The sequence below is a fragment of the Cervus canadensis genome, chromosome 5 (assembly GCF_019320065.1).
Source record: "Cervus canadensis isolate Bull #8, Minnesota chromosome 5, ASM1932006v1, whole genome shotgun sequence".
In the NCBI taxonomy this organism is placed as follows: Eukaryota; Metazoa; Chordata; class Mammalia; order Artiodactyla; family Cervidae; genus Cervus; species Cervus canadensis.
This window is the reverse complement of record NC_057390.1, coordinates 97,994,907-98,057,070: the sequence shown is the minus strand read 5'-3', so window position 1 is coordinate 98,057,070 and position 62,164 is coordinate 97,994,907. Positions and strand designations below refer to the sequence as shown.

At 59.9% G+C, this 62,164-nt stretch overlaps 2 protein-coding genes across 8 annotated transcripts; one reads left to right on the top strand and one right to left on the bottom strand.

The window, feature by feature from the left end:
- Positions 1–13,303: 13,303 nt before the first annotated feature.
- RALGDS (ral guanine nucleotide dissociation stimulator) lies at positions 13,304–45,813 on the top strand. 7 transcript variants are annotated; one of them, XM_043469971.1, is made up of 18 exons: positions 13,304–13,524; positions 32,034–32,144; positions 33,424–33,617; positions 34,377–34,475; positions 35,110–35,303; positions 35,524–35,822; positions 36,835–37,050; positions 37,263–37,366; positions 37,838–37,922; positions 39,087–39,155; positions 39,570–39,656; positions 40,062–40,094; positions 40,407–40,528; positions 40,734–40,829; positions 41,084–41,285; positions 41,424–41,666; positions 42,838–42,952; positions 44,786–45,813. In XM_043469971.1, exons 1-18 carry the CDS (start codon positions 13,423–13,425, stop codon positions 44,962–44,964), a joined length of 2,550 nt encoding a protein of 849 aa, XP_043325906.1. In that variant the 5' UTR covers positions 13,304–13,422; the 3' UTR covers positions 44,965–45,813. The 7 variants fall into 7 exon arrangements, with proteins under 7 accessions (XP_043325906.1, XP_043325905.1, XP_043325908.1 ...); XM_043469970.1 differs by lacking the exon at positions 13,304–13,524 and adding an exon at positions 22,350–22,651 and having other exon boundaries at positions 41,153–41,285; XM_043469973.1 differs by lacking the exon at positions 13,304–13,524 and adding an exon at positions 22,350–22,651 and having other exon boundaries at positions 41,598–41,666.
- Positions 45,814–52,490: 6,677 nt separating this feature from the next.
- On the bottom strand, positions 52,491–61,544 carry CEL (carboxyl ester lipase). The gene is made up of 11 exons (XM_043469965.1): positions 61,463–61,544; positions 59,239–59,389; positions 59,039–59,161; positions 58,633–58,830; positions 57,911–58,041; positions 57,643–57,750; positions 57,430–57,547; positions 55,274–55,460; positions 54,574–54,777; positions 53,170–53,370; positions 52,491–52,891 (listed from the first exon to the last, which is right to left on the bottom strand). Exons 1-11 carry the CDS (start codon positions 61,526–61,528, stop codon positions 52,576–52,578), a joined length of 1,803 nt encoding a protein of 600 aa, XP_043325900.1. The 5' UTR covers positions 61,529–61,544; the 3' UTR covers positions 52,491–52,575.
- Between the last annotated feature and the right edge of the window lie 620 nt (positions 61,545–62,164).

Here is a 62,164-nt window from a genome sequence, read left to right as displayed (position 1 = left end):
GGTTATTGGTGGGATTCACCGAGGCAGTGGATGTGCAGAGAGGTATTCATTCTGGAAGGAGATGCCCTGTGTTCGGGGATGATTTGAGGAGGGGAATGTGATGCTGAACGTCACGGTGACGCCTGGGTCTGGCATCTGTCGAGTGCCTGGCTGCACTTGGCCAGGGTAGTAGAGAGATGGCTTGGCCCAGGAGCCAGGTGTATTAGTTTCCTGTGGCTGCGGTAACAAAGTACCATAAACTGTGGGGCTCAAAGCAACAGAGATTTATAGTCTGTTGGTTTGGGAGGCCAGAAGTCCAAAATCAAGGTGTCGGCAGCACCAGGCCCTCTGAAGCCTCTAGAAGGGGGATCCTTCCTCGCCTCTGCTAGCCTCTGGTGGCTGTCGGCAATCCTTATCATTCCTCGCCTTGTAAGTGCATGCCTCCAAAGTCTGCTTCCGTCCTCGCTTGGCCTCCTCGGCGTGTCTGTGTCCAGTCTTCCGTCTTCTTATAAGGACAGTGGTCATTTGATCAGGGCTCAGCCTACTCCCGAATGACCTCATCTTATCTTGATCACATCTGCAAAGACCCTATTTCCAGAGAAAGACAAATATCATATATCACTTATATGTGAAATCTAAAAAAAAAAAAAATGGTACAAATGAACTTATTTACAAAACAGAAATAGACTCACCAATGTAGAAAACAAACTTGGAGGAGAAAACTCCTCCGAGGGTGGAGGCGGGGGGAGGGATAAGTTGGGAGGCTAGGATTGACGTACACAGTACTGGATGGAACCCGGGTCTCCTGCACTGCAGGCGGTTCTTTACTGACTTTACAAGGGAAGCCCCTACTATGGACAAGACAGGTAATTAATAAGAACCCACTGTATGGTACAGGGACCTCTCCTCAGTCCTCCGTAATGGCCTGAAAGTGAAAGTGAAGTCGCTCAGTCGTGTCTGACTCTTTGCGACCCCGTGGACTATAGCCCACCGGGCTCCTCCCGTCCATGGGATTCTCCAGGCAAGAATACTGGAGTGGGTTGCCATTTCCTTCTCCAGGGGATCTTCCCGACCCAGGGATCGAACCCAGGTCTCCCGCATTGCAGGCAGACGCTTTAACCTCTGAGCCACCAGGGAAGCCCCTGTAATGGCCTAGACAGGAAAAGAATCTAAAAAGGAGTGAGTATATGGATATGTGGGCTAAGTCCCTTCAGTCGTGTCTGACGCTTTGTGACTCCATGGACTGTATGGCCCGCCAGGCTCCTCTGTCCATGGGGTTCTCCAGGCAAGAATACGGGAGTGGGTTGCCATGCCCTCCTCCAGGGGACCTTCCTGACCCAGGGGCCAAACCTCAGTCTCCTGCATTGCAGGCGGATTCTTTACCACTGAACCACTGGAGAAGCCTGCACATGTGTATACGCAACAGTGTAAACCGTCACTTTGCTGTCCAGTGGAAACTAACACATTGTAAATCAACTATACTCCAATAAAAAAAAAAAAAATTTTTTTTTTTAAAGTGCTCCTAAAAAATCCTATTTCCACATCAGGTCTTATTCACAGGTGCATGAGGTTAGGACTCCAACTGATATGTTGTGGGAACACAGTTCAATTCAGGACAAGGGCGTTGGAGTGATCCTACCCCCGAAGGCCAGGTTCCCACGTGTCCGCAGGGATGGGGGAGTGTTCGGGTCTGATCAGGTCTCTAGGATGTGGCCCCCGGCACAGCGCTGTGGGGTGTGAGTGGGGCCTGGGGGTGCCCGGTCAGGGACAGCCCAGCTCCCCGGCTTGGGGGCGTCCTGGCACAGCGCCAGCAGGTGGCACTGTGCCCTGCTCATGGCCACCCTCAGCGGCCACACCACAGAGACAAAGGTCTCACCTTCCAGTTGCGAGGAGACGACACACTCACAGTTGTAAACAGACCAGGCCCGCAGTCATTTCAGGGGTGACGCACGGTGGAGGAGACCAAACAAGGCGGAGCCGCAGGGGAGTGACTGGGTGGCGACCTGGATGGGCAGCCAGTGAGCCCAGCCCGGCTCAGACCCACGTGGGTGGTTAGTTCTGCGTCTTTCCTGCTACACCTGCAAGCCGAGCCGCCCGTTCTCAGCTGCTTGCAGGGGCCCCCGCGGCTATGATTACCCTGGCGGTTTCCAGACAGTTCTCACATTACTTCAGGGCCAGGGACCGTGTGTCCCAGATGTTGAGGGGCGGCGGGGGGAGGGACCGTGAGGGCAGCCACGGGGATGGGTGGACATGCAGGTGGCGGCTGGAGAAGTCCCTCCCCCAGAGACCCTGCCCAAAGAGGAGGCGATGCTGTGTCGCTTTTCCCACTGCCCACCTGGGGAGGGAGGGGTGGATTCTGCCCTGTGGTGGTACAAAGCTGGGCGTGCCCTCTGGAGCTGAGAAGCAGGGGCCCTGGGCTCCCCGAGCGAGAGTGGGTGTCACCGGGCATCGGCGAGATGCAGCAAAGCGCCCGGCGTGGCCCTGGCCTGGGAAACGGAAGCCATCCCTTACCGCGGCTCTGGGGCGCTTCTGAATCTCACGAGGCCGGGGCCAACAGCCCTTGGCGGTGGGTCATGGACTGGTTCAGGCAGCAGATGTTTATCCACGGAGTCAGAGCCGAGCACCTGGCCTGCGCGGAGCACCTTGGCTCCCGTCCGAGGGGATAAGCCCCCGCAGAGGAAGAACGCAGGGACAGGTTGCAGGACAAGTGATGAATCCACGGGGAAGGCGCTGGGCCGGGAGCCTGGGGGCCTGGCTCTGCTGGCCACTCTGCCATCAGGGGCACGCTATCCATGGGGCCACCCTCCATGGAGTGACCCCTCAGGCTACCCCGCACCGCCATCCCTCACAGGGCAGGTGCCTGCTAACGACAGCCAGCCCACGGCACTTTCCCTGTGCCCACGCTTTGGCCGCAGTGCCTCGTTCTATCTGCAGGATGGCTCCTCTGCCATCATCATTGATAGTTGGGGAAACTCAGGCCCTGGAAGGCCAAGGGGGCTCCCACAGCCAGGTGGCGGCAGGGCTGGTAGGGGCATGTCTCTGCGTGCAGACAAGCCTGGGAGGGGCCGGGCGTGGGTGCTGGGGCCGAATTCCTTCCAATTACAGTGGGCTCCCAACGGTCAGGGCAGGGCCGGCCCCAAGGTGGTGGTTAACAGCCGGAGAGGAGACGTAAACAGAGTAATGAACCCCTTTCACCCTCTCCCCGCTCTAATGAAGGCCTTGGACTCTGTTCTCTGCATTTTCTCAGGGTTCTGGGTTTTTGAACCTCAAAGAGTCTTCTCTTAGGGTCATGGCTGGGAGGTCTCCCCGGGGGGTGGGGGAATGAGGTTTGCGGACCTTGATGTATCCTCCCAGGGCAGCCAAGTCAAGGAGAGGGAGGTGGAGACAAGAGGGTATCCCCCTAAAAATGATAAGCCCCAGGAGAAAGGAGAGTTCCCATGGCAACCTGGAGCAGTCGCTTGGCAACCGCAGGTCCCCAAAATACTTGCCTGCAGGAAGCTCAGGGCTGGGGCTTTCCCATGGCCTGTGTGTACGCCTTAGCTACTCTTTGTGGCTGACCCACACCACCCTCTACTTCCACCCAGCAGCTTCACCCTCTGAGCCTTCCCAAGGGAAACCCTAGCCTGCTCCCCCGCTCCCCATCACCCCAGCCTGCCAGCCAGCCACCTGGCATCAGGCCTGGCCCCTAGCAACGTCCATTTCCTGGAGACCTGAGTGACAGCTGATGGAAGCAGAATGTCATAAAATGCAGGGCCAGAGGGCACAGTGGGCTGAGCCAGGTACCAGCCAGAGTTGGGGAGAGCACAGTGCCTTCTGCTTCGTACCCCCTACAACCTGAAGCCATGAGCACCCTAGGCCTGGAACAGGGTGGCCAGGCAGGGTATGGATGGAGGGGGCAGTAGGTGGAGCCCCCGGAATAGGGGATTTCAGTCCTGGGCCAGTTTTGAGACTGGCTGTGTGACCCTGGCATGCCTCTTCTTGCTAGCCTCAGTTTCCCCATCTGTAGCCCCCTCTACCATTCAGTGAGTCAGTTATGCCACATATGGGGTCCTGGGGTGGGAGGGTGAGGGGCCAGGACTAGGCCAGCCATCGTTTTTTTCTTCCTCTGCCCACCTGCATCCATCTCCATGCTCAAGGGGAGGCAGGCGGCCTCGTGGGGAAGCCCACTGGCTTCGGAGACGGACACCTGTGTCTCTACCCAGCTCAGGGCTTAGCCTCGAGTGTCCTGGAACTGGCACTAACCCCGGGAGCTTCGCTGCTCGCCAGTGTGAAGACACGGGGGTGCCGTGGGGAGGGAAGACAGTCCCGCCCTTTGGGCCTGTCATGGGCCACTTTACTTTGTGGGTGTTGATCCTGTGTCCAGCGGAGCCAAGCCTATGAATGAGGGCCGTGTCTGGCCAGGATGGAGCCCCTGACCCCAGGACAGAAGGGCGTGTTGGAATGGAGGGAGCCTGGTTGGGGCCAGGCCCCCCAGGGGGTGGATTTGGGAGCTGGGCAGGGTGTGAGCCCCTCAGAGGTTCTCTCTGGGGAGGGCAGTGAGGGATGGGACTGTTGGTGACCGCCCCCTCCCCCATACACACAGGGGTTTCTGGGTGCCCTCAGGGAGCCAGCATCCTAGTCTGACGGGGTCCCTGCACCAAGGACCTCAAGCCATCACCCTCTGTGCCTCCCTGGCCGCATCTGTCAAAGGCGGAGGGGGCGTGCCCACCTCCGGAGTTGGGGGAGGCTCGGGTGGTACCCGGTAATGTGCTGGTCGTGCGGGCCCTACGAGGGGTGGGGGGGTCCTGACGATCCTGGCCTTGACTGCCCAGCCCCACCCCCGGCCCCGTGGAGCGCCGCGGGAGGAGGGGGCGGGGCGAGGGCGGCGCAGACAATGGCCCGGGCCCGGGGCGCCGGCGGCTGTGCCCGGAGCGGGGCGCGGGGGCGCGGCCGGGCCGGGCGGAGAGGGCCGGGCGGAGAGAGCGGGCGGCGCGCCTCTGCCCGCGTTCATGCTGGTGGTCCCGCCGCCGGGCGCGCGGGCGGATGAGGTGAGCCACGGCCCGGGAGGAGGGGCAGGAGGGAGCCACAGGGCGGGGGCGCTGCCCACCTCCTGGGTTTTGCCCCGGGGCGGGAGCGCAGTTTACCGAATTGAAGAAGGGGGCTCTTCTGCTCCCTCCGCCTCTCTACCCCCGCAGGGTAAGAGGAGGAGGGTCCCACCCCGGGGTCTGGGGGCACCCCAGATCCTCCCCCACTTTCTGGCTTGGGATCCAGAACCGGTTGGCTTGGGGAAGGCGCAGGGAGGGCCTCTTCTGGTACCACCGGGCCGTCCAGATGTGCCCACCTGACTGTTTGGAGCTGGGGTGGGGAGAGGCTGACCTTGGACAGTGGAGACAAAGTCCTCTGGCCAGTGAGTGGCCCTGAGTCCAAGAACTACCCCCTCCCCATCCACCTCTTTCCCTCTTGGGACTCTCCCCTGATCACCGGTCTTGTCCCAGGAGGCCCTTTCCCAGTAACTGTCCAGCTCAGAACTAGGAGAGTGAGAATGGGGCGACGGGGAGGGGCAGAGGACGCCCTTTAAGCCCCTGGGGCTGCCAGCGCCTGACTCCATTCCAGGGAGATTCTTGCCGGGGTCCACTCCCATCTGTCTGGGCTGTGGCAAAGGGCGGGGGAGCCCAGCCCCGACCATCCCCCTCACCTGTCTATCAGGGAGGCCCTGGCCCCCCCTCCCGCCTGGGGCATTGGGAGGTGAGGCTGTCTAGAGGTCAGAAGGGAGAGAGAAGTCTGGGTTGGGGAAACTCAGGCCCTGGAAGGCCACCTTCCCCGAGCGATGTCCCCGGGCAGGCGGGCTTCTGGGAACCTCCAGGCGCCTGTTTCCCGGAAAACCTGGTTGACCCGCTGCTCCAACTCCCCTGACCGGCCCTGCCTCCCGTCTCCACTCCCAGCTGCGTTCTCTGGAAAGCGTTTTAGGGACAGGTTGGCTGACGGGGCTTTGCCCTTCTGCTTTACCATCCCTCGTGCTTCTCTCCTGCCTTGCTGCCTCCTCCAGGAGGAGGCAAGGACCAGGGAGCCTGGCTAGGGTTTGCAGCTTCCAGACAGGTGGGTCCCTCCACTCCTAAGTGTCTTGGTGGTCTCACCTTGTGGACTCCTGGAGGTCAGGTTGTGTGAAAGCGCCTGGCCCAGGCACAAGCGAGCCCTCTACAGGTGTGCGTGTGCATGTGTGTGTTCAGTCACTTCCGTCGTGTTCGACTCTTTGCGAACTTAGGGACTATAGCCTGCCAACTCCTCTGTCCATGAGATTCTCCAGGCAAGAATACTGGAGTGGTTGCCATTTCCTCCTCCAGGAGATCTTCCCAATCCAGGGATCGAACCCGCATCTCTTATGTCTCCTGCATTGGCAGGTGGGTTCTTTACCACTGATGCTACCTGGGAAACCCACAGGTGGCAGGAGATGTCTTTTCCCGTCCAGGAAGGCAGGTGGCCAGGTGGCCCGTCGGCTGTGTGGACAAGCCGTGACTGCCCTCAAGGAGCTGGAGGCTGCCAACTTGAATCCACCCGTATTTCCAGGTGGGGAAACGGGGGCCCCGAGAAGCTGAGACAGTCGCCCAGGCCAGACAGTGAGATGGCCTTCCTCCCTGAGGCCGGTGTTCCAGGCCCCTGACCTCCACCACCCAACCCTATCATACAGTGTGCTGACCAGGAGGGTGCCCTTTGACCTTCTAGTTACTGGGAGTTGAAGTTCAAGGACGAGGCAGTCCCACCTGGCCTGAGGCCCCGGGTGGCTCGGGAGCTGGCAGGTGGGCAGTGCCAGGTGTGGAAGGGCTGGACTGGAAGCAGATGATGGCAGTTCTCCAGGATTTCAAGAGCAGTTTCCTCTGCAGCCCCCTGGGGCTGGGAAATCCCTGCACAGGGTCAGGCCTCCTTCCCCTCTCACTCGCCCTGCCAGGCGCGGGCTTGGAGTGTCCCTGAGGAAGTGTGCTTTCCAGGCCTGGGGACACGGGGTGGCGGCGGCGTCTGCCAGTAGGGCACCCCAGGCGAGGGTCCTGAGCCTGGGTGTGCCGCCCTGCACACGCGTGTCTTGGGAGCCTCCCCAGCCTCTGGGTGAATATGTGACCACGTGTCAGCCCGGTGGTGGCTGAGCGCGCGCACATGTGTGTGTGTGCGCGCGCGTGCGGGCACGCATGCAGGCATCTTGCTTGTTCAAAGCACCAGCCCCGAGCCTTGACCATGAGGAGGCCTGAGTGTTCATGCCCGGACCCCCCAGCCTCTCATCTTTAAATGGATAGGTGAGTGTACCAGCTCATAGGGCTCTAAAGTGCTTAGCACACGCCTGGCACACACTGGTGTGCTCTGGCAGTTGCAGGGAGACCTGTCCAGCTCGTGGAGAGTCCCCGGGCAGGGGAGGCCACCTGGTGCCTTCTCTCCAGTCCTCTGGACTGGAGGCGCCCTCTCACCAGCCGCAGGTATGAGCAGGCAGAGGCCGAGAGGAGAGGCCCTGGCGTCTTGCCTTCTGTGGGAGATACCAAGGAAGGAGCAAAGTCCAGGGCTGGGCAGAGGGGTAGTGGGTGCCAGGAGGGTGGGACAGAGGCTGTGCAACCGTCACTCAGCCCCAGAATCTGGAAACCCAAGGCGTCTTCACCCTGCCACCCCCACCGCCGGCAAGAACTCCGTTGCTGGAGAAGTGTGGGAAAGAGGGCAGCGGGCACCCCCCACCACCACCTCCTGGCAGCCATCTGGAGTGCCAGGTCCTTTCCAGAGGCCGGGACAGCTCAGGAGGTCCCCTCTGAAAGGGCAGCCCTGGCCCCACGCAGGCGGGTGGCGGAGTGGGTGGTGGTACCCGGCACGCAGTGTCCCTGGCACGGCGGCAGCCTTCTCACCACAAGAGCCCGTTTGTCCTGACTCCCCTGGCCCTGAAGCGCCAAGTGACCAGGCTGCGCTGGGCACGGGGGCCTGACTCTGGGCTCAGTCCCTGCCACGCAGGCCTGGCTGGGCTTCGGGAAGGGGCTTCTTAGTCTGGGCCAGACCACTGCAAAGCAAACTCTGTGTAGCCGGTGAGCAGAGTTCCGTTCCCCAAGAATCATTACTGAACAGGGAATTCAGGAAGGAGAAAAAAATCCCCGGATTGAACCAGAGCTGAACTGAGTGCCGCCTCCCTCCACCGACATCCCCAGGCAGGCGGGCTTCTGGGAACCTCCAGGCCCCTGTTTCCCAGAAAACCTGGCTGACCCGCTGATCTGACTCCCCTGACCGGCCCTGCCTCCCATCTCTGCTCCCAGCTGCGTTCTCTGGAAAGCATGGTAGTGACAGGTTGGCAGACAGGGACTTGCCCTTCTGCTTTACCGTCCGTCATGCGCCTCTCCTGCCTTGCTGCCTCCTCCAGGAAGCTTTCCTAGTCATCTTCCCAGAACGAAGTAGGTGGCCCCGAGCTCGAATATTTTCAAGTCCTGGAACTTGGAAGCTGGAGGAGCCACCTGGACCAGGAGTGTTTGTTGAGAGCCCACAGCGTGCCAGGGACCATTCTAGGCGTCGATATGTCAGGGGAACAGAGTCCCTGCTCTCAAGGAGCTTATCCCCGATCCAATTTTTAACAGAGGGAAGAACTAAAAAATGCTCGGAACACCAGTATCCTTTGTGCTCCTGTGATGGTGTGTGTGTGCGTGTGTGAGTGACGTAGTCGTCCATCTCCCGATCGACTGGGCCGGGCATCATTCCAGCCACTTGGGCATGAGGGGCGAACAGGGCAGATTGAGCTAGAGCCCAACTGAGTGAGGGGACACAAACCAATCCCACAGTGGATGGTTGTTTAATTGACATCTTATTAATGTTACTTTCTTAGCTCATCCTTATTCAGAGTTGCAGCTCTCCAGTCCCATTGTTCAGTCACTAGGTCGTGTCTGATTCTGCAACCCCATGGACATTAACCTGCCAGGCTCCTCTGTCCATGGGATTCTCCAGGCAAGAATACTGGAGTGGGTTGCCATTCCCTTCTCCAGGGGATCTTCTCAACCCCAGGATTGAACCCAGGGCTCATGCATTGGCAGGCGGGTTCTTTACCATCTGAGCCACTAGCGAAGGGCCCCGGCTAGATCCTGCTGGGCAGAAAGCCAGTGGGAGCGGCTGGGGCAAGGCCCGGATTCTCAGATTCTTGGCTTCTTGGCAACCTGTGTGACTCAGTGGGCTGGTTAATGGGGCCAGGGGCGGGCAGCCGGAGCAGGGGAGCCCTGCGGCGGGTGAATCACTAATCAGAGCAGCTGACCACGGGGTTACTGTCCTGCCTGGGGCGGGGCCAAGCCTCAGCTGCCAAAATAAGCACCACCCCCTCTGCGGTCCTGGTGGCTCAGCTGGTAAAGAATCCGCCTGCAATACAGGAGACCCCGGTGCAATTCCTGGGTTGGGAAGATCCGCTAAAGGGATAGACTACTCACTCCAGTATTCTGGCCTGGAGAATCCCATGGACTGTGTAGTTCATGGAGTCCCAGAGTCGGACTGAACGACTTTCACTTTCTTCTTCCTTTCTTCCTAGGGCTCTGCCACTCTGACGGGCCCCTACTTCTCCCCAGCCTGGAAGAGGGGACAGAGCCTCCCTGTTAAGGCATGTGACCTTTCACACAAGTCACTCTGAGGCTCTGGCCCCTGATGGCACTCCTCTAAAGAGAAACCCCTGCTGGTGGAAATAAAAGCAGAATCACCCTCAGCTCTTAGAAAAAGCTGGGAGCAGCTTGGGAACACCAGCCTCAAAAGCCAGCCTGCTGTGTGGTTTTGGGTGAGTCTGGTGCTGTCTCTGAGCTTCTGGCCCCAAGCTGCTCACCTGCAAACCTGCCTCATACATTGTGACTGTTAAATGATGCCACACTGGCACATCAGGGAACAGCAGAAATGGGGGGGGGGTGGACCCCTGACTCCGGTTTAGGCTCTGAGTTGGGTGTGGGGGAGGCAGACAGGGACATGAAGCTGGACGTCATACAAGGGACCAACCACCCTCCCTGCTGACAGGGACCCAGCAGCGCCAAGCTGGACTTGTGCTGCCAGGAACAAATTCACTTTAACCCAGAACCGAGCAGAGGAAAGCAGGCTGCCCTGGGGACCCAACAGGCCCAGGCATAGCCCTGGGCATGGCACTGACCCGCTGTGTAGCCGCCAGCAGCTTGTTTGCCCTCTCTGGGCCTCAATTTTCTCAGTTTTACAACAGAGCATAATTACAGTGGCTTCATCTGTTTCACAAACGCTGAGTGCAAAGGTGCTTTGTCCCACCAAGGAGCACCAGGGACAGGGCCAGGCTGGGTTCTGGGGGACCGGGCTGGGACTGGGGGGACGTCAGTAGCTGCTTCTGCCTGCAAGGCTTCTAAATGTGGGCGTTTGCCTTGGAGGGAACCCCCGCCCTGGACCACAGCCCCTTTCCCGGTTTGGGGGACTGGGTGAGTGGCGTGCATGGCTGCAGCGTTGCCCCTACCTTGTAGAGCCAGGCCAGTGGTGACCGTGTGTTGAGCGACTTAATGATGGGCCTCGGGTTCCCAGAAACGAGAGGGAGGAGAACCGGAGCTGTCCCCCACCCCAGCAGGACCCCAAGTCAGGTCAGGAGCCTGCAGGAAAGAGGAGCAAAAACCTGGCCCCGGGCCTCTGCCGTCTGCTTCCTGGACGGATGTTGTGCTGAGCAAACAGCCTGAAGTGGAGTCACCACTCTGGGTCTGAGTCACAGCGCCTAGCGACAGCCCAGCAGTGTTTATAAACAGTGTGCTTCGCACACCACCGGGGCCTGCACCCCGCCCCCGCCCTGAGCCTGGAGGGGATGCCCAGATGCAGGAGGTAGCAGGACCCCCCCCCCAACCCCGGGAATCCCTCCCTCCTCCCCTCCCCCCAAGAGCGGAATTCAGGGCATGTCTGTGCGTACACGTGTGTCCACCAGTGGGGTTTTGTCGGTCTGAGCTCCGTGTGTGGCTGGCCAAGTGCCTTATTCTGGGGCCACCTGCATCGTGGGCAGAGCGCTAACGGCAGGTCACGTTACCGTGGTGTCCTGGGACAAGTGTGGAAGGCAGGTTAGCATCTCAGGGCTGGTGTGAATGTCCCCCGAAGCCGCGCCCACCCAGAGCTCCATACACGGGAGGGGCACGGGGATGGAGGTGGAGAAAAGTGTGGTTGGTTGGGGGTGGGGTGGCGGTGTTGCAAGTCGAGCGCCCCTGACAGTCCCAGCCCCAGCGCCCTGGCCCTCCATGGCCCGTCTCCGTTCCAGGCCGTGACAGTGATGGGGTGGACCATGTGGGGACACAAGGCCAGCAGGGAACAAAGGCGCCTGTGCTGTCCCCCGACGCGGGTGGGAGGCGGGGTGGGAGGCGGGGCGGGCGGGCCCCGCCCCTCCCCAAGCCCCGCCTCCTCGGGGCTCCGGCCTTTCTTGCCTGCAGCTGGCCCTGTCCTGCCCCGCAGCCTGTGACTCAGGCCCTCGGCCTTCCCAGCGGCTCGGGGCCCACTGCTCTGCGGCAGCCCTGCCTGGGCCTGGCCTGGCTCGCAGAGGAATGGCCTAAATGGCTCCGAGGACAGGCTGACCTGTGCAGGATGTTGGGGTCGTTGGAAAAGAGCACTCAGCAGCCATGGGCGGTAGACGTGCCAGTTGGCACGAAGCTTGGTACCGGGGAAAACGCTCAATAAATGCCTGTCGACTCTAAGGCATGAACACATAGGCACACCTCACTGGGCAGCCTGGTTCCCTGTTGGTTCCTGTAACCCCACCCCCCGCTTCCTCAAGGGCCTTTGGAAGCTCTCCCCCCACCCCCAAATATGTCCGCACAATTGGAAAGGCTTGTCGGTCCCCGCACTGCCCGCTGATCCCTGCCACGGGCACTGGGCCCAGGTCTCCTTTTTCATCCACGGTCCCAAAGGCTGGGGTGGGGAGAGCTCACTGGTCCATGTCCAGGGCAGTCAAACCACATCAAGGGATGCCCGCGGTCATACGACCAGTCAACTGGCAACATGGCAGAGAGAGGCTAAGGGTGGGGTCCTCCCAGCCCCCCCCCCGAAGGGCTGTCCCCCACCTCACCCAGGTCCTGCTGGGGCCTGCCCGGGGCTTCTCCCCAACAAGATTGAGCACTCGGGAGCCCTGCTATGCCAGCCTGTCCTCAGGAAGGTAGATCAGACCGTGTCTGCCAGCCCTCTTGGCCTCACTGCTGCGGGACCAGAGCTGCCTTGCGGTGCCCAGTGCATGCTTGCTGCTTTTAGACTACAAACATTTCCAAGTTGTCCCCTGGGATCCGGTTGTAGGGCTGCATGCTGAGCAGCCCACAGGCCTCAGAGTGTCCTCTGGAGCTTGCTCTTGGAGGAAGAGCCAGGCCATGGTACCCCCGGTGCAGGGCTAATCTCTGCCAACATTCACTGAGTGTTAAGTGCCAGGTCCCGGGGCAGGCACATGACCATGGGAGACGGTCAGAGTGCCGCCCAGAAACCAGGCCTGTGCTGAGTTCTTGTTGAATCGGGCAGTGCCCTTGTGCTCGTTTGACAGAGGAGGAAACCGAGGCCGCTGAGTCGCTGGCCCAGAGTCCCAGAGCTGCTAACAGAGAGCCCAGTCACCTCTGCTGTTTCTCAAAGGTCCAGATTAAGTGTCTCTGTGTGTGGAAGGGCCAAGGCTGCTGGGGAGAAGGAGCAGGGGGCCCGAGGGGAGGTGAGCTTGGGGCAGTGGTCAGGGCTGACTCAGAGGAGCCTGGAGGTGGGGGACAGCGAGGACTCTGGATTCTTTTGTGGGTTGGACAGAAGCCTTTGGAGGGGTTTTAGTGTGGAAGACACGTACTGGGCGCAGGCATGAGAGAGGGTGTGTGGGGGGCAGGAAGGCTGCTGCCTTAGGGCCCACCTGGAACCCCCTGCCCCTCAGCCCACCCGCCTCCAGATGCCCACCCACATCCCCTAGAGCAGGGGTCCCCAACCTCTGGGCTGTGGACCAGTACCTCCTGTCAGATCGGTGGCAGCCTCAGATTAGAAATAAAGTGCACAGTAAATGTAACACGCTTGAATCACCCCCAAACCATCCCCCTCACCCCCAGTCCATGGACAAACTGTCTTCCACGAAATCGGTCCCTCGTACCAAAAAGTTGGGGACCGCTGCCCTAGAGAACCCCCACTGCAGAGGCTCCCCATCCAGGGCATCCTTCCTTCCGTGAAAGAAATTCTCCTGCCCCAGCGGTGTGGTTGGGGGATGTGAAACTGTAATTTGAAAACCTCTGTATACCACACCCCCTCCCACAACGGATCAGAAACAGTGAGGCTCAGAGAGAAGAGGAACGTGCCTGTCCCAGAGGAAGGCAGTGCCAGGCGGGGGCAGGAGCCAGGTCTCGGTTCCCCGGCTCTGAGCGGCCTCCTCTGCTGGGTCCCCTGCGCCCCCAAAGCCACCGGAAGAGGATGTGAAATGCTAGCTCGCTTGGAGAGGCAGGGCTTGGCGCCAGGCCGGCAGGCTGGGCCCCTGCCTCTCTGCCAGGAACCGGGGGCCTGATGTGCCTGCGGGCTGGCTCCAGAGCCCCAGTCCACCCCCCTCTCCTCTCGGCCCCTGCGATCCTGTGTGCCCAGCCGGCTGTCCGCCAGGGCCCGAGAAGGGTAAGGAGGCAGCCCCAGCTTTGGGTCACCCTGCCATCTTTAGGTGTGGGGATCTGGGCTCTGAACGCTGAGGCAGGAAGGGTACATATGTGGGCTCTGCAGAGGTGCACACAGACACAGGACCCAGACTCACCCTGTGACATCTTGGGCAAGTCCCTGCTCCGTGGGGGCCTCAGTTTTTCCATTTGTCAAATGGGTATGTTGGACTCAACTCATAGGTTTCAATGTCTGGTCTGCGGTGAAATGAGAGAAATGGAGACAAGGTCATGAGTTTGCCTTAAAGCCAAATATATTCATTTAATGACCGTCCGTTTTTTGTTTTTTTTTTTATCGTATGTCCTCTTAGTTACTTTTGGGGGAGCTTTTCTGAAATGATAATAATGATGGTGACAGTTTTGTGTTTTTTTTTAACTGCCCTACTTGGCAAAATAAATAGTTGGTAACCCTAGGTTGGTCCCGGCCGTTTAAAATTAAATCCCATGTCTAGGTGGCAGACGTGGAGGAGTCTTGAGGGCTGAGTGATGGGGAAGGCTTCCAGAATGAGACAGTGGCTTAAGAGGAAACGGAGTGTGGCAGGCAGGTCCCCTGCGTCCCACAGCACACAGCTGGCCTCACACCTGGCTGGTGGCTCCACTGGCTGAGCTGTTCTGATCTCTGTGACTTGTCCCTGGGCGGTGATTTTTTTCCCCCAGGCAGGGGGAGTGGGGACAGGGCCTCAGGGTGTTGGGGACACAGCTGGGCCCCCCGCCAAAGACAGTAGGTCTGAGCTGAGCTACTGGCCGGGCTCGGGACAGTCCACCCGCCCTTGGCTGGCCCTCAGCCTGGTAGAAGCAGGAATTCCTGGCCCTGCTTGTCACAGGAGCAGGTATGACAGCCACGCGAGTGACACCAGGCCTAGGTACTCGGGAGCCTGACTCCACCAGGGCCGGCGGACGGGCAGGCAGACTGGCAGACGGCCTCCCCGGGAGCCCGTCCCAGGCCCACCTGCCTCCCTGTGATGGCCCGGCAAGCCGGGCCCACTGAGCCCAGGGGCAGAAAGGGCTGGGTGTTCCTTGCCTGTGTCTCTGTGGTGACTGCCAGGCGGTGGGCCGTTGCCCGCCACGCTGCCCTCCAGAGCCCCACATCTTCGCCGAAGACGCCTCTGCCAGCACCCGCCACCGAGGTGAGTTTCCAGGGCAACAGGTGCTTCTAGGTCGTGGCCGGGGCCCTCAACTTCCTCCCCTCCCATCAGAACTGGTTGAAGGAGTTTGGCTGGAAATTGCCTGGAGAGGCTCCATCTCCCATTCTGGATATGGGCGAGGAGGCTGGGTGGAGGGGGGTGGTGGGGGGAGGCTTGCTTGCCACTGGAACCTATGTATGCCCACCCGGCTGGCCGCCTGTCTACCTGCTCCCGTCTGGGCGGGGTGGCGTGGCTGGGGATTGTCTTAGCGGCTCCTGTTCATGTGATTCTTCTCAGATTACGAAGCTTCTGTGCACTGTTTTATCATCTGCTCTCCTGAGAGCCAAGTGGCGGTGGTATTACTATTCTTACTATTATTATTATTACTATGTCCATCCTCCTGATGGAGAAACTGAGGCTCCAGGAGAGGGAACTGAAGCTAGGAAGGTGCAGAGCAGGGACCCGAATACAAACCTGGGCTCTGTATTTTAAGAGAGCTTCCCCAAATCTGCAGGCCCGCTCCTCCGCCCTGGGTGCCCAGCAGCCTGCCAGTCAGTGTGGGCTTTTCGAGGGACGGGACCCTGCCTCTCTGACCTCTCTTTGTGTTCTCATGTTTTGGGCTCAGTTGCAAGTCTTAGTGCCCGTTTCCTCCTGCTTATGTCCTCTCTCCTTTTCCCTGCCATGCCATGTGGCATGCAGGATCTTAGTTCCCGACCAGGGATCAAACCCGTGGCCCCTGCATTGGCATCAAGGAGTCTTAACCACTGGGGCCCCAAGGGAGTCCCTCCCCTTCTGTTTCTCTTCCTCTCTCCTCTCCCGCACCCCCACCTTGGGCCCGGCATCTGTTGGACAGTGGCCTTTAGGGGTGTTAGGCCCTGAGCACTCTGGGAGTGGAGGACAGTTATCAGAGTGGTCCTTGGTCTTACTCTGTAAGACCCTGGACATCACATGTGCTCATCTTGAGTGCCCCCCACCCCCAGCATCCTGAGAGTCAGGGGGCCGTGCCCACCCCTCTCCAGGGGAGTAGACGGGGAGCCAACTCATGACTGGTCCAGAATGCCGGAATCCAAGTCCTGGGCCATTTCCACAGATCCGGGCATTGATTCATCTTGTCCTGCTCACGCTGGGACAGCAACGCCCTGTGAGGTCAGAGATTTGGGGTGATGATGTCAAACCCCTCCACCCCAGATGGTCTCCTGGCTGTTGGGAAGCTTCATGTCCCACCTCCTGACCATCTCTGAACTTGGCCTCCAGCCCCTGGGGACTCCCCGTTGCCCCGAGGAGGAGGCCATCCCTGGAAGTTCCCAGGAACCAGGAGGGAGGAGGTGGGGCTAAGCCCGGCCTGCTGTGCCAACAGCTCCCACACTCAGCCCAGGTGCGTCACTTCCTGCCAAGGTGTGTGCTCACCCGCCCACAGAGGGCCACCCCAGGACCCAGGCAGCCAGGAATGGTGACATCAGGTCAGGGAAATGATTGAGGAGCCTGGCCAGGTCACACCCCATGTGTGACCTCCCCAGATTCTAAATATAGATCAGAAAAGACAGACCAGGTGACCTCCACCCGCTCAGTGAGAGATGAAAGGTTTTCCACCGAGGCCTGACCTGAGTCTGGGTCAGTTCAGTTCAGCCGCTCAGTCATGTCTGACTCTCTGTGACCCCATGGACTGCAGCATGCCAGGCCTCCCTGTCCATCACCAAGTCTGAGCTTGCTCAGACTGAGTCTGGGTACCTGAGTGCTATTCCTCACTGGGTCACCAGCTCCCTCCGGCACCTTGAACGAAGTTGGAGGAGGTGATGGCCAAGACCCTTGTCACCTGGATGTGGCCTTTAGCCAGTTCTTGCTCTGAGCCACCAGATTCCTGGAGTCACACCCTGGGCCCAAACCCCATTCCCTAGGACCTTGTGCCAAGCAAAGGGGTGGGTAGAAAGCGGGAAGCATGGGCCAGGCAGAGAGAGGATGGCTCAAGGCTCCGGGGACTGCAGCCTTTCTGTGTGTGCCTCCCTGGGCATCGTGAGAGAGGACCCCAGAGATGCCAGCTGGGCTCACACCCAGCAGTTGGTCTTTTGTCTGAAGGCGGAGGTTGGGGGGGAGCTTTGAAGGGTCAAGACCCCTCTGGCTGCTGTGCGTCTGGGCACCAGTGATTGGATGATAGCAGGAAGGAAAAGGGGCCCCAGAGGTTTGGCCTGAGCACACCTTTCCCTTAATGGGGTCTGGGGCAAACCCATGAGCACAAGGCCTGGCTGCAAAGGACAAGTGCTGGTCAGCTCCCAACCAGCCTCCTGTCACCTGGGGACACAGACCTGGTGTGGCTGGATTGTCCCAAGTTACGGGAGCAGCCAGAAATGGGGACTTTTATATGAAGTCACCTGACCTTTTACTGTTGGCTCAAAAATTGAAAAACACTTTGCACGCCAACCAAAACACATGTGGGCTAGGTTTGGCCCGGTTCTCTTCCCGGCTGTCAGCTCCAAACCTGTCTTTTACGCTTCCTGTGTGGGGAGCATCCTGATTACAGAAGCGGTCTGTACAGCGATGTTATCCAGGGCTCCTTGTGATCTCCAGGGAGGGACGGGTGCACCCCCCACCCAGGGGAAAGGTTGGGAACCTGGGACGGCTAGGATGGGGTGAGCTGTGAGCAGGAGCAGGAAAGCAGGGAGTGACCCCCCTCCATAAAACCCTGCACTTTGTACAGAGCTCTGGGTCTCCTTCCCAGCAGGCCATCCAAGGGCCTGGGTCAGCAGAGCTTCGATTTCAGACTGGCCCGAGGTCACGAGCCCCATCTGAGCCTCGTGATTCCGATTCTGCCCACTGCCTTGGGCCGTCGTGTTATCTGGATGCTCTGAGAGCCACAGGAGCAGGGGACGTGGTGAGGCGGGTGGGGGTCACTGCGGTGGGCTCCAGGTCTGGGGATTGCTGCCCTCCCTTCAGGGCTGATGGAGCCTCAGCAGCATTAGAGGATGACTCGAAACCAACGGTGTCCTTTTTCTTTCTTAACGTCTATTATGGAAAATTCCCCAGAACACAAAAGTGGAGAAAATGGCATAAAGACACGCAGCTCTCCTCATCCCCGCTGCGGGGCCGCTCTTGCTGCTTCTCTTATGGGCCCTCCTTCCCCACCGCGGACGATGTTGACACAGACCTCAGGCACACGGCTCCGTCCGTTGATATTTCAATAGGTTACTCTGATAGTAACCAAAATCCCGTGACCACATCCAAACAATGATGTCAGCTCTCATCAGAGAGCCACTTGTTTAGTGGCTCAGTCGTGTCCGACTCTGCGACCCCGTGGACAGCAGCGTGCCGGCTTCCCTGTCCGTCACTGTCTCCCGGAGTTTGCTCAAACAGATATCCAGTAGTGTTCAAATCAGCCCAGTTGTTCCTTAGGTTGTTTTCGTGTGCGTGCGTGTTTTGTTTTTTTAAACAGTTGCCCTGTTCAAATCCCAGTCCAGAATCCACATGTTGCGTTTGGTTGCATGTCCCACCTTTTTATTTTAATCTACATTTTCCCCCTTGCGTTTTCCCCTGAAATGTATTTGTTGAAGGAACTGAGTGGTCTGTCCTGCGAAGATTCCCAGAGTCTGGAATTTATGGGGTGCGTCCCCGTGTGTGTTTAACGTGTTCTTCTGCACCCTGTCATTCCCCCAGTGGTCATTGCGTGCAGAGGCCTGGCTGGATTCAGGTTAGGTTTTCAGCAAGAGCACTTTCTTGGGATGCTCTGTGGTCTTCCACACAGTGCCAGTTCCCTCTCTTTAGGGCTGCCCTGCCCCTGGGAAGACATCTCCCTGGCAGCTTTGAGGGAACAGCATGAGACGAGGTGCTTGAGGGCTGGGGAGAGGGCCTTGCACGTGCGAGGTGCCCGGTGATTCTCAGCCCCTGGGTTGGTTTGGTTTTTTAAATATTTATTTCTTTGGCCACATTGGGTCTTAGTTGTGGCATGTGGGATCTAGGTTCATGACCAGGGATCGAACCCATGTCCCCTGCATCGGGAGCACAGAGTTTTTAAGTTTTAGCCCCTGGACCACCAGGGAAGTCCCTTCTCAGCCCTCGTTAAGCTGTGCTGTGCTGCCCCTTTGCTAAACAGGAGAAAGCTGTGCGTTGGAAGTACGGTGACTGGAGGGCAGCAGGGGGGTGGGGGTGGGCACTGGCCGGAAGGGAGGGCCACACAATAAGAGAGGAGTGGAGTTGGGCTTCAAACCCAGCCATTTGAGTGCCAGGTTCTGTATTACACTGCACCCCTGGGAACTAGGAGTGAGTGTGTGTGTGCGTGCAGACAGCTGGAGCAGTGAGCAAGCTTCCCAGGACCCAGGAGGAGACCCCCAAAGCAGGACCAAACAAGGCGGGGAGGTGGGGGACAGGCACTGATCAGACAGACACCAACCAGAGCGAGCCCCGCCCCTCCTCCAGCAGATGATGTCTGGGTAGCTGGATGAGAGGCAGCCGCGCCGGCTGTGTTGCTGTGGAGTGTGGTGATGGAGCGCCCTGTCCTCACCTCTCCAGTCGGCTTGGGCCCCCTCACCCCAGTCCCCTTGACCTTCAAGGTCAGAGAAGGGGTGAACCTGGTGCACTCAGAAGTCACTTGGCCTCCGGGGGCCTCTTTCCCAGCTGTAAAGTGGGCATAAGCTTGCTTGCCAGGCCCCTCCCTGGGAGAAGAGATAAAAGGAACCCAGGAGAGATAAAGTGAGTGCAGTCAGGTGCTCAGTTCCCCAGGCTCTGGGAGCCTGACTCAGGGGGAAGTTTCTAGCCCAAGGCAGTGTCCAGCCTGGAGGACACCCCTCACTTCTCTTGGAGAGCCTCATTCCTCTCTGAACATACATGCCCCACCCGTCTCACCCTCCCCTGGGGCTTCCTAGACAGCCTTCTTTGGATCTCCGCTCCAAGCCAAATCTTGCTTTAAAAACAAAAACAGCAAACAAACAAAACCCAGTGTTTATTATGATGTATGTGTGATTACTAAAATATTTTAGAAAAATTAGCAAATTCTGAGATTTAAAAAGAAATGTGTAGCACTGCCCAGAGATTACCACCATTACTTTTGCAAAGTAGGTCCCTGTAGTCATATGCACACGTGTAATGTCAGCTTCTGAAAGCATGTGCTGTATCCTGGGTTTCTGACTTGCCGGCTTCCCTGGTGGCTCAGACGGTAAAGAGTCTGCCTGCAGTGTGGGAGACCCCGGTTCAATCCCTGAGTCGGGAAGATCCCCTGGAGAAGGAAATGGCAACCCACTGCAGTATACTTGTCTGGAAAATCCCAAGGACGGAGGAGCCTGGCAGGCTACAGTCCATGGGGTCACGAAGAGTCGAGACACGACAGAGCGACTTCACTTTCACTTTCATAGCTGAGCATCTCCCTCTGGGAGATGGTGAAGGACAGGGAAGCCTGGCATGCTGCAGTCCGTGAGGTTCCAAAGAGTTGGACACGACTGAGCGACTGGACAACAACTCCCTGTGTGATGGTCCTCCTATGGTGGGTCATGGCACGCGGGGTCTTGTCAATGAGCCTGCACAGAGTGTTTGAGTGAATTCCTTTGAAAGTGAGTGTTAGTTGCTCAGTTGTGTCCGACTCTGCGACCCCATGGACTGTAGCCCGCTAGGCTCCTCTGTCCATGGAATTCTCCAGGTAAGAATACTGGAGTGGGTTACCGTTCCCTTCTCCAGGGGATCCTCCCGACCCAGGGATCAAACCTGCGTCTCCTGCGACTCCTGCATTGCAGGTGGACTCTTTACTCTCTGAGGCCCTGTAGCCTTTAATTTCTTTGGCAGAGCAGTACACGTCCAGAGTAGTCCCTGGAAATCATGTCCCCACTCTGAATGCTTTCTAAGGTTACTTTCTAAGAGTGAGGCTGTCAAATCTAAGGGCATGAGTGTTTTCTAAAATTTTATTTTATTGAAGCAGAGTTGATTTACAATGTTATCTTAATTTCTGAAGTGTACAGCCAAGGGATTCAGTTATGCATATACGCATGCTTTTCCATAGCATGAAGGCTTTTAATGCCTGTGATAGAAACCCTCAAGCTGTCTTCCATGTCAAAGCCTTCCTTGTGACTGAGCAAGGACCATGCACCTGCTGCAGATGTGGGCTGCACATCTGGTGGGCACACAGGTCAGAGGGAGCGGCTGGGGCCCTGCTGTCCATGGATACCTGTGGCGGGGCTCACGGTGGGTGAGCCAGATATATGCTTACGGAATGAGGAGTCCAGACCCGCCCCTTCATTTTGCAGATGGGAAACTGAGGCCCAGTGGTATGGAACCAGTTCTGGAGAGGTAGGTGGCATTGCCAGGGCTGCTGACAGCGACTGCCAACCCCTGAGAGGGCTGAGAACTGAGGCCCGGCGGGGTAGGCCTGGGCTGTGCGTTGGTGTGAGGGAGGGACGTTCATTCACGTCTACTTGCCTCCTCACTGGTTTCTAGAAAGAGCAGCTGAGGCTTCCCAGCCCTCAGCATCCTCAAGGGCAGGCTACCTGGAGACCTCAAGTACTCAAGCTTCCAGGATCCTAGCCAACCAGGCGAGTGGCAGGTGCATGGCTGGCCTGAATCCCTCGTGATCCTTCACTCTTGAATGTGGACCCCCAAGCTGGTCATGCTGGGTGTGGACTCTTCCCCCTTACTCCCCTGACTGCCCCTCCTCCACCTCCTTTCTGCCCGTACCTTCTCCGGGTAGCCTTAGGGCTGAGATATTCCAGGCAGAGGCCCCTCCCCCAGCACCATACCCTGACCCTCAGTTCAGTTCAGTCGCTCAGTCGTCTCCGACTCTTCGTGACCCCATGGACTGCAGCACGCCAGGCCTCCCTGTCCATCACCAACTCCTGGAGTTTACTCAAACTCATGTCCATTGCGTCAGCGATGTCATCCAACCATCTCATCCTCTGTCATCCCCTTCTCCTTCCGCCTTCAGCCTTTCCCAGCATCAGGGTCTTTTCAAATGAGTCAGTTCTTCAAATCAGATGGCCAAAGTATTGGAGTTTCAGCTTTAATATCAGTCCTTCCGATGAATATTCAGGACTGATTTCCTTTAGGATGGACTGATTGGATCTTCTTGTTGTCCAAGGGACTCGCAAGAGTCTTCTCCAACACCACAGTTCAAAACAATTGTTTGGTGCTCAGCTTTCTTTATAGTCCAACTCTCACATCCACAGATGACTACTGGAAAAACCATAGCTTTGACTAGATGGACCTTTGTTGGCAAGTAATGTCTCCGCTTTTTAATATGCTGTCTAGGTTGGTCATAATCCTGACCCTCAGGACGGCCAAATTCAGGGGTGCAGGGAGGACCCGGTCCTGGCTCCAGGACTCAGGAGCACATAGCCAGGCCCTTGGCTGAGTGTGTGCGATACAGCGATTACCCGCTGTGATCTTCCTGGATGAAGAAACCGAAGCTCAGAGAAGTTAAGCAACTTGTCTTAGATCACAGAGCTAGTGAGGGGCTTAACTGGAGTCTGTCGCAGGTGGACACACACACACGACACGTGCTCTTCCCTAAGACGCAAACAGCCAGCAACACGCGGCGGGGACGCGCGCGCGCGTGCACACGCCCCTCCGGCGTCTCCAGCCCCGCCCCTCCGGCGTCTCCAGCCCCGCCCCTCCGGCGTCTCCAGCCCCGCCCCCCCGGAGAGCCGGCCCCGCCCCCGGCCTGACCTCCGCGGGGCCGGCTGGCGCGCGCAGAGTGCTGGCAGCGCCGAGCCGGGCGGCCCGCCGCTGCCGCCCCCGCTGCGCGCCGGGCCGGCCCCGCGCCCGCGCCGCCCCGGGTCCAGCGGCCCGGCCGGCCGCCCGCGCCGCTTCGAGCCGCCCATGGTGCAGCGCATGTGGGCCGAGGCGGCCGGGCCTGCGGGCGGCGCCGAGTCGCTGTTTCCGGGCTCCCGGCGGAGCCGCAGCGTGTGGGACGCCGTGCGCCTGGAGGTGGGCGGCCCCGACAGCTGCCCGGTGGTGCTTCACAGCTTCACGCAGCTCGACCCCGACCTGCCGCGCCTGGAGGTGGGTGAGCGTCGCCGGCCCGGCGCTTGGCCGAGCGAGGGGTGGGTGGGGACGCAGCGCGCTTAGCGGATCGCTCACCGCGAGTGGTGGTGGCGGTGGTCCCCACCCTCCAGCCCGGGAGTTGCGTCGGAGGAGCGTCCTTCCGCAGAAACTCCAGTCCTTGCGCCCACCCCCAGGGCAGCCAGGTGGGCGTAGGGGTGGCCGCCCGGCGAGCAAAACAGTTTCGGGACCAGATCCGGCTCTGGGACCCTTCTCTTCGTCCCAGTGCCTCCCCGCCCCGAGCCCAGGTGTACCGGCCCCGCTGCCCCTGCAGCCCAGGCAGACGTGTTCAGAGTCTGCCTTTCCCGGCCGCAAGGCTGGGCCGCGTACTTCATCCCCGTGGCCAGCCCGGGGCCTGCTTAGGCGGTTTGGCTTTGAAACGCAGGTGATGCACTAGTGATTAGGGCGGTGGCCTCCGGGAATCCTCAGAGGTGGTTGGGACCACAGTGGCCTTCCGGGCAGCCCCTCCTGGAGGGCAGAAGTGGACTGTGATGTTCAGGGCTGGTCAAAAGGGTGGAGTAGGGGAAGGAGGGAGACAAGCCTCCAACCTGTGGGCCAGGTGTCCAGGCGGGGAGGTTGGGGCAAGGGCCTCTCAGGTGGAGGGGTGACTCCCTTCTGTTTGATTAGAAAATGTGCTTCCACCCTGAATTTGTGAAGGTCGGGTAGGATTCAGCAGGGGGGTGTGCCTCTCGCGAACTCGGTAAGGGCTGGACTCCTGTTTCTAGTGCGCTGTGGGGAGGAGGGGGCCAGTGAGTCATGGGGAGCAGTGCCCTCCTCCTCCCGCCTGACTGCACCTGACTCTGACCCCCTGCCTGGGGCCAAGGTAGCAGAATCCGGGGCTGGGGCCTGAGAGGAGGGAGGCCGTTCCTGGGTCAGGGGGCTCAGTGGAGGTCCTGCGCCCCCATGCTGGTTAGGGCCCTCTTGGTATCCCCCGCGTCGTTGCTTTAGGCCCCGGTGAGCTGTAATTGCCAGCCTGGGTCTTGGGCCTCTCTCTCTGTGTGTCCGCAGTGCCTAGACAGGGTCTGGATGCGTAGTTACCGGAGGATAAAGCACATCTTGTCCAGTGTGGGAGGGGGGAGAGGGGGGAGAAAGCTCTTGGTGGGAGGACGGCAGGCCTGGGAGACCCTTTATCGGTGAGCTTGGCAGGCGGCAGGGCCAGGCCTCTTTCCCGACCCTCATCCACCCACAGCTCTGGCCTTCATTGGCGGCTGGAACGAGACCCCTGGGAGGGTGGGGGTGGGAGGCCTGACACCAGCCCAGCGCTCATCTGACTTTCATTATGTCTGGCAGCTCCTCGGGCTTTGTGTGCTGGAGGGTCCGGCCGGCGCACTCACAGGGGCAGGCCGCCAGGCTGCTTCTCCTCCCTCCCTCCCTCCCCCTGTCCATCTGTATCCCCAAGGAACGGAGGGAGAGTGCAGATCTGAGGCCTGCCCCTGCCCGGGGGTCTGCCTGCCTTCGCCCCCTCTCGCCTCTCCCTTCTGGCCCCAGCAATGGCCTCCAGGCCGCGGCCACTGTTTAGATATCAAAGGGGGAAGCTTCTGGCTTAGTGCAGGAAAGCCAGGGTCCTGGCAGGAGAGAAGGCCACTGCCGGAAACCAAACACAATGACCATTTACCGTGGGCTGGGGAGGGCGTGGGGAGTCCCTGTCCCTCCTGCCAACACCGCCCCCCCACCCCCCGCAGCCAATTTCCTGGTTGCGGTGGCCTGCCAGAGCTGAGGCGGCCGCCTGTGGTCCCTGTCCTGTCTGGAAACCACGAGGCAGTTTCTGTTTCCTCCCCAGTCCCCCTTTTCCTACCAAGCCTCCACCCCGTCCTTCCCTCTTAGGGCTGCCAGATGTCCTCGCACATCTGGGCATCTGCTCGTCATCCTGATTCGGAGCCAAGCCACTGCTGACCCAGCTCAGCCGGCACGGTTCCGTGCTTCGTGGAGGTCCCTGGGCTCGCATCCCCGTCTCCGTGCAGGCCACCGACTCAGCCAGGCGGGTGGGGGGGGGGTCCCAGAGTCCGGAGCACCTACTGGCTGCAGACATGACTCCCTCATTCAAGCTCACTTTGACCCACCCTCTTGACTACGTGCCAAGCTCAGAAGGCGTCCCTCGTGGCTCAGGCGGTAAAGAATCTGCCTGCAGTGTGGGAGACCCGGTTTGATCCTTGGGTCAGGTAGATCCCCTGGAGAAGGGAATGGCAACCCACTGCAGTATTCTTGCCTGGAGAATCCCATGGACAGAGGAGTTTGGGGGACTATAGTCCATGGGATCAGAAAGAGTCGACACGACTGAGCAACTAACAGTGGAGCTCAGAGAAGTGGAGTCGAACATACACGCAGCCAGTGAGAGCGCAGCCCAGATGTGAACCTGGGCTGTGTTCTCTGCTGGGCGCCTGTTGTGTACAAGAGCCCATGGGGATTGGAGAAGGACAGGGCTGAGTTCATGGTGAGATCATTACAAGCGTCCCTGGAGGACGGGGGAGCTGTGGAGGGGCCAGAACCAGGCCCAGGCAGCTCAGAAGCCCCCATGGTCGGTGAAGGGTAGGGGTGCTTAGAGACCAGAGGTATGTGAAAGTGCTTTGGGCCAAAAGACACGGGGGAGAGCTTCAAGGAAGAAATAAGCCCACAGCTGGATCCTGAGAGTTTAAATAATATCTCATATGAGCCTGCACTTGGTGGGAGGCTCTGTGCTGAGTAGTGTGCATGCATGGTGTCTGTTTGGGGTCACGACCGCCCTCTATCCATTTAACAGATGGAACAACCAAGGCACTAAGTTGCACAAATCACCAGTAAGTGGCAGGGGCAGGATTCTGACCCCAGGCAATGAGCCTGGAAGCCCTGAGCTCAGCGGGGGCGTGGAATGAAAGGAGGAGGGCTTCAGAGACTTGAAACCACTTCCCATGTTGCTTTCCTCCTTAGGAGAAGAGGCAGGAGGGGGCCATCTGGCTGGTACTGTGTCTTTGTTCCTTATCTGGGGGAGGGACTTCTCCACCACTGGTCTGGTCATTTGTCTGGAGGCTCCAGGATGGCCCCGGAGCAGGAGTGAGTGGTGGGGGTCAGCGCTGGAAGGAGTCAGCCCCGTGCCCAGTCTGGAAGTTAACTGTTTGCGGCAGTTAGCCGTTTGCAGGCCCTGTCTTCGTTGCTGGTGAGGAGTGTTTGGAGGGGGACGTAGCACGGGCCACCCACAGCCCTCGAGTGGCCAGTGGGGCGGTTTCAGGAGGCTGCACTCGGGCGGTCAGGACCAGCTGCCCGGATGGTCCCCACATGTGGCACCGTGCTGCCCAGCCTCCCAGACCCAGAAGCGCTGCATTATTGGACCTGTGGCTCCAGCGAAGTCACTGTCCCCAACCCAGTCCTGCGGAGGTGGGAGTTGAAACCGGCAGCCCGGTGTAGGAGTGGGTCTCTGAGTGGCCCCAGTCTCCATCTGTTGGCCAGCCTGCGGCGGGGGTGGGGTAGGGTGCTTGGGAAGCCAGGCACGGGCACCAGCATGGGGCCGGGGTTTGAGCAGCTCTTGGGAGCAGGTGTGGCCCGGCATTTTCTTTGACACCCCCCCCTGCCCAGGGAAGCCTCAGATGCTGGCACAGCCAGCTCTGTGGTCTCGCCTGGAGGCGTGATGTTGGCCTTTTGACCCCGGGGGGAGTGCCACGTATGCCGGTCCAGACTTGGGCTCTGAAGGGAGGAGAGCTGGGCTGGAAGCCCGGCTCAGCCCCGCACAGTCCTCGACCTGCTTTCGTTCCCTGAACCTCGGTTTTCTTATCTGTAAAATGGACTTGATGCCACTTCCTCCGCTTCAGGTTCTGGCAAGGCCCGAACAAGACAGGCAGCCTGACAAAGCGGTCCCCACCAGTGCCTGGCGCCGTGTCAGCGCCGGCCAGGCGTGCCTGCCACCATTGTGTCTTCTGACAAGGTTCCAGGGGAGTGCCTGTGCCCGGGGCTCCGGAAGGACACTGGCTGGCCCGGTCAGCGCGGTGCTTCCAGGCCGGGTTCTTGCAGCTGACCTTGGGCCGTGGCTGCCTTGGCCATCCCGGGATAGGCGCCCCGACCAGGCCCGTCTCCGTGGAGAGGTGGGGGTCTGAGGGCACTGGGCTCTGGTGTGCCCCCCCCCACCTGCTGTGTGATCTGAAGAAGCCTGTCCCGTCTCTGGGCTCCCTGCAGCATCTGTCTGAGCAGGGGCTGGACTCCACGTGGAGGCTGTGACTGGCCATGGCAGCCACAGTCCAGGTAGAGCACGGAGGCCTGGGTGTTCTTCACGGGACAGCGAGGGCCCAAGCCGGGGTTCAGTCCTGCCCTGGCTGCCTCTTCCTGGCTCCTGATGGCAATCAGCTCCCACCTGCAAGTGAGGGTGTCAGGAGGGTTACGTGTGATGGTGTGCGAGGGGCCTGGCACCCAGGAGATGCCCACACAGGCTGGATGCTGTGGCCCGTGTTGGTATTGTCAGCCAGGTCTGCCCAGCACGATCCACCCCCACCCCCGACAGGCGCCCCTGCCCTCCACTGCCACCAGCCATGCCCCCTTGCAGGCCTGGTCCCTGGAGGCCTGACGGTCTGAAGCCGGACAGGGGTCTGCAAGGCCAGCCTGAGGTCTGGTCTCCCCGCCCCCTGGAAGCACGTTTCTCTTCTAAATGCTGATGAGCAGCGAGGCTTGAGCTGGCCGGGAAGATTCTTGGGAAGATGGGTCAGCCTCTGTGGGGCTCAGCCCAGGCCAGTCCCCAAATGCCAGTTTCTGGGGTCACTAAGCTCCCTGGTTGCCCTGCCACCCACGCACCTCGTGTGGTCCCCCCACTCCGCCGCCATCAAGGCCGCCTCTGGGGTGCAGTACCTGGGGACCAGGAGTGTGGCCCACCTTTATCCAGCACTGACCGTCTGCTCTCAGCAAGGTTCTGTTCGGGCCCAGGGTGCAGGCCACCCACCTGAGGTGGGGGCAGGCCGGGGGGCGAGGCCCTGTTGCACACCGGGAGGGTCGCGCACACTTGGCATTTTCGTTCTCCCTGCCTTGTTGGACACACATTCTGAGAGGTGAACTGGGTCCCTTGACCGTCTCCCTGGGCCTCAGTCTCCACCTCTGTTAAATGGGTGTGCAACTTTGCCTGGGTTCCCGAAGGCAGAGCAGCTGACTCTGATGCTGATCACTCTCTTGTCTTTCAACAAAAGGCATTCCAACAAAAGGCTGAGATGTCAGAAAGCCGCAGGCCTGGTTCCCTCCTCCTGGCACTTTTAGAATGACCCGCTGTCCCTTTCACCTGGCCCTCCCCCAGGTTCCCCGGGCGTCTGGCAGGTCTCCCAAGAGGTTTTCCCCGCACCGTGTCCCGCGTCTACGCGCCAGCAACAGTGTCCTCACGCCCCGTTCTCAGCGCTTTGTATGCCCGGCGCCCAGCTGGTCCTTCCTCATGCTTGTCCCTTCTCGTGACCCCACCGCCTCACCCTGTTTGAGTGCTGCTGCCCTTGGCCCATCTCTCAGACAGGCTCACTGAGGCTGGGGGCTGCGGGACTCAGCCAAGCTGGGAGCAGAGTCCTGCAGGGGAAGCAGCACTCTGGGGCCCAGCGGGCACTGGAGAGGGGCCTCGTGTGCCCAGGGCTGCAGGGTGCTGGTGAGCGGCCGGCTGAGGGCTCAGGGGACCTCGGTGACTCAGTGGCCCTCAGCAACAGCTCAGCGGGGTGCATGTGGAGGCCACCACCACCCCCTTCAATCAGCCCGACCTGAGTGAGACCAGGTTTCTCCTTGTGCAGCCCCCGTCCCCCAGGGGTGTTGGGAGGGACAGGGAGACCGTAGTGTGGCTTCAAGCCTTCCTTCTCCACCTGCCTCCCCCCTCGGCCAGGTCTCCTGGGGCGGGAGCATCCTGCAGCTGGAGACATCCATGGGTCTGGAGGCCCCGCGCGGTTCTGGTGCAGTTTTCGCCAGAAAGGAACAGGCGAGCTGGAGTGCAGGGGTCCCCGGGGGGAGAAGGGCTGCCTCCCCATGTGCAGGCACGGACACCTTCCTGCGGGAGACGGCGGGGCTGGGAAAGGCCCAGCGGGCCCCGTCAGGTCTAGCCTGAAATACGGGTGGGATCAGCTCCTGGCTGATCCCTGCTTTTTCTGCCTCGAGGTGCTCGGCCTGCAGTCAGCTGGGGCGCAGCACCTTGCTGCCCCTCACCCTAAGAAGGCTGATCAGGTGGTGCCCTGACTTACGCCACCACCCCGGCTGTTTCCTTATCCCTGGGGCTCTGGGCTGTGCTGAGGGACGGGGTGGGGGGTTGCTGTGGGGCACGCTGGTGCGTGTCCTGCCGGCCTCTGCTCACCAGGGCCCAGCAGTATCTCACCACCCTCCCTCCAGACCCAGGTGGTAGAATGGGCAGCTGCCAGCTAGGTGCCACAGGGCCCCAGGGACACGTCTCTGGGTGCCTGCTTGGGGCGGAACGGGAGGCGCTGTCCTCTGAGGACACGGCCGCCCTCGTGGGGCTGTCTTCCCCTGCTTCCCAGGTGGCTCAGTGGTAAAGAATCTGCCTGCAGTGCAGGAGAGGCAGGTTCGATCCCTGGGTGGGGAAAGTCCCCTGGAGAAGGAAATGGCAACCCACTCCAGTATTCTTGCCTGGGAAAGTCCACAGACAGAGGAGCCTGGCAGGCTACAGTCTACAGGGTCACAAAGAGTTAGACACGATTGAGTGACGAACACTTTCATTTTTTTTCAAGAGCTCGGGGCAACCCTATGGACACCTCCCCTCAGGGCATGTGCTGTTGGCTTGCCCACTCCCTCCCCCTGCAGCCCCCCAGCCCCATCCAGAGCATGGGGGGGAGCTTGGTGTCTTCCACACGGGCTCCCAGTTCCCACGCTGCTGCGCTATCTGCTCTGCTAACAGGATGGGTCACCTTTGGGGGCCAGGGCCCTGCCCTTCCTGCCCCAGGGGGTCCCAGGGCAAATGCTGTTGGCCACTCCCCTCCTCTGGCCCTGGAAGAGCAGTGGGAGCGGGCAGCCGATGCCCTGCTCGACCGCTTTGTGCCCAGGCCCCCGGCAGCTCTCTCGGGAGCCCACTCCGCTGTTGTCTCTCAGTAGTTGGTTTAAATGGCGCCTGCTCTCTGCGCTGCTTGGACAATCTGGTTTTTTTTCCTGCTGCTGCTGTGAAGCGACCCAGGGGGACAGGGTGGGTGGGCTCTGCGGGGCTGGTGCAGCTCCCCATCTGTGCGATGGGGTGGTGACCCCCCCCCTTCCCGGCATAGCATGTGTGGCGCTCAGCGTCCCGCCCCGCCCCCCACCCGGCTGGCGGGAGGGGGCCCCTCGGGTGGGGGCAGGGCTGGAGGATTACACGATACCCGGGCAGGGCCGGCCAGCTGCTCCGCTGCCCGCCAGGCCTGTGGCTCACTCACTGTGGAGCTGCTATTTAGACCCGCCTGGGGAACGGCGAGGCCTCCCTGGGGGTCGGCCTGACCAGGGGGTGCTTCCGTCCAGCGGGCCTTGTTGGAGCCCCGCTGGGAGCTGGGTGGGCACCCTCTGGGTTCAAGTCCAGCGCCCTCTGGCAGGCACGTCTGGCAGCTGCTGGCGATTTGCGTGCTCAGGACACTGGCTCCTGGCTGGACCAGAAGTGGCTGGAATCCCCGGGGGAGGGACAGGCCTTTCCAGGGTGGGTGGCAGCCTTTGTGGGAGGCAGTCTCGGACCCCCCCCCCCGAGAGCCCCCAAGGAGACGCAGAGGTGGGTGGACAGGTGGATGGCAGGCCCCTGACGTCACCCAGCACCATGGCCTCCTCTGGGCGGGGGAGGGGTGTGTGAGGCCAGGGAGGACGCTGGGCATCTGTTTGGGGTTTTCTGCTTCAGGACGGGGATTTCTCCTCCGGATGGCAGGGCTGGACCTCCCCGAGTGTGGGCTGTGGGGGTGTGCGGGGTGGGAGGAGGTGCCTGGCTGGGGGAGCCTCCGCCTGTGGGTTCCCCGCTGACTTCCCAGAAACGCCTGGCTCTCTCTCCGGAGGAGGCGAAGGGTCGGGAGCCCCGGCGTGTTGCCCTGGCTTTCCCGTTGGTACGATGCCGGAGTGGGAGGGTGGCCCCAGGTCAGAGGAAGTGGCTTTCCGGAGGATGGCTTTCCAGGCCTCCCGGAACCCTCCCAGAGCCCTGGAGGCAGGGGGTGAGAGGCCCAGCCGCCCGCCCGCCTCAGCCCTGAGCCCAGGGGTACTGATGTCCGGGGCCCAGCACCCTGAGCACCCGGTTCCTGCCCGGGGCCCCAGCTGAGGCAGCTGGCTTTAGAGAAGGGCTGTTGGCGGGGCCCAGGCTGAGTCAGCGCTTTCACTGGGCCTTCTCTGAGCTCCACGTCCACCCCGAGCCGGGGCAGTGACCGTGATCCCAGCTACCAGCGTTGACCTTGTGATTGATGGCCCGTGTCAGCGAGCACCTCCCTGCTTCTCCCTCAACGCGCAGAGGTCTCTTTACTCCTAGCCGCTCCCCACTCCGCCCTCCCCCGCTTCAGGCTAACCTCATCCCCGGTCAGGAGCAGAGGGAGAGGAGACGGGGTAGACCCCAGGGCAGCAATGACCAAGTGGCCTGGACCAGGCCTTGCTGAATGCCCCCTCTCCCCGCCAAAGCCTGTCTGCCCTGCAGGAGGGGCGGCCACCTTTTAAAACAAGGGCCTCTCTGCCCGGGGTCCAGGAGCTGCCAGACGACCCCCCCGCCCCACTCCTGGTCCAGGGCAAGTCCTGTGGTGTGGGGTTCTGTGGAAGTCCGGGCACCAGCCCGGATGCCAGCAGCGTCACCCTTCTCATGCTGTGCCCATGCATGTGAGGACAGTCAGAGAACTGGGAACTCCTTGGTTGCGCAAGAGGCACAAGGCCATGAATGAGCAGAAGGGGAAGGAAGCGCCTCTGTCTGTGGCCGTCAAGGACGCCCGCACTTGCCGCAGAGCTGGGGCGCTGACTCCAGGGCAGGGGTCGGCTGTGGAGGGGGGCCCCGGGGAGGGACCAGAGCCCCCGAGGGGCAGTTGGCCGAGTCAGGGCCTTGGCTCCCAGGTCTGCCGTTTATTTGCCCACAGGGCTGTGCCCGTGGACGGGTGGTCCCTCCCAGCTCCCTCCGCTGCCGTGTACTCACCTGTGAAATGACCAGTAACTGTTCTCGTCTCGGGGTGGGGGGCGGCCACGGCCGGGGCAGGCTGCGGTTGGAACCTTGGTGGGTGCGTCTTGCCCACAGCCGCCGTGGCTGGCGGGGTGAGGACGCAGGGGCTGGGGGCAGTCCCCACCCCTCCAGCTGTGATTCCGTTCCATTCTGGACTGGAGGTCCCTGTGGCCACCCCCCTTTGCCTCGTCCGGGGACAGAAGGTGACACGGGGGTGTCCCCCATGCCTGCCGCCCCACAGCCGGGCAGGCCCTGACACCCCTGCCCGGCGGCCGGGCACTGTCTTTGCAGAGCTCCACACAGGAGATCGGCGAGGAGCTGGTCAACGGGGTCATCTACTCCATTTCCCTGCGGAAGGTCCAAGTGCACCACGGCGCCAACAAGGGCCAGCGCTGGCTCGGGGTGAGTGCGGGAGGGCCCGGGGCCCAGGGGCCGCTCCGCGGGGCTCCCTGCCTGGCTTGCCTGCCAGAAGGCCCCTAGTCCTGCTCCCACAGGGATCTGGGCCCCCACCCTGCCCCCCACAGCCCAGCCCACAGTTCACTGCTCTCTTATTTGTGTGAAACATCAAAAAGACACTTTCACACTCTTTCCCTTCATGTTAGGCCGGGATAGTAGGGTAAGGGAGTTAGAGGAGGCAAGGTTCGCAAAAAGATTGAGACCGGCAATTTACAGGAACGGATCGCCTTTAATGAGGCGAGAAGGGGCAGCAGTCAGATTAGTGAGCTGCTAAGAAAAGAGTGAGTATATAGAGGCATGTATGTGGAAATCTGCTGTCTTAAGGGGGCCTGTTCTTCTCCAAGGTTGTTACCCTACAGGGATTATTTATGCATTTTGCCCCAGGTGTTGTTGCTTTTTTTCTTTTTCTCTTTTTCTATTGTGGATAATCGGGAGGTGTCCACCTTTATTTAATTGTTTTACTGTTTGGCCACACTACGCGGCAGGCATGCGGGATCTTCGGTCCCCAGTTGGGTGGGTTGGTTCTGCGCCTCGTGCATTGGAAGCGTGGAGTCTTAACCACTGGGCCGCCGGGGAAGGCCCTGCCTGGCGCTGTCGTGGGTGCCCAACAGCCTGACCGCCCTCCCACACCTCTCCAAGCTTACATCATTTTACTTACTAGGGCTTTTTAAAAAAAAAAACAACCCCGAAGGGCTCAGGTTACTGTATATGTTCTCCACAACCTCTGTGATGGAGCCCAGCCCCACAACCCCTCCAGGTCGGAGCAGGGGCCTGGAGGAGGCACAGCCTTTCAGAAGGGAGACCGGTTTCCACCGTGACCCAGGCTTTTGCCGCCCGGGACCTGGGCAGAGTTCCTTTCTGCGGCAGTTTCCCCAGTGCTGCACCAACAGCCTCTGCGTCCAGACATACTGCTCCCAGTACCCAGGGGACAAGCCTCTGTTTTCTCACCTCTAAAATGGGTCTGTTTTGCCAGAGCTCATGGGGATGATACTCTTCATACTGACGAGCTATGACCACTACTCAGCTAACAAAATGACCTCAAGGAGTTGTTTTTCATCATCCCCACCTCCAGTCCAAGCTGAGACCCTAGTTCCGTTCGGGGCACTCACGCTCCCTTCTCCGGCCAGAGGTCACCAAGCACCTGGGACTTCCTCTGAGTCCAGCCACGCCCCTGCCCACCCCTCGGGCTGCAGCTGACCGTCCATCCTCCTTTGTCTCGCCCCAGTGTGAAAACGAGTCGGCCCTGAACCTGTACGAGACCTGCAAGGTGCGGACCGTGAAGGCGGGCACGCTGGAGAAGCTGGTGGAGCACCTGGTGCCCGCCTTCCAGGGCAGCGACCTCTCCTACGTCACCATCTTCTTGTGCACCTACCGAGCGTTCACCACCACCCAGCAGGTCCTGGACCTGCTGTTCAAGAGGTGAGCGCCCCGCTCCTCCCTGCCCCCCCGCCGGCTGTGTGTCTTGGGGACGTCGCTTTGCCTCTCTGAGCCTCAGTCTGCTCCTGTGAAAGCCGGCTGCAGGAGGCCTGGCCTCACAGCGCTGGCAGGACCGTCAGATTAGCAGCCTCACGCCCGGCCCTGTGGAACGGGCTGCTGAGGGTTGGCGGGGTTTTAATTACGGTGTTCCTCCACCGTGAAGGGGCTTCCCTGGTGGCTCAGTAGAGAATCTGCCTGCAATGTGGGAGACCCAGTTCACTCCCTGGGTCAGGAAGGTCCCCTGGAGAAGGCAATGGCTACCCACTCCAGTATTCTTGCCTGGAGAACCCCGTGGATAGAGGAGCCTGGTGAGCTACAGTCCATGGGGTTGCAGAGAGTCAGCCACGACTGAGTGACTCACTTTCACTCTTTCCACCCATGAAGAAGCTCTCTGCCTCCAACCCTGGGGTAGAGCCGTCTTCCCATTTGTAAAGGAAGTTCAGGATCCTGTCTTGGGGTCCCCTCTTGGGATTGGCCAGAGCAGGGATCGCTGGGGGCTGGCAGAGGGCCCCAGGGCCCCTCAGGTGTCTATAAGGTGCTGGTTGGGGTTCATTCATTCAGCAAATCCGTATGAAGCACCTACTGTGTGCAGGCACTTTTCTGGGCTTTTGGCTTAATTCAGGGAAGGGGGCAGACAGGAATCCTGCCCTCCCAGGCTTCCATGCGAGTCGGGGGGTCAGCCAGTAACGCTGGACGTCATAGCAGGTACGGTAGATGTGACGCCCTCACGGCCTCCTCTAGATACGGGTGCATCCTTCCCTACTCCAGTGAGGACGGCGGACCCCAGGACCAACTCAGAAAGTGAGTGCACCTCGGGTCTGGGGGGAGGGTCTCCTGTCTACAGGGCGGGGACCAGCGGGGGCTGAGGCCGGGGAGGCCTGGGCAGAACCCTGGCTCCCCCCTATTTTGTGATTCCCGCTGGAGGGCCAAGGTCTGGGCGCTGCTCCTGCAGGAGGAAAGGGGTTGGAAGGCTGTGGCTGGGGTCCCGGGTCCCCAGGAAGCAGAGGGAAGGCAGGGCCGGCCCCTGAGAGCAAGTTCAGGTGCAGGAGGCTCGTGATGGCCGGGCGGGGGGCTCTGCTTGTCCCCTCCTCCCTCCTATGTGTGTGCGGCACCTACTGTGTGCGGCCAGGCCAAACCAATGAACAGAGCAGGTGTGGCCCTCCCTGCCCTCCTGCAGTTCCCTTTCCAGGGTGAGGGGCCCAGAGTGGAGGTGGGGGGCAGACAGGAGTGAGTCAGGCTCCCCCAGGAAGGGAGAGGTGGTCACTGTGGACAGAGGCCTCCCTCCTGCCGAGACTGCCCGCCCCCACTGCCGACCAGGCCTTGGCCTCCAGATGGGTGGGGTGGGCCCAGAAGCCCAGCCCCCAGGGGTGCCAGGGGAGGGCCGAGAGGAAGGAAAGGCCAGGCCCCTGACTCTGCTGCCCGCCTGCCCCACCAGTGCCATCTCCTCCATCCTGGGCACCTGGCTGGACCAGTACTCGGAGGACTTCTGTCAGCCCCCCGACTTTCCCTGCCTCAGGCAGCTGGTGGCCTACGTGCAGCTCAACATGCCCGGCTCCGACCTGGAGCGCCGGGCCCACCTCCTCTTGGCCCAGCTGGAGCATGCGGACCTCGGCGAGGCAGAGCCAGAGGGTGAGGAAGGCGGGGTGGGTGCTGGACTCGGGGGGGGGGGGCGTGCCCCCACAGCAGCTGCTGGGCCGGGAACAGATTAGCCTCAGACCGCCCGTGTGGGGACCGCCGTCGGGGACGACATCCTGTTTTGGGCCTTAGGGCCGAGGCTTCCCTGGAAGGCAGGGGCGTGCTTTCTGTCTTGGAAGGGCAGATGTGACACTGACCTCTTCTCCTCTTGCAGCTCTGTCCCCAGCTCCAGTTCCAGCTCTGAAACCAGCTGCTGAGCCAGAGCCCGCCCTAGGCCCAGACCTCGAGCCAGCCCCGGCACGGGCCCCGGAGCCAGCCCCGACGCCAGCTCCGACGCCGCCTCCAGAGCTCGAGCCGGCTCTCTCGCAAGCTCTAGAGCTCGAGCCAGCTGCAGCCCCAGAGCCCCCCTGGCCTTTGCCCGTGGCCGCAGAGAACGGGCTGGGGGAGGGGAAGCCCCACCTCCTGGCGTTCCCTCCTGACCTGGTGGCGGAGCAGTTCACGCTGATGGACGCGGTAGGCAGCCCGTCTTGACAGGGGTGGGCGCGGGCACCCCTTCCCTCTGGCCTCTGCCGCCCAGACCCTCCGGGCCCCGTCCAGAGCAGGTGGTGGTGGTTTAGTCTCTCAGTCGTGTCCAACTCTTGCGACCCCATGGACTGTAGCCCACCAGGCTCCTCCGTCCACAGGATTTTTCCAGGCAAGAATACTGGAGTGGGTTGCCATTTCCTTCTCCAGGGGATCTTCCCCACCCAGGAATTAAACCTGGGTCTCCTGCACTGCAGGCAGATTCTTTACCGACTGAGCTACGAGGGAAGCCCGGAGCAGGTGTCCCACCCAAGGCCCAGTGCCACCATCACACACGTGTCGCCTGGGCAAGGGTCCCAGCCCCACGGCCTTGGTGGCCTCCAGGCTGTGGCCCTGGGGCCCTGTCCTCCACACGCATTGACGGTGGATGTCACTGGGTGGAACAGTCAGAAGTTGGGTGGGGTCTGGCCCCCTTGGGAGGGGCGAGGAGGGCTCACTGAGGTGCTGCCAGCTCCCGGGACACCCCCCGTCCCCCGCCCCGGGTCTGCTGAGGAGGCCTCCCAGGCTTCTGCATTTATTAGGGATCTGATGTGTGTTAGAGGCCAGGGCAGGCAGCAGACAAGGGCTGTGGTTGTAGCACACAGGTGAAGGTGCGTCGGCAGAGGGGACAGGCCTGAGCTGTGACCCAGGGCTAAGATGCCACTGGGCTGGGCAGGCGTGAGCCTTTTCTGGCCCTGAGTCAGGATGGGCTAGGGACAAGGCCCAGCAAGCTCTCTCCTGCCAGTTTCATCCTGGGTCATTGACCTGCTGGGCACCCCCAGTGAACAGGGAACAAAACCTTGAGATTCCACCCGCCAAGCAGCTCCCCACCGCACCACTTCCCCAGCTTTCTGAGCTCCAGCTCTGACCAGGGACCCCATGGCACCCCGGGAGGCTGGGGGGGGATCTGGGGTGCTGAGTCAGGGTGCGGCAGAGCCGGGTGACCCTCCCCCGCCCCCCCCAGGAGCTGTTCAAGAAGGTGGTCCCCTACCACTGCCTGGGCTCCATCTGGTCCCAGCGGGACAAGAAGGGCAAGGAGCACCTGGCCCCCACCGTCCGTGCCACCGTCACCCAGTTCAACAGCGTGGCCAACTGTGTCATCACCACCTGCCTCGGGGACCGGAGCGTGTCGGCGCGCCACCGGGCCAGGGTGGTGGAGCACTGGATCGAGGTGGCCAGGGTACGCACGCCCTCCAGGGCCCGGCGACCCACCCACTTCCACCCCGGGATTGAGTTCAGACCTTCCCCCTGGGGTGGGGGGCGTTCCTCACGGAGTCCCAGGGGCACCTCCCGGGGCGTCCGTCTCTTCTGGGAGGGGGCTCCCCACTGAGAGGGGCCAAAGCCGGAGCAGGAGGGCTGGGCCCCCTCACGGCCTGTCCCCTTGCCCCCCAGGAGTGCCGGGTCCTCAAGAACTTCTCCTCCCTCCACGCCATCCTCTCTGCCCTGCAGAGCAACTCCATCCACCGGCTGAAGAAGACGTGGGAGGAGGTCTCCAGGTGGGCAGGCCTCTCCCCGGAGGGGCTCCAAGCTGGAGCTCCAGCGGCCCTCCCGCAGGTTCAGGGGTCCTCCCCCAGTGAGCCTGGAGCTTGCCAGAATGTGCGGCCTCCTGGGGGGTGGGGTCCCCCAGGGCCCACTGGCCTTAGGCCTGCGGTTCTGCCTCGGGATTCGGTTTCCTTCTCTGGCGGGTACTGGATTGAGCCTCCCTGGAGGTTTCTTTGTGTTTACTTCACAGCCACACAACTCTGTCCACTTAATATCAACACAGGGCCCCTTAGTCTAATAGGTATGGGGGGCCCGGGTGACCCACAAGAGGGCCTCCCCAGGCACGTGGAGCCCTTAGTGTGCAGCGGAACTCTGTTTGAAAACCACTGCCGTGCAGGCAGAGGGAGTCTCTGGGTCCTTATATGATTTTGCCCCCATGCTAACCCCACCCCATGCCATTCCCCACTTTCTCCTTCCTCCCCCAGGGACAGCCTCCGCGTCTTTCAGAAGCTGTCGGAGATTTTCTCAGACGAGAACAACTACTCCCTAAGCAGAGAGCTGCTCATCAAGGTAGAGGAGGGGGTGTGGGATGGGGTGGGGGGCTGACGTTCCCATTGGAAGTTCCTGTGAAAACTGCTCCTGGGGTCTGTTTGGCCCATGGGCCATTGTGGGGGGACACTCTGGGGACAGGAGGCCCTGGTCCAAGGAGGGCGTGGGCCAGGGCTGCTGCAGAGCTCTGGGGGGGTGGGGGCGAGGTCAGAGTCCCCTGGGTCCTCGCTGGTTCCCCCCCAGGCCCCCAGGGGTGGACGGGATCCAGGCTGCGGTCTCCTCCTGCCCCAGCCCAGCCTGTCCCCAGGAAGCCAGGTGCTGCTGCTCCTCTGCACTGCCCCCGAGGGCCGTGCCCCCTGCCCGCCCAGGGACTGTCCTGCAGGGGCTTCCAGCCCAGAGTCCCAGTGAGCCGGCCCGGGAGGTGGGCCTGGAGGCTGGGGGCTCCTCACACTGTCCCAGGGCAGACCCTGCCGATGCATCCCGTGGACACTTCTCGGATTCTCACCACGGGGCCCCTCTCGGCCGTGACAATTAACCCCAGATGGCTGGGGGCAAGTGCAGGGGGTCCCCGTGTTCACCGGGGTCCCTCCACAGAAGCTTCCGCAGAAAAGGGGAAGCAGAGTGGCAGCCCCAGCTCCCCCTGTCAGAGGTGGCACGCAGGAGACCCCTCCGGAGTGGGCGAGGGCGCAGTTCTGTGCAGGAGACATCCAGATGGGCTCCAGGCAGCTCTGGCGCCTTCGGCACGGTGGACACCCTGCCCCAGCCAGCCCCCAGAGTCCCTGTCCCTCTCGCCAAGGCCTGCCTGAGCTCTGAGCCCAGGACCTGCTCCCTGGAGGGCAGCGGTGGGGGACGGGGGGTGGCCAGATGCCTGCTCTCCTGAGTGCATCTGAGATGAGGGAGATGGGGGCGGGCAGCACAGGTGATGGAGGTGTGACCCAGTTCTGGGAGACCCCATGGGGCGGGTGTGGTCCTCTTTCCAGATGAGGAGACAGGCTCAGGGAGGCCAGGCTGCAGGCCCAGGTTCCCACCCCATGAGGGCCGGGTCAGGGGTGCAGTTCTAGAAGCCGGGTGTGCTGGGGTGGCTGGAGCGTTTGTGCCAGTGACCAAGGCCGAGGTGGGTCTGCTGGTGACGTAAGGAGGGGGACGGGGCAGGAGGGCTCACCGACGCTGTCCTCGGCCCTGCAGGAGGGGACCTCCAAATTTGCCACCCTGGAGATGAACCCCAAGCGAGCCCAGAGGCGCCCGAAAGAGGCGGTGAGCATGCTTGAGGCTGGGGGCGGCGGGGGAAGCCCCTTGAGACACGCTCCTGGGGCTGCTTTGCTGGACGTGCCCATTAGCTAGACTCCCTCCGGGTCCTGGTGGTGTCCTGACCAGCTGGTATCCCGGGGGACTGTGCCCGCCAGAGCAGAGTCCCGGAAGAGCTGGCTCAGTGGGGTTTGGTGGTGGGGATGGGGGGCAGGGGCCAGGGACCGTGTGATCCAGGGGGATTTGCCACATGCCAGCATTGAGGGCGACTAGAGGGAGTTTGGGGTCCGCGGACCCTGGGAGGGGGTTTCGGGAAGATGATAAAGGTGCCCAGGGTGCTCCAGGGGGGGCCTGGGCGGGGCTGGGGAGAGGGGCCTGGGGCCTTACTCATCACCCACCCCCCCACCCCACCCCGTGTCCCAGGGTGTCATCCAGGGCACCGTTCCCTACTTGGGCACGTTCCTCACGGACCTAGTGATGCTGGACACTGCCATGAAGGACTATCTGTATGTGAGTGAGCCCAGGGGCTGGGCTGGGCTGGGCTGGGACCCCCGGGGCCTTGCACTCAGCAGAGGGCGTGCCTCGTCTCACGAGAGCCCCCGGCCCCCCCTGTGTCCGGGAGACACCCGCCTATCTGCTGGTGGGTGGGGCTCGGGCCTCAAGGGGAGCAGGCTACAGCCCGTCCCTCAGGCGGTGGCTGTGTGTGGAGAGAGGCTGGGCCCTCCTGCCCAGGGCCTCAGTCTCCCCAGCAGTCCCCAGACCCAGAGCCTCGGGCCGCCGCCCTGATCCCACCCAGGTCCGGCTCTGTGCTACGCTGCCCCCTGGCGTTTTTTCTGGGTAGTGCAGCCTGAGTCGGGGTGAGGGGGTGGTTGTGAGCAAGGGGACCCTTTCTAATGGACGCCGTCTACTTTGCAGGGGAGACTGATCAACTTCGAGAAGAGGAGGAAGGTGAGCGGCCGCAACCTCACGGGAAGGGGACAGGTGTTGGGGGGCAAGGGAGGTCAGAGTCCCACCTGATTAGAACACCTGGCACCACCGTCCCCCTTCCTACATTTTGGAGGAGAGTTGGATACGGAAACGGTGGGGGAGCTTCTCCCACAGGAGGGTGGGACAGGAAGTCGAGTCAAGAACAGCTTCTGGGGGGCTGTTTGAACCCAGCTTTGAGGACAAGGTGGGAAGAGGGGACCCAGAGGCTGTCCCAGGCCCGGCCCCCCCACATGCCCCAGCCGTCAGCATCCCATCCTTCCCTCTGGCCCCCAGGAATTCGAAGTGATTGCCCAGATCAAGCTGCTCCAGTCGGCCTGCAACAATTACAGCATCACACCCGAAGAGCACTTCGGGGCCTGGTTCCGGGCCCTGGAGCGGCTCAGCGAGGCGGAGAGGTGAGTCCGGCAGGGGCTCGCGGGGCGTGGCCGGGCTGCTCCCGAGAGCCTGTGGACTGGGGTTCTGGCCAACCTCTGGCTCTGCCACTCTGCCTCCGGCCCGCTGGTGACAGCCGGGCCCCTGGACTCCCTCTGCCGGACAGGCTCAGGGTCAGAGCCCCGAGTGTGGCTTCTGGTAGCCTCACGGCCCTGCTCTGTCCTGTAGCTACACATTGTCATGCGAGCTGGAGCCCCCCTCCGAGTCGGCCAGCAACACCCTCAAGGTCAAGAAGAACACGGCCATCGTCAAGCGCTGGAGCGAGTGAGTGCCCGGGCTCTCTTGGGGTGAGGGAAGCTTTGAGGGGAGATCCAGACAGCTGGCAGTGAGATCACAGCTCCTCCACTTACAGCTCTGGGACGGGGCCATCTGCCTCACTCCTCTCGGCCTCAGTTTTTGCCTCTATGAAATGGGTTGATGCTAAATGATCTGTTGGAGGCTGGAGCCCATGGGGTGATTGCCTGAGCACCCAGCACAGAGGGCAGGGGACAGGACAGTAAGCCAGCCCTTCTGTGCAGCCGCCAGGCCCCCAGCGCGGAGCTCAGTACCAGCGGCAGCTGCCACTCCAAGTCCTGTGATCAACTCAGGTGCGGCCCCTACCTCAGCAGCGGGGACATTGCTGACGCACTCAGCGTCCACTCGGCTGGCTCCTCCAGCTCCGACGTGGAGGAGATCAACATGAGCTTCGTCCCAGAGTCCCCCGACGGCCAGGAGAAGAAGGTGACCATCCCCCCCGCTTCTCCAACAGCCCTTCCCAGCCCTCGGTTCCTAGGGCCAAGGTCCCCCGCTCCATGCTAGAAGCCCCTCCCGCACTGGACGCTGGCCCGGGGCACCTGCTGACCGTGCCGTTGCCCACAGTTCTGGGAGTCGGCCTCCCAGTCGTCCCCGGAGACCTCCGGCATCAGCTCGGCCTCCAGCAGCACGTCCTCCTCCTCAGCCTCCACCACGCCCGTGGCCAGCACGCGTACCCACAAGCGTTCCGTGTCCGGGGTCTGCAGCTACGGCTCCTCACTGCCCCTCTACAACCAGCAGGTGGGCGACTCCTGCATCATCCGGGTGAGCCTGGACGTGGACAACGGCAACATGTACAAGAGCATCCTGGTGAGCCGGAGGGCCCCCTCGTCCTGCTGGGCAGCAGACCCGTATTGACCACGGTGGTCACCCCTGCCCCCCTGGAGCTGGCCTCCCTGTGGGGTGGGGAGGACGGAGGGCCAACCAGATGCAGGACTGAAGAGACCAGTGTTGATCACCAATGGTGACCAGTGCTGGGGGCGGTGGACCAGGGGTTTCAGCAGCAGCGGGGCAGGGCCTCCCTGGTAAAGGGTCTGAGTTGGGGAGAGGCGTGTGCCTGGGGCTTGGGGGGAGCAGCAGGAGGCCCTGGGTGAGGGAGCCAGCGTCAGGGGACAAGTCGGGGTCAGGGGAGTGTCAGGGGCCTGGACCTGGGGGGAGGGAGGTGGGAGCCCCTGTAAGCTGGAGCAGAGGAGGACCAGCAGTGACTTTCGGCTTCTCCCTGGGGTATGGGCAGGGAGGCCGATTAGGAGGCTGCTGGCGCTGCACCAGGCTGGTGGCTGGCAGTCTCAGACACGGGATATAATTAGAAGTTCTGACATCTAGCCAGCGGGAGTTGCCCGCAAACACTGTGTGTGCTGGGGGGCGATCACTGGGGGACTCTTCTCATTCTCCAGAACTCAGGCTGCTGATGAGCCATTTGCACACCCCACCCCACCCCCACGACCCTTCCTATCCACCCCCACTGGGTCAGGAGTCCCTTTATAACACCATCACCTTTGTCACCCTGTGTCCAAGGCCTGCCTGTGATCTGGCCCTCGGGGTCAAGGCAGCAGGGGTCCACACTGTCCACCGCGACAGCCTCCAGGCCGCGCAGGCCTGGCACGGAGGCGGCCACCGGGCATCCAGCCGGCTCCTCCTCTCTCCCCTCAAGGGCGGGACTAGATGCTGTCTGTACCCAGACCACGTGGATACCGTTGACCTGGGTGGGCGGGGTTGAGGGGAGCAGCCCCCCAGGGGCAGGCTGTTTCCCTGGGTGGTGTCGCAGGTGGGGGCAGGCTTTCAGGAAATGGGGGGCAAGAGTGATTGGGAAGGACCCCTTGTCATTGCATGGAGGCCTCCCCAGAGGAGCAGGAAAAGCTGGTGTGACCCGCATGGACCCAGCACCCGGCCAAAGGCTGTGAGCCGTGCATACTGCGCTGAGACAGCTCTGAGGACCCACCCCAGACCCCTGCCCTGACGGCCCATCCCCTGCCCCATCCAGGTGACCAGCCAAGACAAGGCTCCGGCTGTAATCCGCAAGGCCATGGACAAACACAACCTGGATGAGGACGAACCCGAGGACTATGAGCTGGTGCAGGTTATTTCAGATGATCGGAGTGAGTCAGGGCTGGCTGGGTGGGCGCTGGGGCAGGGGAGAAGTGGATTTTGTCCAGACACTGACCTGCCTAAGGTCTCCTTATGGCCCCTGCTGGCCGCTGGGCCCTGTCTCCTGCCCCTTCCTGGCCGTGAACCTCAGTGGGAAACCCCGATCAGCGCGGGCATTGTTGAGGAAGGGAGAGAGAAAAAGGCTTTTCTCCTGGGGCCAGGCAGCCAGATGGCTGAGCCCACAGGCTGTTCGAAGAGGCACTTTCTGGCTGAGATGGAAAATGTGTCCCTCGGGGAGAACCGTGCCGGCCGGGGCCAGAGCCTCGACTCTGTGAAAGTCCACGCACGCGTGACCCTGTCTAAGCCTGTTCTGGCTGCCGTAACAGTATACCGCCGCTGGTGGCTTCTGAGTCCCGGGTCAGCGTGCCAGCATGGTCAGGTTCTGGTGAAGGCCCTCTCCTGGGTTCCTGGTGTCCCGTCACAGTGAAAGGGGGTAGGGAGCTCTCTGGGGGTCCCTTTTATAAGAGCAAACGTCCTCCTTCATGGGGCTCCACCCTCATGACCTCATGGCCTCCCACAGCCCCCACCTTCCGATCCCATCACCTTGGAAGTTGGGATTCCGGGGAATTTAGAGAGAACACAAATTTGAGCCTATAGCAGATGCTGAGCTCAGAGACTCTGGGTAGAAAGGGGGACGGGGAAAGGATTGCAAACAAGCAGACCTGGAGCCAGGCAGCGTCGGCTTGGAGCCCTCAGGCGACTAACTGAAGCCTTTGTGCCTGTTTTCCCGTCCCGACATGGAGATGGAATAGGCAGTGAGCTGACCCATGTTTATATGGATTACATGCTTATGTATGCACGAGTGCCATCAACGCGCCAGAACTGCAAATATTATCGTCACTCTTAGCCTCTTTCCCATGAGCTGATCGCCCACGCACAGCCATCACCCAGTTAGCAATGACCCCCACCGTCCCTAGAAAGTGTTATTAGCTGCTCAGTCGTGTCTGACTCTCTGCGACCCCGTGGACTGTAGCCCGCCAGGCTTCTCTGTCCCTGGAATTCTCCAGGCAAGAATGCTGGAGTGGGTAGCCTTTCCCTTCTCCAGGGGATCTTCCCGACTGAGGGATTGAATCTGGGTCTCCTGCACTGCAGGCAGATTCTTTACCATCTGAGCCTCAGTCCCTGGAAGTTATTTGCTAAATCCTCTCTCACCTTCTTGCCCCGTTTTAGGTGAGGTGAACAGGGTGGGCGGGGCTCGCCCCTCTTACAGAAAAGGAAGACTGGGGCCTAGCCAGGTTGAGGACCAGAGCACACCTTCCAGCCCAGCTATGGGGAATAGCTGGCTCAAGGCAGAGGAGGGGGTGGGGAGCAGAGCCAAGAGCAGCTGCCTGCTGGGGCCCTGGGGCCCGGGGGGCATGGAGGCCTCCCTGAAACCCTGTGCTGGGCCAGGGGCAAAGCCTGCCCTTCACAGAACCCCGGAGCCTTTGTCCTAAGTTGGGTGGGATTCAGGGGAGGTGGTCTGGGCTCTGGAAAACTTACTCCACCTGGAGAATCCTGTTCATGGAGGCAGCAGGGGACAGAAGGGGGCGACCCTTTGCCAGCTGCAGACTGAGGTGGGGCTTTCTGGAGTCAGAGCCCATCTTTAAACAGGAGTCGTTGGTTTCCATCAGTGCCTCAGTAAAACATCTCAGGCAGTGTCATTAAGAGGGGCCCTTGGTGGCCCTGGAGTAGCATGGGGCCGCCTCATGTCTCTGGATCAAGCCTGCCCTCGGCGGGGCTCCAGGGGTGCGGTGTGCTGTGGGGTTCCCGTAAGCCCAGCTGACCCTCTGCCCCTCCCCGACCAGAGCTGAAGATCCCTGACAACGCCAACGTGTTCTACGCCATGAACTCTACCGCCAACTATGACTTTGTCCTAAAGAAACGGACCTTCACCAAGGGGACAAAGGTCAGGCATGGAGCCAGCTCGACCCTCCCCCGCATGAAGCAGAAGGGACTCAAGATTGCCAAGGGCATCTTCCCTTAGCTGCCAGCCACAGAGCCACCCTTTCCAGGGTCTGGCTAGCCAGGCAACTAAGCACTTAAAGACTCCGGTGAGCCAGGCCAGGCGGACACGTCTGCCCGACCCGCCCAGCCCAGGCCACCTCCAGACTCGTTTCACCCCAAACCTCCCCTGGTGCCGGGATTGACGCCTGCCTGCCGATGGGCTGACCTGGCCTCCCGTGGACCACTCGCTGCCTTAGGTGCCTTCTGCTGTCTGGAACCAGAGGACTAGCTGAACCTTTGCCAAGGAGCGCGGCCAGTGGGCGCGGAGCCCTGCTTGCCGCTGGGCCCGGGCCCCCCGCACACCTCCCGCACGCCCTCCCAGGTGTGGACCACTGCCACCTGTGCCCGTGGGCACCCCAGGGCACCCACTTCTCCACCGGGTCTCACCACTGCAGTTCTCTCCTCCCACCACTCTGGCCTTGTCTCAGGCTGCACCAAAGATTCCATCATCAGGGCCAACCGAAGGTGAGGGAGTCTCACCCACTGCCCACTCCAGCCCTCCCCCGGGAGAGGAGAGAGAGAGAGAGAGAGACCCGCTTCACGGACCAGACTCTCTAACTGGTGAGTGAGGATGGTCTCTGGCGAGTCCCACTGATGTCGCATCTCCTGACCCTGCAAGTACTGTTCGCCGCTGCATCCTGGGCTTAACGAGACCACACGAGACAGGGGTTAGTGGGAAAAGGAGGGATTGGGGGGAGGGGAGGGGGACTGAATATTTGTATAAAAGGTGAAAACAAAATGTTTACCAGTTGGGGAGGGGCAATATTTATTTGTTGTAAATAGCAAATGCTAGACTTGAATCTTATATTAAAATCCTGTTTCTACTATAGCCTGAGAGTTGTGGTGAATTTGTTCTTTTCAGGGCCCGTGCTCATTTAAATGAGACACAGGCCTCACGTTCTGTGTTCAGATAGGAAATCTGGCAGGGTTACTGGTTTATTTTGAGCAGGAAAAGCAAGAAGGGCCAGCCAGCCTCCTCAGGCTCACTTTAGGAAACAGAGACGTTCACCTTTCACAGACTGTATATTCACTTCAGTGTCATTAAACTGGGCCACACGCTGAGACAGCTCCTCAGAACCCCTGGTATTTGAATTTGGAAGTGCTTTCACATGGCATAACAACAACCTATGAAATTCCAGTGTTTTTAAAAATAACATTTTGACGGCTCGGAAGGTAAAGAATCTGCCTGCAGTGCAGGAACCACAGCAGATGCAGGTTCAATCCCTGGGTTGGGGAGATCCCCAGGCGTAGCCAGTGACAACCCACTGCAGTATTCTTCCCTGAAAGAATCCTACGGACAGAGGACCCCGGAGGGCCACCGTCCACAGGGTTGCAAAGAGTCAGACGCAGCTAAGCACAAGAGAAAGTGACAGCATAAGGGACAGTCTCTCACGGAAACAGCAATTAGGCTGGGGGAGGAAGCTATCAGAATCAACACTTCTGGGGCTCAGCAATGTTATCAGACACGACACCCAGGAGAGCGCTCGAAGAAAGGTGATGCTGCTGGACTTCAGCTGTTACGGACCTCTGCGCCAGGTCACACCCCCGACCCCCTGAGACGAGGGGGCAGAGGATGCTGTGACTACACACACATCAGGGAATACAGGTCTTGCAAAAAGTTTGGGAAAGTGACCACAGAAATGGAAAACAGCAGCCCCCAGGCAACAAATGCAAATCCCGAGGAGGGGGAGAATCTGCTTTCCAGAGCTGACATATTATAATACTCCACATCCAGTTCTCAACAGATCACAGACCATATCAAGAAACCGAAAACAGGGCTTGTTCACAGGAAAAAAGGAATTTGACAGAAACTACCTGAGGCAGCTCAGATATTAAAATAATCAAAGACATCAAGTGAACTGTCTTAAATATGCTCAGCTGAAAGAAACCATGGACAAGAAACTAAAGGAAATCAAGAGGACAATGTAAGAATAGGGATTTAGTAAAAAGGTAGAAATGATAGGGACTTCCCTGGTGGTACAGTGACTAAGAGTCCTCCTGCCAATGCAGGGGACACGGGTCTGAGCCCTGACCCAGGAAGATCCCACATGCTATGGAGCAGCTAAGTTCATGTGCCCCAGCTGCTGAGTCCATGCTCTAGAGCCCACAAGTTGCAACCGCAGCTCCCGTGTGCAGAAACTACGGGGCCCCTGTGCCGCAGCCGCCGAAACCCACACACCTGGAGTCTGTGCTCGGCGACCAGAGCAGCCACCGCGATGGGTACCCCGGGCCCACAGCGGACAGGAGCCCCCGCTCGCCACAACTAGAGAGCAGCCCGAGCAAGCAGCGAAGGCCCAGCGCAGCCAACAATTAAATACATAAAATTTTAATAAAAGGTAGAAATTCCGAAAAGAAACCAGATGGAGATTCTGGTGCTGAAAAGTATAGTACCTGAAGTGAAAAGCTCACTAGAGGGGTTCCCTGGCAGATTTGAGCAGGCAGAAGAAAGAATCCGTGAACTTGAAGTTAACAACTCATTGACCAGAGAAGTATTCATCTATTTTGTGTTACCTGAACGTTATTGACCAGAGACATTTCAATATGCACTTACATGACAAACCGCCAGCCACAGTGTTCATTTCGGCAAAAATCCCCTGGTCGGTAATGTGTTACAGCAATTGAAGTTATTCTGTCTGAGGAGCAGAAAGGAGAAAGAAGGAAGAAAATTGAACAGACTCAGAGGGACTTTGGCAACACCATCAAATGTAACAACATATGTGTAGTGAGAGTCCCAGAAGAAGAGATTATTTGAAGAAATAATGGCTGAAAACATCTCAACTTTAATGAAAGACATAAATCTACGCATTAAGAAGCTCAATGAACTCCAAGCAAGATAAACTCAGCCACACAAAGCACGTTACTATACAGTTGTTGAAAGACAAAGAGGAGATCTTGAAAGTAGCAAGAAAGAAACAGTCCTGTGGAAGGGCTGTCCCCAATAAGATTAACAGCTGACTTTTTTCATCAGAAACCATGACAACCAGGTGGCAGTGAAATAACATATTTCAAATGTTGAAAGAAAAAGAATTCTATATCCAGTAAACTATCCTTTAAGGGTGAAAGGAAATCAAGATGTTTCCAGATAAGCAAAGTTACGGGAGTTTGTTATGAATAGTCCTGCCTACAAGAAATTCTAAAGGGAGCCCTTTAGGCCAAATGAAAAAGCCCTAGACAGTAACTCAAAGCCATGTGAAAAAGTAAAGAACACTAGGAGAAGTAACGAACTGGTAATTCTAAAAGCCTTTATTGTTGACTTTCGTTTGTACCTTTTTTCCCTATGTGATTTAAAATGCAAACTCAGGGACTCCTGGTGGTCCAGTGGTTAAGACTCCACGCTCCCAATGAAGGGGTCCAGGTTTGACCCCTGGCCAGGGAGTCAGCTCCCACACGTCTCAAGGGAAGGTCAAAGATTCTGAGGGCTGCAGCTAGGACCTGGCGCAGGCAAAGAAACAAATATTTTTTTAAAAAGAAAATTGCCTTGAGACAAATGAAAACAAGAGCAAAGCAAACAAAACTTACGGGATACAGAAAAAGTAGTGCAAAGAGGGAATTTTACAGCTTTCCACGCCTGCATTAAAAAATAAGACTTCAAATCAGTAACCTGACTCTACACTTAAAGAATTAGAAAAAGAGCAAACTAAACTCCAAGCTAACTGAAGGATTATAAGAGAATACTAGGACTTGCCTGGCAGTCCCGTGGCTAAGAATCTGCCTGCCAATGCAGGGGACACGGGTTCGATCCTCGGTCCAGGAAGATCCCACGTGCCACGCGCGGGGTAACTTCAGTTTTTGTGCTCCACAACCAGTGAGCCTGAGCTCCAGAGAGCACAGGCCGCAACTTCGGAGCCCGCGTGCCTGGAGCCTGTGCTCTGCAACAGGAGAAGACGCCGCGGTGGGACGCCCGCGCACCGCAGCTGGGGACTGGCCCCTGCTCTCTCTGCAACTAGAGACAGCCCCCTTGCAGCAACAGCAGACCCAGCACTGCCGGAAATAGTGAACACCTTTCTAAAAAAGAAGGATTTGAGAAAAGAATACCATGCACGATTGTACGCCAACAGTATGCACGGTACTATTATCCAGCGTAAAAGGGAATGGCGTTCTGATTCGCGCTGCAACATGGACGGGCCCTGAAAGGTTCCATTTGTAAGAAACGTCTGGAATGAGCAAAGTGATTGGAACAGAAACGAGACTAGATTACCAAGGCTGCGGGCAGAGGGAAGATGGGGAGTTAATGCTTAATGAGCATAAAGTTTCTGTTTGGGGTGATGGTTGCTCAACAGTGTAAGGAGAATTAATGGCACTGAATCATCCTTTTAAAAATAAAATATTGATTTAATATCTAATTAATATTTCAATAAATGTTTATAAAATTAGCATTTTATGTTATATATATACCCCAATTAAAACTTTAGAAAACTTCCTCGAAAGCTGCTTTTCTACAGCTTTCGAGGAAGACGGAACATTTTCTGCTTATCTCATTGGAGTTTCTTTTGACCACCAGTCTACACTTGTAGATGGTGGATGGCATCACCGACTCAATGGACATGAGTTTGGGCAAGCTCCGGGAGATGGTGAAGGACAGGGAAGCCTGGCGTGCTGCAGTCCATGGGGTTGCAAAGAGTCAGACATGACTTGGTGACTGAACCACAACAACTGAAACCACTTGTAGATTTCAAGGTCAGAGTCTGGAATCCCATCAACACTAAGTGGGGAAAAATTGTAAACAGATTAAAAAGTGAGAGGAAGCAGGCCAGCGGGGGCGATTATCAGCCAGGGGACTATGGACAGGGGGAGATCTGCATACACCCCCCTCTGGGGCCCCATGATTGACCCTTGACCTCCAGGAATCCTTGTCTCTCACCTCAGGATTCCTTTTCCTGCTCATTTCATGTCTGGGGCAAGTATTTGTGATGCAGCTCTTAAAGCCACAGCTGGGCCTCATTCCTTAAGCATTTCCACTCCTTGTGAGCTGGGATTTCCAGCAACTCTAGGGTTTCTGCAACTTTAAAAAAAATTTTATTTATTTTTAATTGAAGGATAATTGCTTTACAATATTGCTTTGATTTCTGCCATACATCACCATGAATTAGCCATAGGTGTGCATATGTCCTCGGCAACTCTTTATACAATTGTTTTCACCTAGGAGCTTGCTAGGAGGCCATGTGCCTCTCCATGTCAGGCACGTGGGGGCCACTCATCAAGGCTGATGCCTGAGGAATCCCGGGTGAGTGCTGGTCCGTCAGGATAAGGGGGCTCATGCCTGCCGGTGAAGGACCCCTATGCTGCCCTTCTCTGGCTGAGATAGAGTCAGAGATTGTGTGGTTCAGAGGTCCACCGTCTCGCACAATCACCAGTTTACAAATACAATCACGTTGGTACCAACTTTATCCTGAAGGGCAGCTGGACTGGAACCCTTGGGGCTGCAGCCGTAGGATGGCTACGTTCTTTGTCCAAGTGTATGTTGTGGTTACGTCACGGGGAGATGGGAGGCTTGACCCTTTTCTGTGGGGAAGGCTGAAAGATGAGGCATGGGGGGCAGGGGATGCCCCCAAGACTGCCAACCCACAGGCACGCCCGGGCACAGCCTTGCCCATGAAATACCGAAGCACCACGTCTCATCAGGGTGGTGAATGGACTCTGACCAGCACTCCCCCGGGTGTCCCCTCCTGGCTGCATCCTAATAGGAGCTAAAGGGTCACCTCTTGACCCAGCAGGGAGACTCCAGGACCCTGGACAGGCCTCTAGCCTGCACCTTGGTAAGTATTTTCTGCTTCATACCCTGGAGAAAGCCTGGAAAGGCAACAGCCCGACGAATTACGAGGCGTCCCTGTGGCTGCAAGTGTCACCCAGACACACGGCCAGGCTCGCTTCTGCCTGGCCATGTCTGTGCAGCGCAGGGTCTGAGCACATATCCTGACGTGGCCCAGCCCTCCGGGGACGTGATTTCCTGCATGGCAGACACAGCTGAGCTGTCCCCAGCGAGGGAGGGAAGTGCCACGTCGCAGGATGGCCCAGGCCCCGAGGAGGCTCCTGAGAACAGACCCCGCAGGTAGAAACACTTCTCGAGGTCATGTGAGTGTTTATGTGACAGAGGCGGATAGATGGCATCCTTGGCTCCATCAGCCGGGAGCAGGGATGGCCCCCAGGAGAGCCCACACTGGGGGCATCTCAGTCTTTCATACCTGAGAGCCCTGGACTGACCAGGAAGCCCAGCGCAGACAAAGTGGTCATGGGCCAGGCTGGTCTGCTCCTTGGGGGGCCGGGTTTGCCCCTGGTTCAACTCTGCTGCCTGGGGCCCAGTCCAGGCTCAGCCCGCCACTGTGGCTGGCGAGTGTTGAGGTGGTCCAAGGGCGGGTTGGAAAAGAATTTCCAGACACGGAGCATTTCAGAAGGGAGTGGACTTATTGAGAACAAGGAGCAGAGATCAAGTGGGCACAGTGAGCACAGTGACGTCCTGACAGATCAGGGAAGAGCCGACAGTTTTCCTGAGCTAATAGCCAAGTCTTAGAGCCTCGAGACAAGATTCCTGCCGGAAGGTTGGCATTAGGTGATTGGTTGGGGTGCTAAAGGGCGCTTACCGGAGTGGGCCTCTTTGCCTAAGGGGGAGTCAGGAAGAAGCTTGTTAGTGACCATCAGGGGCCTTTGGCAAGTTACGAAGGGGCTCAGTCAGCTTCGGCGGTGGTCTTGGTCCTGGGCTCTGCTTCTGGGCCTTGCTGCAAGGTCTCACACCTGCGGCCTCGGGGGCAGGACTCTCCAGGGAGGGAGCCTGGGGCTGGCAGCTGGCGCGGCTGCCCCACACGCCCACCCAGGACCCTGGCATCGCTGGTCCCTCACCCCCACCCCACAGTGACCACAGGACGGTCGAGGGGAGGGGAGAGAGTGAGCCCCCGGCCTTGTTGCAAGCACTGCCTTTGGAGTCTCTGCGTTTGACTCCTGCTCTGATGTCCTCGGGCACATGCGCAGGCCGGATTCCCAGCGGCGGAGACGACCCTGACTCTGCCCTCTGCCTCTCACCCCCCCCACGGGGCACAGCCCCACATGCGTTCCTCTTGCGCCCTCTGCTCCTGTCCTTCCAATGCGATGCTCTGTCCTCATGGACATGGAGCCACCTGGAGGCAGAATCCGATTCTCTCCCCCAGACTGTAGTTAGAACACCGTGGTCTCTCCCCACGTCCCAGAGGACCTGGCGCCAGAGGCGGGGGTCTCTTGCAGAGCCCAGTTTTTCTCTTGGCTGCAGCCCCGCCCACCCTCGGGAGCAGAGCCCAGCGCCCAGGACCCGGCAGCCTTTCATGGGGGGATCCACACCTGAGTCCCAGTCCTGGCCTGACGCTTCACTTCTATAGACCTGTTTCCTCCTCTTTAAAGAGGATGGTCCTGTTGGCTACCTGGGCTCGAGGGCTGACGGATGGGGGGAATTCCTTGGGCCGGATGCCTGGGGCTTGTGATAACTGAAGACCCCCTTTTCCTCCCGCCGAGTCTTGGGAGCAAAAAGAAACGCCAGACAGAGATGTTTGAGGCTTTATTCAGGAGGCACTTGGGAGGGAAGGTGGGTGCTGGGGTCTCACCCTGTGGCCTCTGGAGGCCAAGGACTTTAGAAGCCAATGACGACGGGCATCTGAGCCACCTCAGAGTCACCCGCGGAGGGTTCGGTGGCGGCCTCGGAGTTGTCCGCAGGGGGCACAGGGCTGGCCTCAGAGTTGTCCACGGGAGGCACCAGGCTGGCCCCCTCTCCAGTCACCGTGGGCAGGGCCTGGTAGGTCTGGGTCCAGAACTGCAGGTAGTTGGTTCTCAGGTGCAGCTTCATAGAGTTGCTATCCATCTGCTTGTTAATTTCCAGGTAGTTGCCGTCTTCCAGGGTGTAGGGATCCCAGTTTGTGGGCACCGACGAGTGGCCCGTGTTAGGGTCCCTGCAGAGTGAGAAAAAAGGCTGGGTGGCTGGGTGGAGGAGCTGGAGAGCCCCATTCCCCACTCACCTGGGCCATCTTCCACCCTCTGCCCCAGGGGCATGTCCCTGTCTCCCGGGTGCTGGCTGGGCACGTGAACCTCCTGGGGGCCAGCCAGGAGCCCTTGGCCTCACACGGATGGGGTGCCCCGGGCTCAGGGAGGGTAAGTGTTTAAGGGAACAGGGACTGAAGCCCAGCCTGCAGGGTGATGTGGACAGAGGCTGTCCCCACCTCTGCCTTACCCAGTTCTGGCAAAGTTGGTCCAGTAGGCGATCATGGCCTTGGAGACAGTCCTGTCTTGGGCCCGGTAGCCCAGGGGGGTGGCGAAGGGCTTCCCGAAGACGTACTGGAGGTCATCGGCATGGTCAGCCCCCATCCACTTGGGGTAGACTAGGGGCATCCGAGACGGTTGGGAGAACAGGTAGGTGTAGGTGTTGGCGCTCCTGAGGAGGGAGGGGAGACCGCCCAGGTTGGCAGTGTGCCCACCTGGGGCCACCCACCCCGGACATGGGCCCCAGGGGAAGGCCGTGGGGGAGTAGGGAACGGTCTGGACAATTCTCACAAGACTCAGGAAGGGGAATTCCCTGGCAGCCCAGTGGTTAGGAATCAGCGCTTTCACTGCCAAGGGCACAGGTTCAATGCCTGATTGGGGAACTGAATCCCGCAAACTATGCATTAAGTCCAAAATAAATACATAAATAAATAAAAATTTTAAAAAAAAAGAGGAAGGATCTGGATCTTTTCACCCGGGAGAAGAAAAACTGTGGCCAAGCATTTGACTTTGTGGATTCTGCAGTTTCAAGTGCATTTACACTTGGTCTGCACCAACTGTATAGAGACATCTTCCTTCATAATTCAGAATAAAGAAAGATTGCTTTTCTCTGCACATGAATCTGTATTCTTGATTTGATGGGACAAGGTAGTGTGTGCCCTCAGCTGTTTCCTTTTGGCCTTGACTGATAGGAAGCTCTGAGCCAAATTTATTGCCGAGTTTTCATCCTAGATTTCTGTGTGTGTGTGCTCAGTCATGTCTGACCCTGCGACCCCATGGACTCCTCTATCCTTGGGGATTCTCCAGGCAAGACTGCTGGAGAGGGTTGCCATTCCCTCCTCCCGGATATCTTCCCGACCCAGGGATCGAACATGTGTCTCCCGTATTGGTAGGCGGATTCTTTACCACTGTGCCACCAGGGTTCTAGGTGAAATTTTATCTTCCTACTTTTTAAGCACCCCTAGCTAATTTTTCATTTTCGTTGGCTATTATCACATGGAGGGTTTAAAAGTGGCCGCAGGCGTGTTCTGAAAGTTGTCAAATTCGAAACCCACTGCAGAGAACATCACCCAGTGGCCCCGCCTTCCAGACAGCTTGCGGATGGAAGGCCGACTCAAGGACTTTCTGATGGGGAGGGCCAAGGGGTGTAGCGTGCAGGCCTGACCTGGACCGGGAGTCACAGGAGGGTTCGGTGAAGCCCCCGAGCCGAGGCTTGGAGGAGGGGCCCTCTCAGGCCTGGCAGACAGCGCAGGCACAAGTGGGAACCAAGCCTGGCTTTCCCAGGCCTCTGGACACCTGGGAGCTGCCTGCCACGAGGCCTCACCAGGAAGGTGTTTGGGATCCCTGGTGGGCCACCCCCGCCCACCCTCCTCACTTGGCGTTGCTCTTGTGCTGGGCCACAGCCATCTTCGTGGGCATCAGGAAGAGGATGTCGGTCTCCAGGTCCACCATGGTCTTCTTCCTGGTCTCCTGGGACGAGTCCTGGGCCCAGGGCTCGGTGTACGCCTCGTACGTGGCATTGGCACCTCTGAGTCCCTTGGTGACAGTGAGTCCGCTGACCAGCTTATAGAAGTCCTCCCTGCAGACACCAAATGGGCACTGGACCCTCCACCCTGTGCCCACAGGAGGGTATCTGCCACCCTGTGACTGCAAGATCAAACCAGTCCATCCTCAAGGAAATCAACCCTGACTATTCGCTGGAAGGACTGATGCTGAAGCTGAAGCTCCAGTACTTTGGCCACCTGATGTGAAGAGCCGACTCATTGGAAAAGACCCTGATGCTGGGAAAGATTGAAGGCGGGAGGAGAAGAGGATGACCGAGGATGAGATGGTTGGATGGCATCACCGACTCGATGGACAGGAGTTTGAGCAAGCTCCAGGAGATGGTGAAGGACAGGGAAGCCTAGCGTGCAGCAGTCCATGGGGTTGCAGAGTCAGACATGACCAAGCAACTGAGCACCAGTAACACCAATGCAGCAGAGGGCCACGGACAGCCCCTCACCACCATCACGGTGCCGACTTCCTCATTCGGCTGACGCCACCCCCTCCACACCCCCTCCACTTCCCCAGCTTACTCCGTGACGTCCCGTGTGTTGCTGTTGATGGCTGGCACGTCGAGCCCAACAAAGAGGTGGCCATCCATGTTGTTGGTGCCTGCTATGTAGTCGATGTCCGCAGCGTTGGCGTACAGGTTGATGGGGTCATCAGGAATGAAGTCTCCATCGATGACGGGGACGAAGGATAGATAGTGCAGCTTGGGATCTGGGGGCGAACAGCAGCAGGTTCTCAAACCTTCCGGTACCCACCTGCCCCTCCCCCAGACCTCGGGGGCAGGAACTGACTCCATCCGGAGGCCACCAAGGAGCCGCACCTCCTTAGATGGAGACCGGGGTACCTCGACTTCAGCATTATTGACCTTCCGACCCCTTCATTCTGTGTCGTGGGGGCGCCGTCCTGAGCAGTGTAGAGTGTTAGCAGCCTCCCTGACCTTGACCCACTAGACGCCAGAGGTGCCCCCTCCCCAGCTGCAGCCACCAGAACCGTCTTCAGGCTCTGCCCGCGTTCCCTGGGCGCAGAATCACCCAGGACGAGAACCACTGGTCCAGGCGCCAGGCCTGTCCTCTCACTGCAACCTGATGCCCTTCTCCTGTCCCTGTTCACTTGCCCTCTTAAGTCAAGGAGGAGGGAAGTCTGGAAATCCTGGAGGGGACCATTGGAGAAAGACGTGCCCCCTCTCAGTGGTGGGTTCCAGTGTGTAAGCCAGAAGCAGTGCGAGACCCCTGAAGTGGCCCCAAAAGGGCCGTATGCCCTGCCACCATTAGGCCTGGCCCGTTTTCCCTCCAATTCAGCTCAAAAGAAAATACAGTCGCATTTCTGCAAATCCATGAGTATTGTTACCAGGACACCAATATCCAAGTGCTCAAGTCTCTTATATAAAATGGTACACTATTTGCATACAATCTACCAACATCTCCCCGTATATGTATTTGTGTGTGGCGCCTCTGTCCATGGGATTATCCTGGCAAGAATACTGGAGTGGGTTGATATTTCCTTCTCCAGGGGATCTTCCCAACCCAGGGATCGAACCCCCATCTCCTGCATTGGCATGCAGATTCTTTACCACTGAGCTACCTGGGAAACCCCCATCTTCCCATATACTTTAAATCATTTCTAGATGACTTTTAATACCTAATGCAAAGTAAACACTATGTAAATAATTGTAAATGCTATGCAAATAGTTGCAGGGGGTGGGACTGAAAGTGAAAGTTGTTCAGTCGTGTCCGACTTTTTGCGTGTCTGACTGCCATGGAATTCTCCAGGCCAGAATACTGGAGTGGGTAGCCGTTCCCTTCTCCAGGGGATCTTCCCCACCCGGGGATTGAATCCAGGCCTCCAGCATTGCAGGCAGATTCTTAACCAGCTGAGCCACCAGGGAAGCCCAAGAATACTGGAGTGGGTAGTCTATCCCTTCTCCATCAGATCTTCCTGACCCAGGAATTGAACCAGGGTCTCCTGCATTGCAGGCGGATTCTTTACAGAACTATCAGAAAAGCCCTGAGGTGGTGGGGGGGTGGGGGCGGGGAGCCAATTCAAGTTTTGCTTTTTGGAACTTCCTGGAATTTCTTTTTAATGTTTTCGGTCTGCAGTTGCTTGACTCCCCAGATGGGGAACCGTCAGATATGAAGTTGGTCTGCATCTTGGGCCAAAATGTTTACGTAGCACTTATGGTTTACTTCACATTAGGTCCAGATGCAAACCGTGGGTCCCACTGCACTTTGCCTTAAAAGGAGTAAGAGAGAATGATTGCTTTCTGGGTTGATGAGATTGACACTTTCAGGATTTTGCTGCTGGGCCCCCCTGGCCTTCCTGGGGTACAGAGCAGCAGAGCTGGAAGGGAAATGCTACAGCAGGTGTTCAGGAGATGTTTGCTGAACTCATGAGTGGAGGAAAGAATGAATGCTTATCTAGTGCAGAGGCTCTCTTGATCTAGGGTCCATAAATCTGCTGAAAATCATGTACGAATGACCGACCGCCTATGTGTACATGATTGGGGATGGGGCCCAAACTGTTGTCCAAGGGATCATGACCCACCAAAGACAAGAGGAAAGACTCCTCCCCCCAGAGGCCTGCCAGGGCGGTGGTGGCAACGAGGTGCATGGGGACGCTGGCGACAGAGCCGGGATGAGATCCGGCACCCCCAGGTCCCCAGCCCCCAGCAGCCCCTACTCACATTCCGTGGTTCCCAGGGGCAGCTTATAGGCCAGTGTCAGGGCACGGGGGTCGGTGATCTTCAGACACCCGGCCATCTTGCTGGTGTCATCCACAGGGCAGCCCACCTTCTCTGCGATCTGGGGTTGGGGAGAGTGCGTGCTCAGGGCGCCGGGCACAGGGTCCAGAAGAGAGTGGGAAGGAGGGAGGCCCCTCCCCAACAGTGCCCCCTTACCTTTTTGGCCCAGAAGAGGGGGTTCTCCTGGATGGCCCAGGGGCACAGACCCACGCCACTCTGGCTGATGGCTCTCTTGATGAGGCCCTTGTTGTGGGGAGAGAGGGTCTGCAATACAGAGAGGTCCTGTCACCTCCCGTGCCCACCTGTCCGCAGGGCTCGGCCAGGGACACCCCCACGGCGGCGCCCGTCAGCCTTGCTTCTCCCCGTCGCCATCAACTCCGTCCCACTCCTCTGAAGGCAGCAACCCTTTTAGGGGCCCCCAGACCTGCAGAGAGACGCTGGCGCCTCCAGCCGACTCCCCAAAGAGGGTGATGTTGTCGGGGTCCCCTCCGAAGGCCGCAATGTTCCTCTTCACCCAGGCAATGGCCATGTGCTGATCCCAAAGGCCGTAGTTACCTGCGGGCGGCAGGGGTGGAGGGGGCTTCATCAGGGGGCTTCACCTGGATGCCAGGGGCCTGGCCCACACTAGGCGCACAGTCCGTGTGGGTGGGATGAGATCGTCCCCGACGGCGTGGAGACCCTGTCCAGCCCCAGGATGGTGCGTGGTACGTCCCCAGGAGGCTGGGTGGGAGGGTGCTGGGGGAGGGGGGGATCTCAGGCCGGGGAAGGGGAGCTGGAGGCCCAGGGCTCAGCTCTTTTCCGTCCAGCCAGAGTCCCTCCTGCCATCCGGGGACTTCTGTGTGGCCCCCCCACCCCGAGGTGCCGCCTGGCTGTGCCCGCTCCTGTCTCCCTGTGGCTCCCACCCCCACGTCTCTCGGGGTCTGGCCAGCTGGCCGGCGGCCTCTTCTCTTTTGCTTCAGCTGCCAAGCGGCTCCTGTGTCTCACGGTCCAGCTCCAGCCCACCTCATTGAGCAGATGGGAGGCTGGGCCCTTTCTAGGGGGCTGTGGGGAGTTATCTGGGGACGAAGGATGCTGAGGGGCGTCCCCTCTGGGCTCAGAGCTCAGGGCCCAGGCGCCCTGGCTCCCCTGGCCCGGTGCCCGGCAGACCTGGCAGGTTGGCGTCCCCGGTGCTGAGAAAGCCCAGGGGCCCGACGCGGTAGTTGAAAGTGACCACGATGACGTTGCCCCGCGTGGCGATCTCCTCCCCGTCGTAGAGGTAGTTGCTGAGAAAGTTGGCCCCATGTCCGGACCCCATGAGGAAGGCACCTCCGTAGATCCAAATCATGACGGGCAGGTCATGGGAGACTGAGGGGGAGGGGAAGCAGGCTCTGTGATGCCAGATACACCCCTCCGACACCCCGACGCCCCTCCCACGTCCTCCCCATCCTCCCGACCCAGTCCGATCTGTGCTGATGTCAGGAAGTTCAGCTCTGGATCCCCCAGACACGACCCAGGGGCCGGACCCAGGCCTCTGGCTGCCTGGGGAGGTGGAGGGCGTGGGGGGGGAACGGACCTTCCTTCCTGCCCTGGGGGACCCAGATGTTAAGGTAGAGGCAGTCCTCATTTCCGTAGGTGCTGTCCTGGGTGAGGGTGGCCTGCAGGCACCGTTTCTTGAAGTCCTTGGCCTTCAGGGTCCCTGTGGGCGGCCGGAGGGGCTGGCGTGAGGGTGGGCCCCCCAGCCTCGGGACCCGGCCCGCCCTCGCCTGCTCCCACCTTGCCAGCCGGGGTGTCGCTCAGCCTTCTCCAGGGCCTTGGGGGCGGCGGCGAAGGGGATGCCCTTGAAGATGTCGACAGAGTCGCCAAAGAGGCTCAGCTTCTTGTTGACGCCCTCCACGAAGCCGCCTTCCGTGTACACAGAGCCCAGCTGGCCGGGGAGGGGAGAGTTCAGGGGAGCTCTGGCTGGCGGACCCCCGGAGGAGGATAGCCCCGCTGCAGTCTCCGGCTTCCCAGAGGTTCCCCCGAGATAGCTTCAAGGAAGGGCCCACCTGCATCTGGGACTGAGACCCCTGCCACCTGCTCACATCGTTGGAAGAGCTGGTTCACTCCCCACCCCACCCCACCCTTCCCCCCCAGGTGTTCTGCTCCCTGAATCTCAGAGGAGGCTGGTTCAAGCCATGTGTCCCCACTCAGGGAAGCATTCCAAGAAGGCCAGGACAGGTGGGGTGGAGGTTTGGCTTCTCACCATGGCTGCCCGTGACCTTGAGCCTCAGTTTACCCGCCTGTAAGATGAGTGGCAACACGGCCTGTTGGCTTGTCCAGCTGCCGGCAGTGGTTGGCGCCCCAGGGCCGCCGAATGGTTCACACCCAGCAGTAAACTCCCTGATCAGCAGGCCCTTCTTCCTCCTGCCCTCATCTCCCCCTCGACTGAGTCCCCTCAAATCCTCACAGCCCCTGTGCGCCAAGCCAGGAAAGACCCCTGCCTCCTCCCCAAGGTCGCCAGATGGGCCAATGTGTCCAGCCCTCACCGGCATCCTGGGTGCTGGCGCCCATCAACCCACTTTTCCTGAAGGAAACTGAGGCTTTCCTGTTTGGAGTCACTGCTGGGCAGCTCCTGTCTGACCGCAGAGCCGGACCCTTCTCTCCCAGGGCTTTGCCCCCCGATCTGGGGGTGGGGGGCGCAGGTCCGGGCTTCCTGGATCTCACCTGAACTAGGTTTCAGGTGGGCGAGAGCAGGCCAGCCCCACATCCCAGGCCTGGACGGATCCCAGCCGCCCTCTGATCTAAGTCTGGGCTAGGAGGGGCCCCCTGCCTCGCTGGGGCAGGGGGAGCAAAGTTCCAGGCCGGCTGGAACTGCGGAGGAAGGAGCTGGAAGAAGTGCCTGCCGGCTGCCCTGGGAGCTGGGTCCCTGTCTCTCCCATCCCTCCACGCTCTAGGCGTGTTTCCTGAACAGCCTCCCCGGCTGCTGGGAGAGGACAGTCGGGGCTAGGGGTCGACAGCTCTGTGTGACCGAGGCCGGCCTGAAGGCCCCGCATGGTGGACAGGGCCTGGGGACCCTGGCCGTGGCGGCAGCGTGAGGAGGGGTGTCGCTGGCTGCTGGAGCAGCACAGAGGAAACCAGGGTCCCCTCAGCCCCCAGGAAAGAACCCCCCGGAAGGAGAGTGGCAAAAGGTGCCCAGGACCAGGGCCTGAAGCCCTAGGCAGCAGGGGTCCAAAGAGCAGGCTGAGCGGTGGAGGGACCAGCCTGGTGCGGGGCTGGGGCCCCTGACCAGAGCCCTGGCCGGAGCACCCACACCATCTGCAGGTGGCCGTTGGCTCCGTCCTGGAAGTGTCTCCCTGCCCGGGTGCTCATACCCGCAGGTCAGTGATGGAGGGCAGCAACCCCCCCGGGAGGGTTGGCTGGGCCTCCTGACTTGTGTCTCGGCAGAGAAGCTGTGGCAAGCAGGTGCTGGAGGAGCAGGAGATGGAGGTTACACCAGGAGACAGACTCCAGGGTTGGACTAATGCGGGTTCCAGATTCCTGCTTGGCTACAGTGGCTGTGTGATGTGGGCAAATCGCTTGCCTGCTCTGGGCCCCCGCCACCCCTTTTGGGAAAGGGGGACCACGTTGATGTCTCTAGAGAGACGACGGAGCCAGAGGGGGGTTGTGGGTCAGGTGGTTGACTTAGCAAGGTTGACCAGTTACACTTCAATTTCAAATAAACAATGATATATATATGTTTAAGTCTATGTCCTAATCATTGGGTGAAACACACCAAAATTGACTCATGGTTTATGTGAAATTCCAGTTGAATTGGATATTCTGTATTTGGCAGCCTGAGTCATCCTGCTAGAAATGCAGAATAAGTGCCTGGGAGATGCTATTAACAATGGTGGTCAGGTTCTGCCAGTGACTCTGTCTTCCCCCTGCTGGGTCCTGTCCCCAGGTTCCAGGTCTGGCTTAGTGGAGGTGAGAGGGGGCTCCCTCCCCTGGCCGACCCCTTGGCTGGGCTCTCGCTTACCTTCGCCGCACTCGCGACTGCCAAGCAGCAGGCGAGGCCCAAGACGAGTAGCTCCCAGCGCCCCATGGTGTGCGGCTGCCTCTGTGACACCTGCCCTCGGAGCCTGCGGGTATTTATGGGGCTGCAGCCAGCCCAGAGCTGCCTGCAGAGGGACCCTTCCCCTCCTCCTGTCATTGGTCCTTCCTCCAGGCTGGCCGCACTCCAGGTGGCGTACCTGGGGCCAGGGGACAGCTGCTGTTTCCAGCGGGGCTCGGGCTGGGCCAGGGTCACATGCAGACACACACACCACACGCACACACGTGCGGGATGGTCCGTCTTTCCCAGGGCCCGCCGCTCCCGCGTGACCTGGTCCCCACAGGGCACCTGTGCAGATGACGCCTACCTGGGAGCCCAGGCAGATGGCAGGGCGGCGGGGAGGGCAGGGGCTCAAGGACTGGAGCTTGGCTGGGCGCGCAGTGCCCTGACAGAGGACTTGCTTTTGCCCTTGGGGAAATGGGCTCGCTTTGTCCCCGTGCCCTGACTGCAGTTCAGCAGAGGCCATTTACAGGGTTTGGGCCTGACTTCTGGGACAGAGCTGGCCACGGGCTACCGGGCGGCTGGTGTGGCCCCCCGCTGGTACCCAGGGTGCTCTGGGTGTCTGTACTGGTGTGAGGCGGGGGTGGGGACTGAAGCAGCGCCAGGTCGTCACTGGGCTTTCGGCAG

Excerpts from the sequence above, each read along its gene's own strand:
- RALGDS (XM_043469966.1), top strand. The coding sequence starts at position 22,469 with ATGGTGCAGCGCATGTGGGCCGAGGCGGCCGGGCCTGCGGGCGGCGCC. Across the intron at positions 32,145-33,423 it reads AGGGCCAGCGCTGGCTCGGG|TGTGAAAACGAGTCGGCCCT; the intron begins GTGAGTGCGGGA and ends GTCTCGCCCCAG. Across the intron at positions 34,476-35,109 it reads CCCCAGGACCAACTCAGAAA|TGCCATCTCCTCCATCCTGG; the intron begins GTGAGTGCACCT and ends CTGCCCCACCAG.
- CEL (XM_043469965.1), bottom strand. The coding sequence starts at position 61,528 with ATGGGGCGCTGGGAGCTACTCGTCTTGGGCCTCGCCTGCTGCTTGGCA. Across the intron at positions 58,831-59,038 it reads CCCCCAGGGCAGGAAGGAAG|TCTCCCATGACCTGCCCGTC; the intron begins GTCCGTTCCCCC and ends CCTCCCCCTCAG. Across the intron at positions 54,778-55,273 it reads AACACACGGGACGTCACGGA|GGAGGACTTCTATAAGCTGG; the intron begins GTAAGCTGGGGA and ends TGGTGTCTGCAG.